Source organism: Lytechinus pictus, chromosome 3 (assembly GCF_037042905.1).
Source record: "Lytechinus pictus isolate F3 Inbred chromosome 3, Lp3.0, whole genome shotgun sequence".
Classification (NCBI taxonomy): domain Eukaryota; kingdom Metazoa; phylum Echinodermata; class Echinoidea; order Temnopleuroida; family Toxopneustidae; genus Lytechinus; species Lytechinus pictus.
The window spans coordinates 46,446,785-46,518,873 of record NC_087247.1 but is presented as its reverse complement, the minus strand read 5'-3'; the positions used below and the strand labels follow the sequence as shown (position 1 = coordinate 46,518,873).

At 35.4% G+C, this 72,089-nt stretch overlaps 3 protein-coding genes across 7 annotated transcripts; all 3 read left to right on the top strand.

Moving 5' to 3' along the window:
• The first annotated feature begins 18,696 nt into the window (after window positions 1-18,696).
• Window positions 18,697-36,194, top strand: LOC129257133 (TELO2-interacting protein 2-like). The gene is made up of 11 exons (XM_054895389.2): window positions 18,697-19,194; window positions 20,441-20,642; window positions 22,267-22,836; window positions 23,546-23,775; window positions 28,524-28,592; window positions 29,102-29,155; window positions 29,566-29,733; window positions 31,049-31,189; window positions 31,367-31,479; window positions 32,532-32,620; window positions 33,295-36,194. The coding sequence occupies exons 1-11, from the start codon at window positions 19,102-19,104 to the stop codon at window positions 33,447-33,449; spliced, it is 1,884 nt and encodes a 627-aa protein (XP_054751364.2). The 5' UTR covers window positions 18,697-19,101; the 3' UTR covers window positions 33,450-36,194.
• A 2,620-nt stretch (window positions 36,195-38,814) lies between these two features.
• Window positions 38,815-53,224, top strand: LOC129256273 (uncharacterized). Of its 4 annotated transcripts, none has more exons than XM_064097199.1 (9): window positions 38,881-38,985; window positions 45,869-45,944; window positions 46,303-46,439; window positions 47,181-47,452; window positions 47,866-48,173; window positions 48,316-48,461; window positions 49,978-50,141; window positions 50,491-50,581; window positions 51,200-53,224. In XM_064097199.1, the coding sequence occupies exons 3-9, from the start codon at window positions 46,391-46,393 to the stop codon at window positions 51,571-51,573; spliced, it is 1,404 nt and encodes a 467-aa protein (XP_063953269.1). In that variant the 5' UTR covers window positions 38,881-38,985; window positions 45,869-45,944; window positions 46,303-46,390; the 3' UTR covers window positions 51,574-53,224. The 4 variants fall into 4 exon arrangements, with proteins under 4 accessions (XP_054750496.2, XP_063953269.1, XP_063953267.1 ...); XM_064097197.1 differs by lacking the exon at window positions 38,881-38,985 and adding an exon at window positions 45,267-45,392; XM_064097198.1 differs by lacking the exons at window positions 38,881-38,985; window positions 45,869-45,944 and adding an exon at window positions 45,325-45,392.
• A 5,422-nt stretch (window positions 53,225-58,646) lies between these two features.
• LOC129255554 (uncharacterized) lies at window positions 58,647-71,013 on the top strand. Of its 2 annotated transcripts, XM_064097196.1 has the most exons (8): window positions 58,647-60,209; window positions 60,893-61,032; window positions 62,996-63,136; window positions 63,910-64,066; window positions 65,147-65,288; window positions 66,338-66,489; window positions 67,064-67,449; window positions 68,284-71,013. In XM_064097196.1, the coding sequence occupies exons 1-7, from the start codon at window positions 58,775-58,777 to the stop codon at window positions 67,402-67,404; spliced, it is 2,508 nt and encodes an 835-aa protein (XP_063953266.1). In that variant the 5' UTR covers window positions 58,647-58,774; the 3' UTR covers window positions 67,405-67,449; window positions 68,284-71,013. The 2 variants fall into 2 exon arrangements, with proteins under 2 accessions (XP_063953266.1, XP_054749876.2); XM_054893901.2 differs by having other exon boundaries at window positions 67,064-71,013.
• Window positions 71,014-72,089: the final 1,076 nt, after the last annotated feature.

Genomic DNA, 72,089 nt, shown 5'->3' with positions numbered 1-72,089 from the left:
ACCAAACATTGAGGGTGCTTGTGACAAAGGAAACGGAGATAAGAAACATAAAGGAGGTCCTCTAAAAAGACGTTCACAGTACGCAGGTGGGTCTATGAACAAAAAACATTTGTCACCTTTGCACATGCGAATTAAGATTTTCTTTAAGGCTTTATTGGCATTATTAATTTCAGGTATGGTATCGCCAAAGAAAAGAAGGCGAGGGATTGATGAATATCAGAAATCCATCAAAATTGCTCACGTGGTGTAAAAGAGGAGATTTTACACACAATGATCAAGATCAAAAACGCCTTTTTATGAAAAGAAACGTGAAAGATATCTTTGAAGTCTTTCATAGATCCGTGGTCTATTATTCTGATTTGAGCACGCCATTTATTCAAGTGCAAACAGAACTACTTGATGTGTCCACTGAAGCGTGATGAAACCATTTTATACCATTCCTCGTAAAGTCCGTTGATTTACCAAGTATAATTGACGTTTTTACGCAACTTGAATCTTCTGCTGCTTGATCGTGTGGTTACCCCCAGTACATCGTTAGTTGCAATGCAAGATCAGCATCTATTCTCTTTTAAAAAATTATTTTCATTATTCAAAGGGGGTATCCCAGGATGAATATAACAGGATTTGATCAACTAGAATAAAATCAGACAATCAACCGCTGAAAATTTTCAGCAAACTTGGATGAGAAATACACACAAATATAACATTTTTCTGCTGAAACAGTGCTGTGCGTGTATGAGTAAGCTGATAATGTAATGTCCTCACTTATTCCTTTGTATTTTTTTTCTTTATAAACTGACGTCTATTAATTGATGTTCATCATTGCTGAAACTTACTTTGTTATACGAGAGACATATTGTCATACATGTCTGAAAATGTAGAATGATTACGATTTCATGTAACAAAATAAGAATAAGGAAAGTATAGAGATCAACATCGAACCTCTTGCACATTCATGGCGGTGTGCAAAGTACCGGTATTGTTTTTATGTTTGTTTAATATTGCTTCACTATTGAAATTCAATATTTTTGTATTCTTAGCCCCGTTTTTGTTGAATTTTACTTCATTAATACACATATCATTCAATTTCACTCTGAAAGACCCCTTAAATGTACAGTATGCACTTTCAGATTCGTGTGTAGGGGGATTGTGAAATAAGAGACATGATAATGAGAAAAATGGGTGCCAAAAAACTCAAAACTAAATGGCAATTAAGGCCGTAAGCATGGCAGATTTGCCATAAGCGTTTGTAAACTACAAGTTTACAAACGCTTATGTCAAGTCCGAGGAAATAATGGATATTAATGAAAAGAGAATGTAATTGATATAGTCATTATTTTTTTCTAAATATTCGCTAATGACAGGAAACGCGGGAGACGAGCTCACAAGAAAATCAATGCGGATGACTTAAAAAGATCGGCAGACCTTTGAAACAAAATATCTAAAGAACATCAGGCAACACACGAGACGAGCTCACAATACCATCAAGCAATGTTAATGGCATACAGAGATCGGCATAGAACGGCGGGCAACACAGGAGACAAGCTCACAAGACCAACAATGAATGTTATGACATACAGAGATCGGCAGACCTAGAGAACAAGTGATCTAGAGATCGGCAGGCAACACAGGGGTCAAGCTCACAAGACCAACAATCAATGCGGATGACTTACAAAGATCGGCAGACCTTTGAAACAAAATATCTAAAGAACATCAGGCAACACACGAGACGAGCTCACAATACCATCAAGCAATGTTAATGGCATACAGAGATCGGCATAGAACGGCGGGCAACACAGGAGACAAGCTCACAAGACCAACAATGAATGTTATGACATACAGAGATCGGCAGACCTAGAGAACAAGTGATCTAGAGATCGGCAGGCAACACAGGGGTCAAGCTCACAAGACCAACAATCAATGCGGATGACTTACAAAGATCGGTAGACCTTTGGAACAAAATTTCTAAAGAACATCAGGCGACACACGAGATGAGCTCACAAGACCATCAAGCAATGTTAATGGCGTACAGAGATCGGCATAGAACGGCAGGCAACACAGGAGACAAGCTCACAAGACCAACAATGAATGTGTATGACATAAAGAGATCGGCAGACCTAGAGAGCAAATGATCTAGAGATCGGCAGGAAACATAAGAGACAAGCTCACAAGACCAACAATCAATGCGGATGACTTACAAAGATCGGTAGACCTTTGGAACAAAATATCTAAAGAACATCAAGCGACACACGAGACGAGCTCACAAGACCATCAAGCAATATTAATGGCATACAGAGATCGGCATAGAACGGCAGGCGACACAGGAGACAAGCTCACAAGACCAACAATAAATGTGTATGACATACAGAGATCGGCAGACCTATATAACAAATGATCTATAGAGATCGGCAGGCAACACAGGAGCCAAGCTCACAAGACCAACAATGAATGTGTATGACATACAGAGATCGGCAGACCAGAGAACAAATGATCTAGAGAACGGCAGGCAACACAGGAGACAAGCTCACAAGACCAACAATCATTATGAATAATTTACAGAGATCGGTAGACCTTAGGAACAAAAATGTGGATGACATACATAGACCGAAATACATGGTAGATCTCGAGAACACCAGGAAATACGGAGACTGAAACTCAATGTGAGTGGCAAACAAAGTGTGGCAGATATCACAGGAGGCGAGCCTGAGAGACGATCTCGCAAAGTTATTCAATACTAACACTAACAGCATGTTCATGATTATGACAGAGGGGCTTTTTAGTCTTTTGGATTGTCCATTGTGAACCGTTTAAAGAGATGTATGTCGTTCGTGCAGACTATTACAATCTCCTGAGCTACAAATTTAGTTCAAGTATATCCCTAATACCTTATCGTAATCAAACGAGATTGCTCTATTTCATAGAAAACCTTGATTTTTGACATATTCGTGCCGAAGATTAAGTTGAAAACTTTGGGCAAGCTTTACATGTAAAATAGTTTCACTGAGAAGTAGAGTGATAAAGCAGATGACACGCCAATTACATTCCAGGTTGAACACACACACACAAAAAAAAAAAAAATCGGTGTCATTTATTTCAGTATTCGATTCTAAACATCATTGTTACTTAGATGTGACCAGGCTGCAAACATCGTTACTTGCATGATTCCTCACAACACAAACGTTTGCACTAAATTGCCAAATTTTAGCACAAAACATCGGTTGTGGGTTGACAGTCACTTGAAGAAAAAACGTGAATGCAACGATGATCTCGATAAGGCTATCCTTGAACTTGCCAGTTTACGATTGACAAAGTGAAACAGAATTTGTGTGACCAGGACCAAAACATCTTGAAAGATAAAAGACGAAGGATATGTTACGGTCTCACCTGCCTGGTATGGGTTAAGGCCAGACCAATAGGTACCAACACACAGGTGAGGGCATGTCGTTACAAATTTGAAGATTAACAATAGGGGCGCCATGTGGAGTTTTGGCGGGTTTGTCGCATGTATACAACTTTGCATCTCACGGCAAATGGAGGTGTTAAACAGTGTTAAAGGAAATAACTTGGGTGTGTTTCCATGGCCATCTAAAATGTTCTCAAGCTGTACCAGATTACCCGAATAGCCATGACATAGGAGAAGAAACCCCTTCTCTCCCATGCACTTAATGTTTTTGTCCACAATTTTCGGCAAGGGTGTGTGTGTGTTGAGTGTGTGTGTGAGATGGGGCATGCTTTACCCCCCCCCCCCCCCATATTGCCATATGATCATCTAGACTGATTCGGTTAAAATGTAGATATATGTGGACAAAAAAAAAAATCGTCAATGGGAACTATGCGTGAGTGATGTGCAGGTGCACAAGCTCAGATCACAAAGGTGTATGAGAGTTTGCTGGGAAAACATTAACTTGTTCTAAACTCACACTTTGACAAAGGCAAAGCAGAAATGTCGAATAAATCCTTCGATTGGCCGTAAAATTGTGTTTGCTAGAGAGACAACTTTTGATTGTATTGGTGAAATTTTCATCAAATAGAGGAATTATGGTCGCTCTATTGAAATTGATGTATTCAAACCGTTTAATCCCCACTGCCCCCTTTGATTTTTTTTCTAATATTCGAGCAAACTTTTCTGAAGAATTTATTGAAAAGAAAACAATGGTTGGCGAATGGATGGACTTTCCGCCTTCTGTCCTTTTACCGCTCCAAAGTGTCAATGAAAAATTGTAAAGAAAGAATCTATTAAAAATGACGGATAATAAATCTGCAATAAATTATTTATTGATATTGGAAGGTCGTTTTGATTGAATGTAGAGGGTAAATGAGAAGTTATGATGTATTATCGGGATTATTGATTATTCCATTCCAAAAATATTTTCACCTTGCCCTTAGAGTCATGCAATTTATAAAGGTTTTTATAAAAAAAAAGGATTCTCGAATAAAAGCTTTAAATTTGATTTAGGAATAAAACATTTTCTTTATTTAGGAAATCAAATACTTTGGTAGAATTTGAAAATCAAGAAGCTCTTGATTAAATTATACTATGTTACAATTTTGATTTTATTTATTCATTGATCGAAGATTCAAACCATGTTTTTCATTCTTGTAAGCAAGAAAAAAAATATTTCATACAATAAAACAACAAACAATAGTGAGCGTGTCTCATCATCAATACCTTCTTACAACAAGTACTGTACATAATCACTGCTAAGAGGTTAGCGCAATTTTTAAAATGACATAATGAAATTAATATGTACATGTATATAAATATTTATGTACAAAAACAATATTTCAGTATAACTTGGAATTTAGCAGATTATAGAAATTACAATATTCAGTATTCAGTATTTCAGTATTTCTTTTTGCATAAAGTCTGTTCATTTTCATGAGAAGTATGTTAGCGTTTGACTACTCTCATTGTTTTAGACACGTCCATGTACTGTGAAAATGAATTGGATCCGATGATAAGGTTGAATATCAAATACCGAAGCTATAAAAAATGTTTATCAGGTTTGTTATTGATAAAAAATGTCTATCGGGTCTATTGTTGACATACTATAACTATAACTGCATGCACTCTAGAACACTGGGTAAAATTTTACACAATTTTGGGTAGATAGGGAACATGCATGTTTTCTTGGTTTTTTTTACCCAATATTGGGCTAAATGCATGTTTTAAGCGTAAATTTCAACGCAACATTGCGTAAAATTCACAAAATATTTGGTATCTTTTTATCCAACCAAAATACATGTTCCCATTTTATCAAATATTGCGTAAATCTTTTTTAGAGAGTGAAACTTACTCAGGTTCTGCTAAAAGGTATTTAAAAAATCAGGTATGATTGGCCAATATCTTATTATATCTATTTTACACACCCTCTAGGCGACTTCCGAACCTTCTATTGAAAATATCTAAGATCTGAAGATTAACGCATGTGAGTGTTTGCAGAACATCGACAACCCTTTATGGGATCATGGATTCCCATAAATGATCCAAAATAGATCACTGTAAATTTTCTAAATAAATATATTTCATCGAAGGTTCAATTTGGCTTAAGAAAGAAACATTAACTATCCATGCATTGTTAATATTTATAGATAAAATAACTACATGTATAGACGCCTTTTACCTATACTGTTAGTCAGTGGCGTACCTGGCATATTTCGTCAGGCGGGGCAAGCGACAAGGATGAGCAAGGTGGGGGTAGCATAGGCGGCGGAAGCGGGGGGACGTGTCCCCTCTAAATTTTAGGTGGGGGGACGATCCCCCCTAAATTTTTTGTTGATAACCTTTTTTTTTTCTTTTTTGCTTGTCAATTTTTTTTTCTGCGTCCCCCCTAAAATTTTTGGTTGATAACATTTTTTTTTTTTTTTTTTTGCTTGTCAAAAAAATTGTGTGGTCCCCCCTGAAATTTTTGGCTTCCGCCGCCAATGGGGGGTAGTAGGCATGGACGTATATAGGCACAATTTTTTCAAGGGGGGGGGGGGGCTGATAATCATTGCCCAAATATCAACTTCACAGTTCTTAATTTTCGAGCGAGCGAAGCGAGCGAACATTTTTTTCAATTATTATTTAGCCTTTTTACATGATGTGAAACGTGCAGAAATTATACATTCGGTCATAAAATTACCGATACACGAGGATATTTGGGCCACTCGCAGTCCTCGTTGCCCTGCATTTTGCAGCCCACCCCCATACACGTTTGGATGTGTAGGTCTGGCAGTGGCACTGAAGGTGGAAAAGTTACCCAGGGGGTGCCCAATAAAACAGTTGGGATCTTGCCAAGTACTACTGATATTTGCTATCGGGCGATTGCACTTTATTGTCGAAATTAATTATTTTTTGTATATCATTCCAGAAATGAAATGTATTGGATCGTGATCGATATATTTCTAATCAAGTGGTAATTGCAATGTTTATATTAAAATACTTCTTTTATTCCTCTTTGAAGGTTTAAATTATGTTCCTAATTCTGCTCATTTGGAGACGTTATAAAAGAGGTATTTGGCATTGAAATCAGTTAAAAATAATAATATAAAACTAATAATTGGGAGCACGAGCTGAATTTTTATAAAAATTTAGACCTAAAACGATACATTTTGTGAACTTAATTATGAATAGTATAGGGATCTTCCTTAATAAATTATGCGAGCGCGAAGCGCGAGCTAAAAATTTTGATATTCCTATCTGAACACTAGACATTTTTAGCAGTTTTACAAGAAGGGTTTCTAAACAGTCGTGCGGGCGCGAAGCGCAAGCTAAAACTTTTGATATGCCGACTTATAGAACTGGATGTTCTAAGCACTTTTAGTAATCATGAACAAATTGGTTTCTAACTGAATAATTAATTGATGCGAGCGCGAAGAGCGAGCTGAAAATTTGAGATATTCCCACTTGAAAAGTGGATATTCTAAGCACCTTTTTTTTTAAATAAACTATGAACCAGATGGTAGTTAAAATCAATTAATTGGTATAAGCGCGTAGCGCGAGCTAATTTTTTTTATATTTCGACCTGAAAACTTTACATTCTGAGCACTTCATTTAATAATGAACAGGATGGAATTTTATGCAAGTGCGAAGCTCGAGCTATAATTTTTGATATTTCGAAAAAAGAACTTGATATTTTAAGCATTTTTTGTAACCGTGAACAAATTGGTTTCTAATGATTTTGATATTTTTGATTTTTTATATTCTGACCTGAAAACCAGACATTCTATCTAAGCACTTCATTTAACTATGAACAGGATGGATAAATCTAAACAGTTATATGTGAGCACGAAGCGCGAGCTGAAATTTTTGATATTCCGGCCTAAGAACTGTATATTATAAGCACTTTTTGTAACCGTGAACACATTGGTTTCTAACTAATCAATTGACGCGAGCGCGAAGTGCGAGCTGAAAATTTTTGATATTTCAACCTGAAAACTAGACATTTATCCTAGGTATCCTACTAAAAAAATGATGCGAACGCTACGCGCGAAATTTTTATTGTTATAATTATATTACCTAAAAGTTGTTCTCTACCTTTTTCCTGTCCCTTAAATGTCAGCCCAGTCCGTCCTCACTTTCGGTACAGAGAGCTCTAAAAGTCGCATTGCGTAAAAATCACAATTTACTGATAAAAGTGTACAGTTTAAATGACATTTACTGACAAAGATGGTGGAACTAAAAAACCGAATCAGTTGGAACAGCCCCGTGTGCCCGACAGTTTATATTTTTTTCCGACAGTCTGCAGTCCAGTTTTTGTTTTCCCTTTTCTCTTAAACTCTTTCTTCTTTTCCCCTTCCCCCTTTTTTCTCTCTTCCTTTTTCCTCTTTTCTTTTTTCTTTCCCTTTTTCGCTTCCTTTTTTTTTCTTGCTTTTGACTCGTCAGGGGGGGGGGGGCAGTCTGCCCCCCTGCACCCCCCTTAGGTACGCTAGTGCTGTTGGTTTATTTCTGGACTTCTCAAAGGCCTTCGATACAATAAATAATGACATTCTTATTCTTGAAATATCAAATTTTGGAATACGTAGAAAAGCCTTATAGTGGTTCAGAAGATATCTATTTAACCGTCAGTTTGTATATAATAATCAAGAATTTCGTAAGAAACCTATGACATCCGGAGTACCACAGGGTTTTTTACTAGGCCCTTTGTTATTTCTCATTCACATTAATGACTTTCAAAATCTTCTTTAATCCCTTCTGTTTGCTGACGACTCCAATATATTCCTCTCTTACAAAAAAATCCCCAAAACACTCTTACGTAAACTAAATCATGAACTGATCTTTTTTTCTGAACTGGATCCATTCCAATAAGTCATCTCTTAACATCAAAAATCAAATTATATTTTATTCAGTAATACGATCGCTAATTTACCCGGAACTGTTTGTGTTTTTTTTTAAATGTTGACACAACAAAATTTCCTGGAGTATGTATCGATAGCAAATGAACTTAGAAAGCTCACATAAATCACATGAGTAAACTTATAACCAGAAATACTGGTGTCCTTCGCAAACTTTATTTCATTCTTTCCCACCCGTGTCTTGTCATGTTTATACTCCACTCTAATTTTGCCATATTTAAATTCTATACAGTTTCCTTTCTTGGGGAACATTTCAAAAGTTTATGTTAATAAAATTTTACATATCCAGAAAAAGACTAGTATAGTTTTGGGGCTCATTCTAATCCACCCTTTTATTCATGTAATGCTCTACAAATCCATTATCGTTATACATTTAACCTTGCAATATTTATGTTTCGACTCTCAAGAAAGGAATTACCCACCACTGTCTCTCCCTTATTTAGAAGGAATGACGAAATCCATAGTAATCCTACTCGAATTATTGTGATGGATTGTATAATTTTACCATTAATGACTGATTGTTTTTGTATGGACGTTTATACACTGTATGTTGTGAGATATGAAAATAAACCAAAAGTGAAACTGAAACCTCAACACTCTAAACCCTGGAAACACAACTAACCAACATACCAATAGCAGATCGAAATAAAATTAATATTATTGTTCGCTCGTTTCGCTCGTCTGTGAATTTGATAAAGTATATTAGAAAATGAGATACTGGTCGCTTCACTAGGCGATGCAGTTCTCGCAAGGTGTTCACAAGATACTCGCAAGGTGATAGTAAAGGTGCAAATGTAGGTGATGGTATAAATGAAGCGAAACGCCCTCGAAGAAAACCATGACCATGATTGTGATCGTACTTTTTACCAGAATACCATGGTCAATGCCACCATGAAGTAACCTTTCTAGTCCTTGTCTGTCTGCTATGCTTGCGGTCATGCGAGAGCTCGTCTCGGTTACAGACGGATGTTTGCGGTCACGCAAAGATCCGTTGAACGACTTTCTTTGGTGAATGTTGCAACGTCAAATCTGATATTTCTTCTCCTTTTTTTTTTGGAGGGGGGGGGGGGTAGTCTAAAAAGGAAGCAGATTGTAGCAAATCACAGGTAATACAAGAGAGATGCCATAACCTTATCAAGGACCATGGTCTGATGATTGTACATGTGCCCCCCTTACACAGGCCTACCTGGTTATTCAATAAAATCGTTACAATTTTGAAATAGGTTTGTATCCCTGGTTTGTATTCATGGAACCATAATTATGTCGGATAGAGTGAGGGGGAGGGGTGGGTTCGATACATTGGAGTTTGCAGCATCGAGGGTGATTCAACATGCCCCCATTGCCCATCTCTATCCCCTCAGTTGCGAAAGATCTGGACGAGAAGCGAAAAGAAGACCACACGAATGTGATTCAAGGAATAGAGTATTGTGCTTAGCTTTAGGGGGTGGATACAAGATTCACACGGTGTTAAGAAAATGACGATCAAAGCCTGTCGCTTTGGTGGTCCAACCACAGTTAGGTGGCGGTTCTAGGGTATCAAAATGAACGAGTTTATTCAATGTAATCTTGTCTCTATCCAAAGAAAACGCCAAAATTGACACAAGAGATCAGCGGGGTTTTCTTTTGAAAAGTTTTGAATGGATTCCCCTCTATTTTAGAGCGTAATATATTAAATCAGGTAACTTGTATGATTGTTACAAGGATTGATATCTTTATGATAACCTCATTCGTTCATTTTCAAATTCACACATGATAATATTAATCATTGGCAAAATAAAAGTAAAATGTGTAAATTACAAAATACTAGTAATAACTATAACTGAACTAAAGCCAATCTAAAGCTTTAAGGCTCAAAACACAACAACATAAGCATATTTATAATTTGCTTAGAGATTTCCAAATAATATATTAGTTGGCAAGCGGTGAATATGCATAAAATGTCCATTGTTGTGACTTGAAGCTGATAGTAGTCTTTTGGCAGCCAGGATTCTAGTACCGAGACTTATTTACTGTGTTAGAGTAAAAAAATCTTTTGATCGAAAGTGGAATATATATATATATATATATATATATTAGAAAACCTGTTGCATACTTAATGTCGTGTGTTCTTGATTATGAAATGTCTCTCGTGAATGACACTTCATCTTTGGCCTCGGTAACATCGACTCGAAATTTTATAAATCTATGAAAATCTATTGTGGCATATTCAACTCCAGAGTGTGCACTATAGTGTTGTCACTGGCGTATAGATGTGGGGGGTATGATATAATTTCCTAAATAATAATGTAAAAAACTATCATCTATAGAAGGAAAAAATCACTCGTTCGCGACTTTATAGCATTTTTCTCCTCATACGCCATGTTCGGCCCCCTCTGTGTGCGTAGGTTTGGCAATCAGTTCCAAACACAAGTCGCGGAAAACCTGCAAATGAATGCTGGGAATTCACATGACTCGACTCTACATTAAAAAAATGATAGAGTTCTGATAAGCATTTGCAGAATTATTTGGAGCTTTTGTACGCTTGAAAAAACTTAACATCATTGTACGAATATACATATAGTCAGTCATTATGGTCATGTAAGCACACGATGAAGTGAACTCGAGGTTGAGATGTTTGACGATATATAGTCCCTCATTTTATAGGACTAAGTCCCTACGTCATTTTTGACAATGAACTTTGAAAAGCATTTGTTCTCCCCCAGGGTCTCGGTAGGTCAATAACTTTTACACAGAAACCAAGAGAAGAAGGGTGTCAGATTAAACCCTCGTGGAAAGGGGAAAAAGGCGAAGGAAAAAAAGAGAAAAGAATGGATGACGAGAGAGGGTAAATGGGAAAGAAAAGAGACTGTGAGGCTCGGGCCATCAATCATTTCTCGACATTGGCGTCATGGCGGTGTTCGATAGAACGATGGTAGTACGAATGGTATAAGGAGGTGGTGGTGATGGTTATGGTGCTGATGCTGATGCTGCTGGTGGTATAGTGGTAGTGTTTGTGGGGCGAAACAAAAATACATTCGTCGATCTGCTGTTTGAAGAGGTAAAAGTGGGGAAAGTCTCATAAGACTATAGCTTAAACATTATTTGATAGGTCTATCTTTACAAGATTGTGTATTTAAGATGGAATAATAATAATAATAAAGATAATACTACTACTACTAATAATAATAATTGGCATTTGTATAGCGCCATCTATCTAGAAACAATCTATTCCGAGGCGACGGTTGTTATTATTATTATTACCCCGGCTTTAGCTCGAGCTGCCTTTCAGGAATTAATCCTGCCAGGTACCCATTCACCTCACCTGGGTCGAGTGCAACACATTGTGGATAAATTTCTTGCTGAAGGAAAACACGCCATGGCTAGGATTCGAACCCACGACCCTCTGTTTGAAAGGCGAGAGAAAAGGCTGAATATTTTGGAGATTAAAACTTGAAAATTTGATATTCTAATGCCTGATGTTAATTGAATTCATGGAGAAGATACGCATTCACTAATCAAATGATGATTCATATCTCACTAATAGTGCGAGCGCGAAGCGCGAGTTGAATCATTTTGAGATTAAGACCTAAATCGGGACATTTTAAGCACTTTTTGTGACCATGAACTGGATCCGTATCTAACTTAACAAATATTGCAAGCGCAAAATGCAAACTATTGTTTCGAAAATGCTGACCTGAAAAGGGACATTTCATGCCTGTTTGTCGAAATTAATGGAGAGGACGTATACATAATCCAATATTGAAAGCGAGCGTGAAGCGCTAACTGAAATTTTTAATATACTAACCCAAAAATGGACATTGTATTGCCTGTTGGTAGGAGTTCAATAAAATGATACGTATTTCACTTATCAAATAATTCCACATTTCCAAAATTTGCTGAAAGATTTCACCAAACGGCTACACTTGCTTGATTGCGTTTCAATGCACTTGGCCCAATGATGAGCAGTTGCAATAAATTTATATTATTGAGTATATGAATTTTTCAGTCTTGAAGAAAACAAATTTCAAGGGGCGTTTGGAATGATCGATCACCGCACATGCAAAATAATAGAGCTGTGAATTCAATTTAATATCACAAAAAAACGTTGGTTTACATGATGAGAACGTTATTGATAAAAAAAAGTTCAGAAAGATGTCATGAAGATATTGACCGTTGTATTCATAGAGCACGTCTTATTCTACTTTTTCTTTTTACTTATGACCTTGAATTGACTCGATATATATCACACAAACGTTTAAATCCATACCAAAAACTTAAAGCCATACTTGCCATGGTAGAGATAATAGTCAGATTCCATGCACAAAATCTTGATAAATCTGTGATTTATTGTGATTTAAGTCCGAACAAACATTCTTTGAACGGGGGCTATTCTCTAACTTCTCCGCGTCGTCATTGGGTCCATTTTATATGAAAAAAAATCTTTTCAGAGATACCATGATCATAATCTTGATGTGAATGCTTTTGATTAGTATTGTGAGTTGGGGGTACTTGCTTATTGTAGTGAGATGATTTCGTATCCAGATTTTTTGTGACGCGATTAAATAGGATTTTGACCTCTGTCGTATTGTTGATGGAAATCTGAATAACTGCAATTTGTCATTTAAAGCCATTTTTCACCGATAAAATCTATGCCATTTTCTCGGGCCCTTTGCTTAGATTTCTAGAGAAGCTTAGCAGTCATTGGCAATCTTGATTCATAACGAAGATTTATATCCAACTGAAACAGGAACAGCAAACGCATGTTATCAGTTGGCATAAAATGACAAATCTAGTTTGCAAACCATTCATCTTCATGAGATCGTGTGTGTGGTTTATTCATCCATTAGATCTGACATTATATTTTTTCAAAGCAAAATACATGCAGATGTTCAGAATGTCCACCCTGTAGTTTGGGCAAACACTTCAAATACTAGTCTTATCAGTGTTAGCGCAATAGGGGGGGGGGGGCACATCATAGCGGATATGGGGCAAAAATTCTAAAAATATCCGGGAGAAAGCCATGAAAAAAAAAACCTATTAAAAATTGAAATATACTTTTGTGATATATTTTGACATAATATCAATAAGGCAGTAGTCACATTTCATCCATTTCTCTTCCATTTTTTTTCTCCCCTCTACTTTTATCAGTCGTGGATCTTTTATCGGCCCAGTGTTCCTAAAAGCTCCCCTCCCAAGCTATACGCTATACTGCTGACAAGCGTGATAAAATGATTACCATGTCGGGCTCCTCACAGAGAGACAGTATCATGTTTATAGTTTTACCATGCAAGTTCAACCATTGGAGGACCTACCCCTTCACCATAGATTTACCAGCCATTAGTTTTCAGGCCATAATTATTTTAGATATGTAGAGATTTATAGGCCTACTCTTTAAAGAAAAAAATGTATGTATAATTTTTGAAATATCAATATGACCAAGGAAATCACACCGGAAATGAAGAAAGACATTTATGTACTATTTTTACGAGACCGCCATCATTTTCAAGCTTATAACCGTTCACGATGGCGGTCTCCTGCATTCGTTTAAACTGATATTTTCTTTTAATTGAATAATGCTTTTTGTTGATATTTATTTTTTATTGCGTTATTATGACTATTGTTTTGTAAAACTTAAATGTATCACCTTTGTAGATGTTATGTTGCATATTTATCTTGAATGCAGAAATAGAAAAAATAAATCAATCAACCAATCAAAATAATGTGAATTTCTATTTCATTAATAATTGAGAAAATGATATAATAATAATAATAATAAAGGTATATTTACCCAGGGTAACCACTTCAGTTCCGAAAACTGTTCTCCCAGCGGGCCCTGCTATTGATGAATATGCTATTGATGCATTGATGATGATGAATAATTACCCATTTATTTATTACATTTTTAGGCCAGAGGATAAAAAGATACACACACAACGGCATAAAGACAAAATAACAATGATGCCAATATTATATAGAAGCGTATATTTTTCTTTACGGTTAAAAATCGGACAAGGGGTTTTAAAAGCACTGATTATTTAGTCTATCCATCAAACCCATATATTCGGGGGTGGAGTTAAAAACAATTCTACGCACCTTACGCGCCACTTTTGGCAGTTTCCGACATTAAAGAGGGGGTGGGAGTGCGAATCCATCTTACACACGAACAAAAAAAAAGGAAAAGGGGTGAAATATGATCTCTTCTCCGGAATATCACGTCAAAATTTATCATAAAAATTGGGTTTATAATGAAAAACGGTCAAAATTTTGTCTCGGTAACTTTGCTTGCTCTCCCAGCTTTTAGAAACCTTGCCCTTTACGCTATGTTTCATCCCCTCAAGTTTTTGTTTTGCTAATTGCACCACTAGGCCTACTTTTCACAACACAAAAGTATGGATCCGATGCATAGGTCCGTGTATAGAGCAGATAATTAAAAAACCGAACTATCGTCATTCAAAGAAATCATGTCGTAGATGGGGCAGTTTCACAATTATGTTGTTCTCAGACTGACAAGGAGGTCAAACGCCTCTCATGCACAAATGCAAGATTTTGCAAATATAGCGGAGAGACGTATCTTTAGAGTTTGTATATTAGGCCTAGAAGTGTATCAAAACTTACTCGAACTAATGTACGTTGTCTAAATTAAGGCCTTATATCTCTTGAAATTCTCCCTTTAAAGGTCTGTGATAATACAATTTTGATTAATTAACGCATCCATTCTTTTACTCTGCAGCACCATAATAACTAAACAACATGTTCCGAGGGACTATAGACTGTATTGTCTTTAGCAGAAAAATCAGAACAAAATGGGAGTATTTTCCGCATACATTCGTAATTCCGAAGCTTCGTTATTCCGAAGGTTCGGATATTCTGAAGGTTCGTTATTCCGAAGGTTCGTATTTCCGAAGGTTCGTAATTCCGAAGGTTCTTTAGTCCGAAAACGAAATGAGGATCGTAATTCCGAAGGTTCGTTAGCCCGAAAACGAAGTGAGGTTCGTTAATCCGAAAACGAAATGAGGTTCGTAATTTCGAAGGTTTGTTGGTCCGAAAACGAAATGATTAACGAACCTTATTTCGTTTTCGGACTAACGAACCTTCGAAACAACGAACCTTCGGAACAACGAACCTTATTTCGTTTTCGGATTAACGAACCTTCGGAACATCGAACCTTATTTCGTTTTCGGATTATCGAACCTTCGGAATAACGCCACAAATGTTCGGATTAACGAACCCTTTTAAGTTTTCGGATTAACGAACATCGAGGTATAGGCAATTTACATGTTTCGAAATTACGAACCTTCGGAATAAAGAATCTTCGGAAATACGAACCTTCGGAATTACGAAGTGTAACCGTATTTTCGAACCACTCATTATTGCAAGTTTCTATAGTGCAATAGGTCCTATAAGGGACGTACAGATGGGGGCCTATGGGGACGCTTGCCCCCTTCCAAAAAATTAACGACAAAGGTAAAAAAAGAGAAAAGGAAAGAAAGGGAAAACAAGAGAAGGATGAAATATGATATTTTTTTAATGTTATGGAATGCTCTCTCCACTGAAATAAGGGATGCTGCTGTTCTAAATTCATTACCTTTCTTCCTCCTTTCTCTAAAACAATCCCTCTTTGCCACAAGATAAAAAATAAAATTAATTTTAACTTCATTTTTGTTTGGGCTTCTTAAATTATAAATTGTCATATTCTTAATTATATTCCATTCTATTAAATAAGCTTATATTAGTTTACTGTGTTTATCTCCACATTGCCAGATTAGATCAGAATAGTAATACAATACTCATCATTTTTTTAATTTCACCAGTAATTATTAATTATTAATGACCAGGACTACCTTTCTAATTATTACTTTCAATCAATCTCCAGTTATATGTAAAACATCAATCAGCTTCTGGATTTCATTATTATTTTATAGAAATTTCGCTAAACATTGGGCTAGATTTATATTTTTTGAATTTGTCTATTTTCTAAGTTGATATTTGTACGCAGTGCTACATGTGGGGGTGATATGCTTCCGAGCAACATCTATTTATTATGCTTTTATCAGCACCCCTATGACCAGCATGTAGCACTGCTCCATTCTGTTGTTTGTTTTTACCATGTATAATGTCATCTATGATTGTATCATGATTTGGTCAAATGAATAATAATAATAATAATAATCTATCACAAAATTGGATATTTTTAATAAAAATTTCGAAATTTTTGCTTGCTCGAAATGTCACATTTTGCCCACTCGAATTTGTTGACTCATTACGCCACTGGGCCCTGTAGGCATGGGAAGCAACAAGCAAGGAAGGGTGCTGGGGAGGGGGGGGGGTCTGAAGGACCAACAAGACTTTCCTTAGGCCCGGGGTGCTGCATGTGTTATTTCCCATAGGCAGCACCCCCTGGAAATCTGGTAGATATGGTAAATGGCAAAAATGAACGAATATTTTTTTTTGCTTGTCAAATTTCTCGGGACCGAAACCACCTTCATGCAGCGGCGTAACAGGGGTCGGTGGCCAGGGGGGGGCAAGAGCCAAAAATTTCCCGGTCATATCATGGTATGAACAGGCGTAATGGTGTAATGAGGCGACTATTTTGAGAGGGCCAGATATTGCGTATCGGGCAGAATTTATCTTTTAAAAAAAGTTGCGAGCGAGCGAAGCGAGCGAGCAAAAATTTTGACCTTTTTAATACATAAAAATCCAATTTGTGTGATAGATTTTGAAATGATCGATATCCAGAAAATAATATATTTCACTCTTCTCTCTTCCATTCCTTTTTTGTGGTCTGAACGCCACTGTGAACAGGATTCTTTGCGGCAGTAGCGTGAAGAGTAAAAAAAAGAGGGGCGCAGTATGACACATGTGCTGAAAAGCTGCTTAATATAAGTCCCGAGCGAGCGAAGCGAGCGAGAAAAAATCACCCTTTTCATGAGAATCTACCTTTGAGATATTTTTTAAATTATATTCAGTAAATAAAATGATATCCTACACTTTTCCTTTGCTTTTCTTTCCTCCTTCTTTTTTGTTCTTGTTTGTAGAACTTTTGGGGGCCAATGGCTTAACCCTTCCATACTCAGTCATATATGGCAGTGCTGTACGGTTGGGGTCCGGGGCGGAGCCCCCCGGAACTTTTTGATATCAAAGCCACTTAAACCTCGCAGATTGCCGCTATTTTAATCAAATCGCGAGTATATACAGAATATAGCTTTTACACAACACATTTATTCAACCCAGTTGCGTAATGAACCAAATATTTGAGGTGGTAAAACATAGCATTGTGGGAAAATTTACATCCTACATCTACTGCATGTTGGTTCTACTCTTTCTATTTGTCATTATATTGATTTTTTATGTGTTGTTTTTTATTGTTCATATAATATTGTACCTTTTTAATGGATGTGAGTAAAGTGAATTGAATTGAATTTGTTAAAAGTCGCCAGCGTGCAAAGCGAGTTGGAAAATTGCCTATTGAAATTGAATTCTAATTAGGTGATAGATTTTTCCATTATATTCAGCAATGCTGACAGCAAATAACACACTTCATTGTTTATAATTTATTTTATTTCCTCTTGGGTGTGGAACCAAGACCCCCCCCCTCCCCGCGCCTGTATACGCCAGTGATTGAACGTGATTGAACGTGATTGAACGGGGACGTTATAGAGCCATTTGATGGTTATAGATGAAGAGCCCCTACTGCTTTGCATAAAATTTAGCAAGCTTATAGCACAATGTTGCGTGCAGTTCATCTTTCTTCCCGCTCTTTATTTTCAATCCTCGGCAGCCCGGTCGTGTTATTATTTTTTTTTCTTGTCCCTTTTGTTTGTTTTCTAATTTAGCTTTTGACTAATTCCATTCTACCTTCGTTTCCCGCTATTGTTTGTCACTTTGTCATATTTTGATTTATTTCCCATCAAGCTACTGCATTACATAAGCCTATTACGGAATGATTTGTTCTTTGTCAAATGTTCTTCTTTCGTACATTTTGGCCCGCTTTTTTCCTTCTCCATTTAAAAAAAAAATCTTCGTTTTCTTTTTCTCTTTCCCTTTCCTCCTTTCCTTGTCCCCTTTCCTCCCCCTTTCCCTTTCTTTCTCCCTCCCTTTTTTTCTTTTTCCCGTTTTTTTTAATTTTCCCGGTGAAATCCGCTAGGGGGGGCAGCTTGCCCCCCCTGCCCCCCCGCCTGTTACGCCACTGCCTTCATGTTGTGGTGAAATCCTCCCCTTTTTTATTTGCTTGTCAAATTTACTCAATCAGCACCCCCAGTAAAAAAAAACGTTACCAGGGCCCTACCTATAGGCTATTTTTTTCTTCAAAAGTCCGAAAGACAGAGTTCGAACCTCGAACCTCTGCATCAATATGCCACAATGAATGCACGAACATTTCGTGCAAAAATTATTATTTGGTACGTCCATGTAAGACACCGTACAATCAGAATGTGCGGAATGTGCGAGGGAACCTCTGTTTGGGCAAATTTGACAACTTCTGATTGATTTCATGTGAAAACTAGACTGTTGTCATGTGGTTCTGTAGCTACAGAGGAACCTGTTGAATTCTTGCCAAAAATAGTAGCACATGGGAATGAAAGATTCGGGGGAGCACTGCACTGGACCTTCAACGATAATTCGTTCCGTACCTGGACCGCGTCTCCAGCAAAACCTCTCCCGGACAGTTGCGGGCGGTCAGGCTGAGTTGTGACTGTCGTTGAACTGTAGCTGGCTGCTGCCGGGTACGCTTCGTTCACCCAGTCCAGACTTCTTGTACTATCTTAATGTTTTAGACCCCTGTTCAAGATGCAATTTGAAATCAGTCAATCAACGTCTAACATATCTGAAAGTGATGGTACATCTGCTGTACTGGAGATTCTGCATCGTATTTGGGAAGAGGTGAGATTGAGAATGCAGCAAATCAAGTCATGAGACATGACATTATTTATGTATTAATTATGAAGCCCAGGACTCATCCGTGTAATACTAGGCAAATATATACCCTCAAAAATGGGGTCGCAATCGTTAATGTTTGGACCTAAAAGGGGAAAAAATAAATTATGCACTTAGTGACTTACCTTGATTAATATATAGATGAAGGTCTATCGTGACACAAAATCCTGACATCGAGGCACAAACCGGAACCTCAAAAAAAGGAAAAGTTTTGTCTCGTTCGTTCTTTTTCTGTCAAAATTGAAAACAAAATGGCCGATCGAGAACGAATGCGACAGAGGTCTAACTTTTCCTTTTTTTGAGGGTCCAGTTTGTGCCTCGATGTCGGGATTCTGTCCATGTAATCGAGGTAAGTGCATAATTTATTTTTTCACCTTTTGTTTGGAGTGCGACCCCATTTTTGAGAGTATGTGTCTCCCTAGTAAGTATTACACATACGAGTCCTGGGCTCCGGAGGCTCCTAGTCTTGCTCACTGCAACCATCCTGCCTGTGGGGAATCTACAGGTAGGACTATGGTTAGACAGCTGGCAGCCATCTGTTTCGAGGAGTTTTTTAACATTTTAATTTTTTTAAATTTCTCCTCGTACACAAACGGCTCGCTATCGTGCAGCCACCATTAGGGGGTTAACAATGCAAAATCCCCCTGATGGGGCTCATCGAGTTTTGTCTTTATTTCATAAAAAATATATAAAAAGAACTACCAAAATAAACATTCCGTTTTGGCCTGAAATGCACCAAAACTGGAAAAAATAAACTTAAAAGGGGAAAAAACAGTGACTTCGGCTGTCGCGCAACTGCTAATTCCCGGTTGATCCGAACTTAATACATAAACATATGGCTATTGAGTCCCTGTACAGATCGAGCTAGAACATTGGTCTCTGTATTTGGTGAGTGGAGCCAACTGAGTTCAGCGGAACAACCAACATAACAGACTGAATCTTTTGGTCTAGACTATGGCATGCCTAACCCAGGGAGCTCCCTGCTCTATTTAATCACTTATACTTATTTTTCTGTAGTTAATTAATGTTGTTAATTCATTTTATCTAATCAGTATCAAATATTTTGATGATATTCTTCCTTATTTCATGAATACACATGAAAAAAGGGATAAAACTCTTTGTCATTGCTTGATTGTATTGATGGTAACAAGCAATAAATATGATTATCAACATTGATTCATAATTTAAACAGGTAGAGAGGGGTAATCTTAATCAAAAGAGAGTGAACCTTGAGCAATTGCTGCAGCATGCTCCAGCAGAATGGTTTCATCCAGGGACTAATCATGACCTAAAGACAAGGAGATACCAAGAACTCAGAGATATCTGCACGCAAGTCATCTTACTCTTGATCAAGCAGACCAAGATCTCTCTTGCCAGCTGTCATGAATCAGATGGTAAGTTGGGATGGGGGGGGGGGGGGGTTGTTAGTCCTGGGAGCATAAGGATGTTTGAACTCAAAATATTTGGACACACCCAACTAAGAATTGCCTTAATTTTTGCCATAATAGTACAGAAAATATGCCGGCTGAACTGAATGAAGCCTGCCTACAGTAAACGACCTGATGATAAAATGCATTTTGCATTAAATTTGAAAATTCCAAGTAGTTTCATTTGAAGTTTGGCATAATGCTAGGAACATTAAAATTAGAATTTGGCTTTGCTTCCAGTCTTGTGGTTGGAGTAAAATCAAAATTGGCTTCAAGTTGCAGCTATTGATGACGTCATTACAATTTGGAATGGAACTGGCTTTCAATCTGACAGGGAGGCTTGAAATAGACTGGAATTTTGAATTTAGTATCAACACCAATATTCTGAACTTTCATCATTGACATTTTATAGGGTTTGAATGTTCATATCAAAAGCTATTATAATTTCTTTGAAAATCAGATTGCAAAAGATCGCGTATGCTCTGGGCCTTTCACTTTCATGTACGTACACAGAAATCACTGCAGACATGATTATTTTATGCTAAGATAAATTTTTATCACATTTTTGATCTCCCAAGTTTAGGGACAGTGATTTTCCGCGATCGCGGAAAACGGACGGAATTCACGGAAAGGGCCTTTTGAAACGGAAAGTGGCATTTCAAACGGAAAATCACGGAAAACGTATTTTCCCTCAAAATACACAGAATAGCAACAGAAATTACTCCAAAATCACAAAAAAAATGAGAATATTAAATGGCCACAAAACCCCAGAAAACACGATCTCACTTCGCTACTATCACACATCGTGACTGCACTCGACATCAGCACACTCATTTGTACCCCGCACCCCTGTACGTACCCGGTCGGCCGGCCGGGCACCGGGCCGGGTTGGGCTTCATATGCACACATATCGTTCAACTACACGGTCGTGTGTTGCTGCCCTCTACGTTTGAAGATGTAACAGTACGATATCGTGGTCTCAAAATCCAAGATGGCGGATTGGCAAAAGCCGTTGACTGATGAGAACGATGCCCAAAAAACCCCAAAATTATCGATGAAATATCATTTCACCGTGAAATAATGCTAATAATGTGAAAGGTGAGGATGTATGCATGCTAAATGGGTTTGTAAAAATATTTTATGCACCCGCATAGATCCAATTCTAAGAACGGATTCTATTGTGTTGTTGGTATAGTAGCAGATACAAATTTTGACCAGTGCGACTGTACGTGTTGTGATTTTGCTATTCAATGTGTAAACGGAATTGTCACTTTTCCGTGTGTACAAAGTCTGAGGGGAAACGGAATTTCCGTTTTCTGACATGCTGAAACGGAATTTGAGATTTTCTGAAACGGAAAAGGCAATTTTTCGAAACGGAAAATCACTGTCCCTACAAGTTAAATATATATCTGCGAGGGAATCTGAGAAAGCTTACTGGGCAAATTAACTGAGCACAATAATCTGTATTGTCTGTATTTTCCTTGAAACAAAGGGCCATTTTGTGTTCAGAGAAATCAGGTATTATGAATGAATTATCAGTTGTTACTTGGATTCATCTTTAATAAATGCATTCTCTTTCTTTTTTTCAAAGCTGGTGATTACAGTGGCACAAAGTATAAGGAACATGCTTCTTTAGCTTACTCCGCTATGTCCTTAGTCAAGCTTCTGTTGTCAAAGTTAAGCCCAACTCAAAAGGGAAAGTTACCAGAAGACTTGATGAGGGGCAACACTGTAAGGTCCTGTGATAGTCAGGCTGAACAAGTTGAAATGTGTGCTTCATCTGCATCAGATGGATGCCAAGTTGGATACCAAGATGCAGAGCAAAGACTCCCAAGATTGAATAATTGCTTCCAGGACAGTCAACAATGCAGATCAGTAGATGTATCCATGCAATCCTCTCCTGTGGTATCCCAAGAAATGGAAGGCCACTTCTCAATCAGACCAAAGGGCATTGGCCTCTTTGGAAGTCTTCCACCTGGTATTACTGAGGATGGTTCTGAGAGAACGACCATTGAAGGAGAGTCTGAGGAACAGATTGAGTGTTCGGACAGGTTATTACGAGAGGTGATGAAATCCACAGTAGGGCCAAGTATTGTCTTGTGTGCATCACATGCTCAGAAGCATCCATGGTCAAATAAAGCAAGCCTTCAAGCAGCAAATGGTGAGAAAATATGATTTGATCATGTATTACAAAGGGTTTTTTATAATTTGAAGGAAGAAAAATTGTTACATTTGAATATCCTAATACTCATCATTCACGACTATGCTTTTAGTGTGGTAGATTTTCTAGTTATTTGCTTTATTTTGAAAGAATTCTGATTGATCAGTATTAAGGAAGTAGGTGATAAAGATTGTCTTAATTGTGATATCAAGTCTGGATTCTGATTTACCTTCCAAGATGATTTCATAATATTCTTCTGATCTCTCTTATTTTTAGAAAGTCAAAAAGGGGCCTAAGCTTTCGATCCTAGCAGAATCTTCGTCGGAGGCAAAATGACAAAAATCTTATTTTTGTTAGATACATGTAATAAAGCGTATTGAAAAAAAAAAATGATTTTCTCATATACATGTATGGTATTTGTGTTAGTCATGTAGAGGTTGTATCGTAATCTCTGAAACAGTAGCTGGCTAGCTAGCTGTAGTTTCTCTGTTTTTAAAGATATGGGTCTCATTTCATAAAGAACTTACTAGAAACTTTGCTAATATGGTAATTACTATAACATGTTGTTGTACCACCATGGCAAACTTGATTGATGTTTTTGATTGATTCAGCCATACCATAATGATATCCATGTACTTGCAATTATCCTGAGTTTACATGAAAAACAGTTGATTTCTTCCTTTGTCTGTTCTCTTGCATACCATTGCAGCATTACTAAATCAACTCACCAGTACATGTGGCTGCAACTCTTTACCAACACTACTCTCTGGATGTTATAGTGATACCAAACAAAATGATGGTATAAATGCCAAGAGACTGATACCCAAAGGTGCATTTCGTCCTGCTATGGTAGAATTAAAGCAACAACTCACAAGAAATGATTGGAAGAAATATCCAGCAGCAAAACATACTTTTGCTTGGTTATTAGCTCATTTGAAGGTATGTATACTTGCTTTTTTATACAGTTACTGTGTTGCTGTACGATACCATTCCAATATGCCCGTATTCTGAATTTTGCTCAATCACTTAACAATGTGTCGCCATATGCGACACTAATCTCTAAAAAGCTAAAAAGTGTATCTGGCACTCAGATTATTTTTATAAACACTTTCTTGGAATAGTTCTTCTTCACCATTAATCCATACTGTGTGCTGGGGGGAGGGTATACAAAATCAAATGTTTTCATATTCATGATCATTTCTGACCAAATTTCTATAGAAAAAGTAGGTTCACCCTAAAATGTAGGTTCGTCTTATGATGATCCTCATTTTATTTATTGTAAATGTGCTGAAATCAGCCAACTTTAACTCACATCGTGGAGCAGCTGGAATAATATTGTATAAGAAGAAGAAGTGTTTTTTCTGTTTACTGGTGGTACACCTGACTACTGGAAAAGCATTAATGCTTAATGTTAGTAATATTTAATTGACTTATGGTCATAGGTTTTCCATGAGGGATCCAGTAATGAGGATTTATGCCCTATGAAACAGCACAAGTTGGGTCAACTTTATTTTAAATTATATGACACCTAGATAGAGCCTTGTGATTTGATTGGTTGTTTGATATCGTTCATTCAGCCCATTTTGCAATGACGTCATCAAACGTGCAATTTTGGATCCATTCATTGTGCAATCCATACGATTTTGTCCATTGCATGCGCGCACCGAGACTGCAGCTGTATGCACCAGCAGTGCGCATGTTGCAGACCTGCCAACCAGTACTTTTTAGCCGTATTTAGTACGTTTTTGCAACCAAAATACGGCAGTACGTTTTTTCTTTGAAAAATACGTTTTTTTTTTATTGAGAAAAATTAATCTCTATATGTCTCTATTTGATAAAACGTACACAAATATGGTTATTAGATCAATGTAATTTCAGGTAACTTGTTTTTTTTTTCAATCATTTTGTTCAATTTCAATTTTTCAATTTCAATTTATTTCATTCATAAAAACACATAAATATACATAGTAATAAACAAAATATCAATATAAGAATGTGGAGACAGCTTAGAAGAACCAAGTCTTATACAGTGCTGCCACCAAAATGTAAGCACAAACATTTTAAAATTAACATTTTAACATAATAACTAGAAAATAAGGATGATAAATAAAAATACAAATTATTAATATTCCAAGACAAACCCTACACGATACTTGAACAAACAAAGCCTGATAATTTTATAAGTAATATTTTTTTTTAAATAATCGTTTGAAAGAATTGAGTGATACACTTAATTTAATGTCATCAGGTACATGTAATGCATTCCAAATTTTAGGACCCTTAAAGAATATAGAATTGATACCAATATTGGTTCTCTCAAATGGCAAGTGAAAATCTAAAGGCTTTCGCATATTATACAAGTAAAAATCAGAATTCAATTTGAAAAATGTTGAAAGACTAGATGGTATAATTTTATTAAAAACTAAAAACATATTAAAATCATTCATATCAAAAATATTCAATAACTTCAATTCTTTGAAAATTGGTTTAGAATGGGCAAGATAATTGGCATGAAAAACTATTCTTATGGCTTTCTTTTGTAATAAGAATAATCTCATCATTGAATAATTTCTAGAATTGGCCCATACAATATTGCAATAGTTTAAATGAGGTGAAATTATAGCATTGTAACTCATCAATAAAATTTTACGTGGGAAATGCTTCAACCTATAAAGTACGCCAATGCATTTTGAAACTTTGTTACAAACTTGATTGATGTGCTCATGCCATAACAGTTTATTATTCACAATCACCCCAAGAAAATTGATAGACGTAGCAACATTTATTTTAGTACCATTCATTTCAATAATAATGTTATTGTAATTAATTTTCTTATTGGTGAATATCATACATTGAGTTTTATTTACAAAATCAATCTATTTACAACAAGCCACTGAGATAGTTTGCACAACTCATTATTGAAGTTAACCATTAAACTGTTAATATTTGTGTCAGACATAAAAACACTTGTATCATCAGCATACAAGATAAAATGTAATTTCTCAGAAATATTGCATACATCATTTATATAAATAAGAAATAATAAAGGTCCCAGGATGGACCCCTCAGGCACTTTGCATCCTACTGTATCTAATTCGGATTTAACATTATTAATAAAAACATATTGTTTACGATTAAATAAATAACTTTCAAATAAATCTAAGAGGACACCACGAATACCATAATTTTGTAACTTATATAAAAGAATATTATGATCTAAAGTGTCAAATGCCTTACTCAAATCCAAAAATAATCCAAATAATATTTCTTTATAATTAAAAGCAGTTGAGACTTTACAAACTAAATCAGCTAATGCAGAGGATGTGGAGTGCCCGGGACGGAATCCATACTGCGATTTAACAATAATGTCATATTTATCCAGAAAATATAAGAGGCGATTGTATATACATTTTTCAAGCATTTTTGAGAAAACAGGTAACACAGATATAGGTCTATAGTTTGAAACATTAGCCGGAGATCCATTTTCAAAAACCGGAACAACTTTGCCAATCTTTAATTGATCCGGAAAAACACCAATAGATAAAACAGAGTTAAATATATTGCACAGAGGATAGCAGATGATATGTATAACTTTTTAAACAATTGAAATATTTATTTCATCAAAACCTGCACTAGACTGATTATCAAAGCTAGAAGTGATTTTTATTATTTCGCCGGGGGTGATGGGATTAAAAAATGCAGTATGAATATTTCGTTTTAAGTACTGTGTAAAATTATTGCCAGAGGTATTGCACTGTATATTATTAGTTAATGAGGAGCCAATCTCAATAAAATATTTATTAAATGTTTGTGCTTTTATGAAATCGTCAGTAATAATTTCATCATGAACATTGATATTTTCAATAATGTTTACTTTTCTTTTATTACCCAGAGCTTTGTTAATAATTTTCCAAGTTCTTTTTAAATTCGCCTTTACTTCAAAAAATTGATTTTCAAAATATTCCCTTTTAACACGTTTTATTTCACTATTAACTTTATTACGGAATGATTTATACGTTCGTTCTCTATACTCCGTTGGATTTCTAATATATTTTTTATATAATAGAAACTTTTTATGACACATTTTGCGCAAGTCTAGATTAAACCATGGCTTATCTTTCCTAGATTTGTTTTTCATTTTGACCTTTGGAAAACATTCATTATAGACTTGCATAAATTGTGTGCCAGACGACAATCTCCAATTTATTTGTGAAATCAAGAATATTATGATCATTAACGACACGTTTAGTTAATTTGATTTTTTTATTCGGTAGAATAACCTTTGAGTGTATACAAAATATGGGGAAATGGTCGCTAACATCAACAAGGAAAATTCCACATGACACATCATTTAAATCATTAGTGAAGATATTATCAATCAACGTTACAGATTGATCCGTAACTCTGGTTGGATAATGAATAGTGGGATAAACAGACTTAGTCATAAAAGCATCCAAAAAATCACTAACATTTGAGCAAGAATCGGCATTATACAAATTAAGATTAAAATCTCCAATGAAATATAATAATTTATTTTCACTATTTACATTTCCTAAAAGAATATTCAAGGATTCGATAAAATTAGGAAATGATGAATTTGGAGGTCTATAAATAACATTGAATAAAATATTTTTTGGGCAAGACTTTATTTCTATACAAATACATTCAATAGATTCAGAAAAAATATTATATTCATTTCTATGTACAAAGTTAAAATCATTTCGAATAAAAGCTCCCACACCACCCCCTCTACGTCCTGTGCGGGAAAGACCTATAAATGAATAACCGTCAATTTTATAATCAGAATCATTTTGTTTAAGCCAAGTTTCGGTGATACCAATAGCACAAAAGTCTAAATCAATGCAATTTAAAAACGATGTTAAACCATCAATGTTTTTCTTTAAACTTCTGCTATTTATATGCAAACATGAAAATCTATTTTTGAAATTAATAAAAGACTCACAATCTTTTAGACATGTGTTGAATTCATTTGGCAAATAATAATTTTGATTGGGGCCATTAAAAGAATCACTACCATCAATTGGAGACAACAATTCATTGATCCTCGATAAATCAATATCTTGTAAACATTGTTGATATAAAATGCAGTCAGGCATGTAAGTTAAAACAACATAAAAATAACAAAACAAACAACAAATAGAAATGAGTTAACTCATATACAATTATAGTTGGGAGGTAAAAAAGCAACCAAAACCAGGGTGACGATATACACATGTTTTAATGTTTTTTTTTTTCATCTGCAAGAGCAGTGCGCATTTTAGCTTGCATGCAGCTTGAGCGCCGTGATGAGCGAGTGCGCCAAGCATTTTATTATGAAATACACTTTTTGGGGGAAAAATACATTTTTTTAAATCACAGAATACAGTTTTTCATTCCCAGAGGTTGGCAGGTCTGATGTTGTATAACGACGTAACAATCAATTATTAGATGTCATATAAACCAAATAATGAATGTTTTTTAATTCGTGCAAATTGGTGCAATGGACAGAATACTTCATTTGGTGAAAGATGATCCATTTCATCTTTCACTCATAAACTTTCATTATTTGTATACCATTGTAGCTGGATAATGAGACAACTACTCTACAGACTGAGCTCTCACTATCAATTTACAATCTGCTATGATGGTTTCTTAACAAGTACTTTTCTTTTTCTTGATTTCTTTAGCATCCATATGTAGGATATCAACTTGACCACTGTCTTCCACCTTCTCTTCTCTTTGTTGATGATTATGAGGTACATGGTCTTCCTTCCTCCTGAGGGGCGTGGTAGGGAGATAGGATCTTAATTGGTTTTATTCCCCTCCCTTCCTGTTCTTCAAAAACATGGCTTTAAAGTATACATGTAGTGTATCTGGGATGGGAGGGGGGGGGGTCATGCTACCCAACAATGACTATATAAGGGACATTTGTATTGATTCTGAATGCTAGTATCATTTCTGCATGTACCTTTATATTTCATGAGGCTTTTTTAAAATACGCTTCTGCTTTCTGTTTTGAAAATCTCTACGTTGCTGAAAAAATTGACTATGACTTTGGCTAAATATGATAATATTGGAAACAATATGTTTTCACAACAATAAATGGTAAATAAATGCAAACTCTTTTTTCAGATGCTTGCAGTAGAAGTTTTCAAATTTGGGTTGCTTTGATTGGTTGGAAAAGAGAGATATTCTCCCCCCCTTCGTTTGTGTATTAAAGTTGTCTGAATATTTTGTATTCGCCTATTCTTTTTCATTAAATTAGATGGAGAACAAGGTACTTGGAATACAGTGTTTGAGGCACATCATTGATAATGTGGTAAGTGATAGTATCCTGAAAACACACTTTGCCTTCGAAAAACAGTAAAAATTTTGATCATTTTTGACAGCCATACAACTTTTTAAATAATCCAGCAGACTTGGGTTTCATAGTACTCAGGAAAAAAAGTTTATTAATTCAATTTACAAGTTAATCGATCCTCGTTAATTGTTTTGTCTGGGCTAAACCCCTTGGGTCCCCAGAATACAAAATAAATGTTTGCAATGGATTACAAATATGAAAGAATGCTTCTGATTGGTACAGGTTGATGTTTACAACAAAATGCGTTTGCAAAAATGATGCTTGGCCATGATAATGATTGATTGCAGAGCTTTGTTACAGAGCCTAGGTTAATATACAGGAGAACAATACCCCCATGTCTTAATGTTACCCTTTTTTTGTCTATTAAGGATCCAACTGAATTGAGATGGTATGGGAGAGCAGAAGTGATCTACGAGGCCTTACATCCATTGTTATATAACCATAAACCAGACCTGATTGATATCCTATTTCCTTGCCTGTTAGCGATTCTTAAAGTCGTAGAGAAAGGCCCCAAGAAGACAGACCAACCAAGGAAGGTAGACTATCAACTGAATCCATATTAATAATGATAATAAAATATTGATAATAGCATCAATATAATAACCACATTCATTTAGGAATTTGTTTAAAAAAACTTGCTTACACAATTCTGCCAAGTTATTTTTAGCTTACTTGGACGCTTTGTATTTATGTATCGCTACTTGGATAACCAAATCTTTTATGAAAAGTCATATGTTCAGGAGAGTGGGAAAACATACCTGCTACACAATATTATCCATTGAAATGTCATTCCTTTCAGAGGGTGCAATTAGCCCTTCTCTGTTATTGTAGCTGCTTTTGATGGAGGCAGTATGTTTTCAGGTCCATCAGCCAATCCCATTTCTGTTCTCTTGATAAACTACTTATTTGTCTCGCCCACCAGAGGTGAAGGCGAGACTTAGGGATCCAAATGTCGTCTGTCGTCCGTCACAAACATTATGACACATAACTCCGCAACCGTAAGTCACTTTTCAATCAAACTTGGATGGTAGATGTACTTGAAAGTTCAACTTCAAACTTCAGACAATGATCCGATCAGATTTTTGAGATCATGGTGTTCAACGGTCACAGAAGTTATATAAAAATATTGGGATAACAAATTTACTATTTTAGGGACCAATTTAAACTTGGCTCTATTACTTGGCATTCTACATGTAAACCCATGAAAATTTCATCAAATTGTCCAGTTTTGTACAGAAATGCATATATATCAAAGATATCGTTGCCGAATCCATGAAGTGGCACACGCGACCTTTGAAGCACGAAATCACTTTTCGAGATAAATACTAAAGATTTTACATTTTCAACTGCCTTGTGCTATATGATTGTGAAGTTTAACAGAATGAAGAATGCCCAAACCAAGAGACAGGTATCTACTGCTGCCTTCCATGCTAAAAATTTATTGAATGAACATCAAATCTTGACATAGCAGTGATTCAAACACAAGTGTCGTTTTGTGCGTAGAAATAGCGCGCACCTGAGTGCCAGTTGGATTATTTTACAAGGGATTTTGAGGCTATTGTCTCTTTATCACTTTAATTATCTCATTAATTAGAGAGAATTGGGTTCTAAATGTTGGTGAAATGATAGACCGTACAGCTAGAGAATGATAACTGAAAGAAACTTAAAATTGACTTTTCAAGTGACTTTGGGACGTTGTGCCACTTCGTGGATTCAGCAACAATATATTTATTGGGGTCACACTTCTTTTTATAATGCAACTTGAATGAAACCAACTTTGTTGAGTTGACTGTAATCGCTTCTACATGTCTACATCAGCATCATCATAATCTCTCCTGTTTTATGATTCAGCTAGGGAAGTATGACAAGGCTCTTCAGATAATTCTCAACAATATGGAAGGTGAACAAAGGATATTGGTACGACAAGCTAATGCAAGGCATCTTCCTTCCTTCATTGATGTGATGGGAATTACCATCCTGTGGCATATGAAGGTAAGAGTTGCAAACTAAAATATGTATTAAACATTGTACTTTGTTCTTGAAACAGAGACTTGAAAATGAGAAAAAAGGGGTCATGAAAAGTTGATCCAATAAAATGATCATAATGTTTACAAGTACTTTATAATTTAACATTCTCTCCTAAAAATGTAATATAATTCTTTTGTATAGAGATTGATTCGTATCATCGTTGCCTACCTGGAAACAAGTGATGGGCCAGAGGAGACTGGTAGACTCCTTACTCTCAGGATACTGCAAGCAGTCATTCTTCAAGCATGGCCACGGTATGTATACCGAAACAGGGTCACAATCTTTAGCTTGCCTAGAGCTGAAATTGTATGGGTGATTTAATGTGATTCACATTGACATTTACCGAATGAACATCCTTTAGAAACATCCTTTAGAAACATGTTTCAATCGACACAAATGACAATCAAGTAATATACCAAAAATAATGAGTTTACATACCTTGTTGTGGGCGTAAAGTTTTACCTACAAAACATGTACTTTTGATTATAAGTGGTATTATTGAATAAAATAATAAGTATTCTGACAAAAGTAACATAGTAAATGAAACACCTCATTTGAATATTTGATCGGAAGAAGCTAATTCACTACTAATGCTAATTAATGGTAATATGAGTCTATCGTATTTGTTGCTGTAATAAACTATTTGGTCTTTGATGAGGTAATGGCTGATGTCTAGTAGAGTTTTGATAGTTGGTGTTGTCAGAGAAATGCCAACAGTGTACACATCATCAAACTTGAAGTAAGGCTAGTGTTAAGATTGACCAAAGACAATAATATGAAGTTTTTCCAATAGTTTTTGTTAAAAACTGATTAAATTTTGCCTGTATATAAAAAGAATTTAAAAATTCTTGTGACTGGGAGAACTATATCTTCTACAGACTTTGGATGTGTGTAGTTGATGCTACCCTTGTTTCATTATTTTTGTACACAAACAGTTACATTGTTATCTTGCTCTAATTTTGATAGTTTTCTTTGTAGGGTGTTTCTTGTTGGGAAAATGTTTTATGAGATTATTTTTGTGCTCTTAGAAACTACATGTTTCATGAGCATTCTTTAAACAGGAATGTTCAATGGTTTTCATGTGCTCAAATATTATGACATTTCTTTAATAATAGGCCTGATAGCCAAAATAAGTATGTCTTTCATCAGTAAATGTATTATTTCTATCTTCCCTTGATTGATTTACCAAATATTTCTCTTACATTTGTTTCATTTTGAACAAATTTCAGCTGCCACTTCTTACTTATTTTACTTCCAATGATCTATATTCAACTTTGATTTTTTATTTACTTTTTTTTTTTTACAGAATGATGACTCACTGTTCTGACCTGATGAAATCTCTCCTAAAACTGCTTCTTGATATTTCCAGAGGACCAACTGATATTTCACCTGAAGGTAACTTATCTCTCCCATCCTCTCTCTTTCCTATTATATCTCTCCTGCTTACAACCCACTATTTCTCTCTTACACCTGTCTCTATCTCCCTGTACTAAAGAATGTAATATATTAAAGAAAATGTAGTAAGTAGGATGTTGAGCCTAGCTGAAGACTAAGAATTTGAAAGTGTACCACTGAGAGTTTACCAACGCTGTAATCTTTCCAGATATGTTGGAATCATTCATACCTACTTGCCAAGTGTACCTATTATAATGGAACAATCCTATATAGGGGAAAGGAAAATGATGTTTATATCTCTATTCCTATTTCTGTCAAGTATTTTCTGTAGTATTGAATATGAAATTTGAGGATGTTCCTATTTCTGGAAATTTCTTAGTGATATGTTCCTATTTCTTGGCCACCAGGGTTGGCAGGTAGGAATCATTAATTGCTAGGGTCCTAACTCTGAATTAAATTGTGTCTTATTTACAATATGATTTTGATGATCAGCTCAAAGGTCACAGAGAGCATTATCCTGTCAATGGCAGGGGCACGAATTTCTACTGCCCACACTCTAGAATCCATCTTCAATTTTAATTACATGTATAGGCCACTCACAATGTTACCTTTATGTCTCCAATTGGTGGTCATCAACCATGGTCTATTGTCAAATTTGCTGTTTAATTTTGCAGTGAGAGATAGAGTTGGTAAAGAGTGTATCGAGTGCATGACATTGCTGAAGAGGTGCTGTGGTACAGTTGTGGAAGACACAGTGAAAAAGCTCCTGGATTCAAATCTTGAAGACAAGTTAGTGAAAGATTGCCTGGAGAATGTTCTAAAAAGCTAATCTACAATCATGCTTCCTACATGCTGTTTGGTTTGTCATTTTAAATATCAACCAATGTTTTTGTTTGCATTTACATCATGGTAAGCCTGAGCAATTTCAATGTGTATGCAGTAAAAGATATATGGATGAATAGTCATGTACATAGTCTGGTTTAACATTTGACATCAGTCAACCTAACAACTACATAATGTTGATTCTGCACAATAACTTGTTAAGGGGAAATTTCGCCTTGTATGTTAGCTGGTTTTAATAATAGCCGAAAAATTAGTGAAAAAGAATGATGGTTTGATGAAAATCTGTCAGAATAAGAGAGTTATGAATTTTCAAAAGTTTCGATTTTTGACGTTATATGCGATCAGCTCCTCCATGTAACATAAGTTCCATGAATATCAATTTTAAATGGAACATGATGAATATTAATATTTTTCTTATACAAGGTGGCATTAAATGATGTGTCTGATGATATATCTACCATTCAAATAAAATTTCAATTGTTTTAGGAAAGGACAATGAAGGGAATTTATATCACACAACATACATGTAAGGAGCAGCTGCTTGTCTGTGATGTCATGAAATCAAAACTTAAACATTTTTAGCTCTGTTATTCTTTGACAGATTTTCATCAAACCTTCACCAGTATCTTTCTCTAAATTTTCTGCTTTTATTAAAACCATCTTATCGCCAAGGTGACTTTCCTTTTAAAGGACAAGTCCACCCCAACAAAAAGTTGAATTGAATGCAAAGAGAAAATCCAACAAGCATAACGATGAAAATTTCATTAAAATCGGATGTAAAATAAGAAAGTTATGACATTTTTAAGTTTTGCTTGATTTTTCAAAACAGTTATGTGCACATCCTGGCCGGTGTGCAATGAGGGAGTTAATGACATCAATCACTTTTTCTTTTGTATTTTATTATATGAAATATGAAATATTCTGATTTTCTCCCCAATGTCCTGTGAAACAAAGTCTTATTTCTCCCTGAACATGTAGAATTACCATTGTTTAACAATTTATGGTTCACTCAAGTTGGTCCTTATTGTCAAATCTGTGAAAATTGAGATATTGTCTAATTCAAACAATTAAAAACAAAAGAAATTGTCGCTGATGTGGTTTACGGTACACCATGTGGAGTGTTATAGAAGCAGTGGAAAGAAGAAGAAAAGGAATTGGATAGGCGAGAAAGTGGAGATTTGAGAGTAGAGTATTCTTTTCTTGAAAGTAGTCCTGAAAAGGACTGTAAACCAGAAGAGATTGATGAGTTGAAGAAACAGCTTGAGTAGTAGGATGGATGAGGAGTTGCTGGCTTGAGTCGGCGAGTAGAGATGATGAGTAGAAGCAGTAGAGAGACTCGACGTTTCAGGCAGGTTGACTGTCCGTCTTCAGGAGTGAGTGTTTGTGCGGCGGTACAAGAAATTGTGAGTTAGGGACATCATTGATTCTCTGATTTTCTTGTGACTAAATTTTGCGCATAACTATTTTGAGAAAAATAAGTGGAACTTTAAAATGTCATAACTTTCCTATTTTAAATCAGATTTTGCTGAAATTTTCAGCATTATGCTTGTCTGATTTTTCTCTATTGATTCAAATCAAAATTTTTCTGAGGTGGACTTGACCTTTAGTTAAGTGAGCGGTGTAATGAAACACTAATACAAATCAACACAATGTAGAATATTTTGTGATTATTTTTTTAACATTGTATCTATGCCAGGATAATCATTATTTAGATTTGTAGTTTATCGTTTTTTTTAGTAGTAGAATGAATTTACAACTGTTATAATTATGGGAAGGTTTATATAATATGCACTGTTTGACCGCAAGATAGATCACCTGAAATATTTATCAATCTCATCTACATTTTAAGAATACAGTACTAACTGAATTTAAAAAAAAGTGCATTTGTTCACTTCTTTCCTCTTCTTGACCATCATTCACAATCTCACTTTTCATAAAAGGTGTAAACAGCCATCAGATAACATAGCATATAACTAAACAAACATAATTTGCCAGATATGTGCATTCATCTTAACCATGATAACATTTTTGCAAAGTTTTAGATACTCCCCCATACAGTCCTGTCTTCGGAAGCTTTTCTACCAAAGGATTATGAATAATCAGATCATATAACTCTTTATTTTCTTATTGCACTTTGTAAATTCATCATGATATGTTTTAGATATCAAGAAGGTAGTTATATCTATGATTATTAAAATGATCAAAATAATGTGTGTTCCTCACTGATGTCTGAGGAAGTAATTGCAAGAACAAACAAAGCTGATAAATTGGAAAAACGGAGTATAGAGTATAAAGGCAGAGTACAAAGTGTAGGACTGGGTAAGGAAAAAGAGTTTGTGCAGAACATGTTGATGGATTCAACTGGTATATGTAAAGTACTGTAATATGTTTTAATTTCTTTAATAGGAATATTAACAGAGGTAAGGTTATACCCCAGCAGTACCACATGGAACAATATTCTCATCTTATCATCTTTGCCAGGGTCTAAATTATCTTGCTACAGTTTTAATGTTACCCTACAAAGTGTGCCTAAAGCACATATGATTATTAGCATGTAATCTTATGTAATGTTTTCTTACCAAATAAATCTTATCAAGATGAAGAGAGTTGTAGATTCTTAAACATTTGATGATGGGTTGTTTTTTTCCATGCAATCTTACTCCATTGCTTGTATCAGTCCATTATTACATCCCTTCCACAGTAAATAAAATTCATGTTGGTTATCACTTCAGATTCACCAGTTTATTGAATGGATTTCCTTGTGTGCTTCCTGGATATCTGAGTGTTATTTCCTCATCTTAAAACATGGTACAGACTTGATTGTCTTTAATTCTTGTGACGGGAAGATTTGTATAAATCACAGTTCAATAACAAAATAAGTAGTAATAAAGAGATTGCACTTCTAGTAACATTAGTAAATCAATCATCAGTCTGTTTTTAACTTCTGTATAGTGTAAAAATAAGAGGTTGTAACTTAGGGCTGCACTACAAGGGGGTAGGAGGTGACCACTCTTTATATGATGTTTCATATAGTGTTAAAAAAAAAGGAAAAAAAGGGGATAAGAGGAGAAACAAGAGCGTAAAAAAGAGTGTAATTGTTCACGTAACTAACTTTACAGTGCATTCCATAAAAACGGAAACCCATTTTCAGAATTTCAGGGATATATATATATATACCGGTATATATATATAAATGATAATAATAATAATACATTGTATTTATATAGCGCTTAATACATGGTTTTTCTAAGCGCTTTACAAAACGATTAAGTAGCATACATTAATATAATTGAACATTTTTACAAACAAGAAAGGATATGTACAGTGTAAAGTATTTTCATATTACAAATTACAAATTAGCTAAGAAAACGGCCTTCTCAAGTTGGGAAATACAAAATAATGATAATAAAAGCAATGGCGTCTATTAATTAAATAGTTTGAATACAATAAGTTATACAAAATGAATTATCAGAAATACAATGACATATAAATTATATTCGAATAATAAAGCAGTGCAATAGCTATACATAAACAAGAAATAAAGGAATATTTGTTCGATATACATGTATATATATATAACGATATTACGTTCCGCGTGTTGGACATAGAAGATATTAATGAGGCAAAGTGGTAATGCATTGTACTTAGTTCCAACAGTTTATTTTGAATTCCAAATTTTCGGCATAAGGAATAAAATAATCACAAAAGGTTTAGTAAATGCCGTGGAAATAAAATCGTAGACTTTAAAAGGAGCATAGCTCTCAAAAATGAAAGGTAAAGTCACACGTACTCTTCGTCAGTGCCCATGATGTGACAAAAAAGAGAAAGAGAAATCAAAATCGCCATTGTCATCTTGCAGTCATGGTAACGCGTCTTTAGATGCGTCTTTTACAGTGCGCTTCCTCCATCTTCAGCGCATTGATTTCTTTGAAAGGTGAGTTTCACAATCCGTTTGCCCATGAACAGACGTGTTTTTCACGACTGTTTCAGATACGGATTTTGAATTCTCTTTTTTGTCACATCATGGGCACTGACGAAGAGTGTGACTTTACCTTTCATTTTTGAGAGCTATGCTCCTTTTAAAATCTACGATTTTATTTCCACGGCATTTACTAAACCTTTTGTGATTATATATATATATATCTATATATCAAAATAATTGAATATATTTTGGTTTCAAAGTTGCCACTAACGGAATAAGTGAAATCTTCTCTTTGATTCAAAGTCAAATACTTAATGGATTGTAAAAAAAAAAAATCCCAGAAATTAATCACACAAGTGATAAGTGGCAGAATGAAATAAACATTTTGAGCAGCAGGACATGGCCAATGGGGAAAATTTCCAACAAAAATGTGAGCAAGAAAAAAAGACCTTTTTTAGAGCGAAAATGTGATAGATTTTGACAAAATATTCTGAAATTAAACTTGCATATTAACCCTTCCCTTCTCTTTCCGTTTCCTCCTTTTTTCCCTTAGCCGTGGAACTATTTATGCAGGTTCGAGTTTAATAAAACAGACGGTTAAGACACAATGTAGTATAATTGTGAATTGAAAGAAGATAAGGACTTGAAATATTTTGCGGGCCGCGCTAAATTGTCTCGTTGGCCGCAGTTTCAGATCTTGGAGTCTACAAGGATGCAGGGGCAATGGGGGGCAATGCCACACGGAGGGGGCGGGGAGGTAGTCGACGACGACCCCTTGGGATTTTCAAGGAGAAGAAAGGCAAGAACATGAAAGAAAAGAGGGTATGAAAAAAGGTGTGGGTCGTGAAACTATAACATCCCTATTATTTACTGAAAAAGGTGTCCAGTTTTAATAGTTTGTCTTACACATTCCCCTATCAAATGCCTTTGTGTTGCTCTTACACAGCTGATGCAGGCTATTATTTTGCATTTTAACTTATATTCTACGATTCTTATACCCTAACCCATGAAAAGCTTTTTTTCCTACAGTCGTCTCTAACCTTAGACCAACTAAAAATCAGTTTTATTATTATTTTTTTATCAAGCTCAGGTCTGAACTCGTCGTACAGCTCAATCGGACGGTATATTGGTGTGTGCGGTGTGTTTGTGTGTTTGAGGGGTGGGGAGTGAGAGAATAGAGAATGATGAGGCTGTGAATGACAGGGAGAGAGATACACAAAAGGGTCGGTTAAAATTATCCACAATGTAGATCATTTCTGTAATCAAAATCCATAGTGATTTTAACGAATACTTGTCCAAACGATAAAGACCATGTCGGCACCCCTCCCCTTCATAAAGTGTTTTCATGAATCACCTTGAAATGTATTGCGAAATTCCCCTGCACAAAGATTCTGTATTTGCAATTTTATAACGCGGTAGATAACATGTTATTATGTTTATTATCTATGGGGATTCCCCCACTCTGTTAACTGCACGCAACATCAGTGTCTCGGCCAGATACGTTATGATCGACTGAGGCCAGGCCTGACTGAGGCAGATCTTTTATAACAGAGGGTTGGATGGAGGTCTGTGCCGATCATCTTAAAATCTCAACATTTCTGTGAGTACATAGGCCTACAATACTGTCACTAAATTCTGTATAGAATCTGTGGAATATGAGTATTTTTGCTTGACAAAATGCATACGTTACTTAGTCAAAATTAATATTAAAAAATAAACATATGTGACAAGTCTTAGTATATTATATTGGTGATGGTGGTGGAAGTGGTGGTGGTCATTGCCCTGGGAAGCTGGGGATGCTAGGGGTGCTGAAGCTGTTCTCGATAGGAAACAACCCCTGGAAATCTGGTAGATGTGCTAAATAGCATAAATGTAACCAAAAATGACCTTCATTTTATAGTGAAAACCTTTTATTTGTCTTATCAAATTTTTCGCCAAATTTAAACCAGCACCCCCTGTTTAAAAAATCGTTCACAGGGGTTCTGACAACGTCTTGTTTAGATGTACTTTCAAGGGCGGAAATTTCTTCCAAAAAGAAGGGGGAACCAGGGGCTGGAAAATTTGACAAGCAAAAAAAAAAAAGAAAAAAGTTGTCACCCTTAAATGTAAGGTCATTTAAACCAAAATAAATTTAAACGGAAATAAAAAAAGGTTATCACCCAAAAAGTGTGGTCATCTCGTCCAAAATACTTGTTTTATTGTGAATGATGTATTTCTTTCCATCATAAAAGACCATAAATAGTAGAGGGGCATTTGATATTGTGTCCCCCTACTATTTTGGGTAATGGGGACACTTTCCCCCTGGGATTTCCGCCCATGAGCACTTTCATCCTTCTGGTTTGTTTGTTGTTGTTGTTTTGCTACATGATAGTCATCGGGGGCGCAGAAAAATGTTTTGATAGAGAGGTTTTTGAGGGGGGAACAAGACGTCCAAAAAGTACAAGATTTAAAGCAGGGTATATATCGTGAACACAGGGCTAGGCGGATCCAGGAGGGGAGGGAAGGGGAGCGAATCGGCCGCTGTCCCCTATTGGCGACAGGCGCAAAATGAACGAAGGGGGGGGGGGAGAAAACGAAGAAAGATAAGGGGGAGTGAATGACATAAGAGGAGGGGAATAATTGTAAAATAAAAAGCATTCAGGTCATTAATATATAAAATTACAAATTTCCCTCTTGCTTCGCGTTGGCATTGCATTAGTGTTGAGTGAGAATCTGCTCAACAGGATGACATATGTCGATATGCAAAAATTGTTCTGCTCGCGATTCGAGGTATCACCCTGGGTATCACTACTGCTCTCGTATCATTCGATTAGTGAGATACATGCGTATCCTCTTCATGAATTTCCACAAACAGTGCAACAAATGTCCCCTTTTCACGACAGTTTATCAAATGTTTTCAGTTCGCGGTTTGTATTGTTTAGTACACTCTTAAAATGTTGGGCAACATGCTGTCCACACAACTATTGCTTAAAAGAATTATCCTACTATGGGTAGTTTTCAACCAATACTGTGTAGTTTTCACCCAAACACACATTATTGGTTTAAAACTACCCAGAATTTGATAAAGTTTTAACCATTATTGTGTGACGAGTATGTTGCCGAATATTTGTATGAGTGTACTCATCCTGCTCATGATTATAAAAAGTAATTAGAATGATCCGTTGTTTCTTTTTTTGGAGTGGGGTCTAAATCTATAAACAAAAAAAAAGAGAAAGAAATCAGCTGGCGCTCACATGATTCATGTAGTGAGATCCATATACTCTTTAAATTTTGCTACATGTTAAGTAGTGTTTAAATGTTCCCTTTTGGGCCAGTAGGCCTACATTTAAAAAAAAACCCAGCTTATTTTGTTAGATGATTACAAAAAAGTGCATAGAAAATCCGGTGTTCAGCTCGGAAAATCAAAAGTTTACAGCTCGCACTTCGCGCTCCCATCTTGTTTAGTTAGATACCCATCATATTCATAGATTTAAAGTGCTTAAAATGTCTAGTTTTCAGATTGGAATAATAAACAATTTTCAGCTCGCGCTTCGCGCTCGCATTAATTCATCCGTAATATATGAACCCTCTTCATTAGTCTAGGCAAACAGTCATTATTATAGGTCCCTTTTCTGGTAAGTAGGCCTATAAATTTGTTTTATTAGATGGATATGCAACTTGTTCATGATAAAAAGGAACTGCTCAGAATGTTTGATTTTCAAATCTAAATACATGAAATATCCACAAATTTGATCGCCCTCGCGCATTGTGATGTATATATTATCTTTATAGTAAGGATAAAGCTAAAAGCCACCGCACACCTTTAATATTTGGTCTGCGACCCGATATTTAATAAAACGTAGTAGAATTTGGTGTTAATATTGATACATGGAATGTCTTACTGTGTAATGTTCTTCATCTTATATATTCAAATGTGTGACTATGCTATCCTCATTATTAGAAAAAAGGCAATTTAATATCTAGTAATGACGGCATAGCAATCGTAAGATTGGATACGATTTTAAACCAATTTGGCCTTTACTCCAAAATGAAGGCTTGCAATCATCCAGAATTGTTATATTAATATTCTTTCAGTTTTAATTTGAACCTCAAATAATAAAATTCTTTAAATTCACATTTTCAGAAAATGAGCACAATACGATTTGTTCCAAGATCGGATCGTTGACCAGTACGCCATAAGGTGTGCACTGGCCTTTAGATAAATCTGGCTGAACTTAAAGGGATGGTCCAGGCTGGAAATATTTATATCTCAATAAATAGAGTAAAATTCACAGAGCAAAATGCTGAAAATTTGATCAAAATCGGATCACAAATAACGAAGTTATTGAATTTTAAATATTTGCATTATTCCGGTGAAACAGTTCTAGGCATGTCTTTTTGAATATTTATTAGGTGGGCTGATGATGTCATATCCCCACTTGTTCTTTTGTATTTTATTATATTGTAACAGGTCAAAATGAACTGTTTAATGGAAATTCATATATTTTCATAACTCTTAATTATTTGTCTGTAAGTAATAGAAGCCTTCACAGGAAGTGCACAGGAAGTAGTAGAAAGTAGAAATATTTAACAATCTTCATGCTTTTGAAGAATTATGATTCACACTCTTTCTGGATAAGAGATAATTATGGTCAAGGCTTAGCATCTGTGAATGGAGAGTGATAACTGCATAAAAGGGAGAGAGGATTTTACTCCAATTCACTCCTGCACTGCACCCCATTCAGAGGCTTCTTCATTTTCGGGTCAGAATTATAGGTAAGATAATTATCTTATTTTGTCGATTCTGTTAGTTTTGAATAATAGTTTATAAAGTTGGTTCACAATGCATTTTCTATTGTTTTAAATAATACGTTAGGTTATATTAAAGAGCTATCTTTGCTAGCATAGCATGTTATCCGTCTTATTTTAAAGGGGTTTTGTGAATTAAATAGTTTATTAGTTATGCATCTGTGTTTGTTACTTCAGATGATTTTTATGTCATTTTGTTATATTTTGTATTAATCACTTGTACTTGTATACTTGATTGTAGTATGTAGTTATAAAACATAGAATGTGTTCGGTTCTAATCTTATAGTGAAACAATTTAGTAAAATGATCTTTAGAGTGAAATATTTTGGTTAAATTGAGTTTGGTTATTGAATTGTTAATTCAATGTTTCAGTTTTGTGTCTTCAGAGTTAAGGGTCACGATGATTGCTTACTATGTGTAATAATTGTTACTTTCCTTTTAAAGGTATTTGACATGACATTCGTGTAGCGGGTGAGGCTATCCCTAGAGGAAATATGGTCCTCTAGGCCAGATTGCCAGGGTGAGTGGTTATCATTTATTAACCACTGTATTTCAATGTTATTTTGTTGGCATATTTTAATTGTTGTTTGGTAAAACTTCACTTAATGGTTGTATTTCATTTATTTGTTGAAATAGTTATCCATAACGATGGAGGAACTGAAATTGTGATTAGATGAGTTGGATTCAGGCAATATTGATTAAGTTTAATGAATGGATATAGAAAACATGTTTATCATTTATTATTACGAGTCTACTTGACGTAATATTGATGAATGTTTATCTTAGAGTCACAAGCAAACATGTGTATATTTCTATTCTGTGCATTTTTTGAAACATATAATTCTATTTAATGGTTTTGTTCTTATTGGTTTTTACAGGTTTTTTTTCTATCTTTTGTTCTTGTACTTGGAATTTTGTAAAAAACGATCCATCGATATTAAACGAACCGAAACACAAGGAATGGTGTCGTGTGTCATCTTTCTACATCAGTTTCCGCGTGTTACAAGTGGCGTAGTCAGCAGGATCGATGTTCGTCGTTAGATACAACCAGGTTCAAATTAACCCTGACAATCTGAGGAGCTCATCCGTCTGTTTGGACATCTTGAATTTGTAAATATGAATGTAGCTTTAAGTTTAAGATGTATTGTGTGTGTGCATTGTGTGAATGCTGTAGCCAAAATGTAGTTTGTTTTAAAATAATATGAGGCTACAATGTATTTGATAGGGATTAATACTAATGGAAAGGTATTTTATGAGATACCCTGTAAGAGTTTTCAGATCAAAAAGCTTTGGTCAAGGGAACACTGAGCACTGTTCAAGGTTCATTTTTTTGTGTAGTCATGGTAATGCTGTGTTTTGGAACAGTCCATGCCCCCTTTCTTGTGTAATTTTGGCTGGTTGGATGGGAACCACACATTGGGGTGTAGGAGGCCAGAGACACCAGTATTTTATATGTTGATAGGAGGGAGTACAGTATGTGCAGAGTAAGCTCATGGGTTTGGCAAACATGTTATACCGAGGTTGTTTTACCTGACTGCTAAGAAAACACGAATGCCTGTGAGCAAGCAACCAGGGGACCAACGGCTTAAGGTCCTCTCCGAGGGACCTGGTAATGAGGATAAATGCCTTACCAAAGGGCACTAGCGCACCACTTAATTGGGAATCGAACCCGGGTCACCGGAATCCGAAACCCCCGCTCTACCGACTGAGCTATCGCTTGCGAATAGTTGAGGCGTTTCTTTGTCTGATTCTTGAAGTTTGTTAACTTTTAAAGTTTAGTTTTGGGTCTTGATTAATATTCGGTTTAATAAGTTATGGCGTGAATTAATGTTAATTGTTTGATCCAGAATGTGTATTTAATAGTTTTAGGGGCTACTTTTGAAAAAGTAGGGGAGCCCACGTGTTGATGAAACTGTTTTACTTTTATGTTTCTGTGTGTTATAGGTTATTATATTGTAATATGCTGATCTTTTTTATTTGTAACTGGGATTTGGCTAGGAGTACTGCTAGGTTTAGTCAGGATAAAGTATCAATGTAAATTTCGAGAACCTCAATCTGAGACCGGGATTGCATTAGAGGGATACTGGAGTGACTATTGGGACAGTAAAGTTTTTCTCTTTACCTTTGTTTTTCTGTTAACCTTCGAGGCCGGAAAGGACGCATTGGTAGTTGAGTGAATTAGTCAAAAGTTATAAGATTTTTCAGTATGTTATATTGATGAACCATTGTTCCATTGGAAATTGCTAAGATTTGGGGAAAAATCTGGTAATTGTTGTTATTTATTTATTGCCTTGTAATTTTGCTAAACAGTTTGAATCAGCTGTAAGGATAAGTAGGTATATGATATTGTAGTGATTGATTTACTGGTTATAAAGTATGTAATGGTCTGTTATTCATTGAGATACATGGATTGTGAAGGTTATGTCGATAACTAAACAATTGGTGTTTTTTTTTGGTATAAAATCTGGAGCTGTTAGGATCAGTTAGGAAGCACTTGGAATGTTAATGCTAGGAGCCTCATTAGTTGAAAACTGAAACAGTTAAGTTTTTGCACTAGTCAAGATATGTTTTCTGTTTTTATTCTCGTCACGAGACCAGAAAGTTCGTATTAGTGGTGCGGGTTCGCCAATACCGAGTTATTGCTGGGATTTTCATATTCTGTATCGGGTGATTACTGGCTTTATATCTTTAGTGTCATGGTTAATTGTAAATTTATTTGTTCTGTAACTGGGAACAAGCATCTCCGGGTAGTGTTATTTAAAGTAGGACTTTAATTTGTAATAATTTTGGTATAGTGAGTGCCGGGACGTCACTCAATTAAAAAGGGGAGTATGTAACAGGTCAAAATGAACTGTAATGGAAATTCATATATTTTCATAACTCTTAATTATTTGTCTGTAAGTAATAGAAGCCTTCACAGGAAGTGCACAGGAAGTAGTAGAAAGTAGAAATATTTAACAATCTTCATGCTTTTGAAGAAGTATGATTCACAATCTTTCTGGGTAAGAGTGATGCTGAATGGTCTTTGGGTCAAAACATCACATTCCAGAGCTATGAGCTTGTATGACGTAGATAATTATGGTCAATGCTTAGCATCTGTGAATGGAGAGTGATAACTGCATAAAAGGGAGAGAGGATTTTATTCCAATTCACTCCTGCACTGCACCCCATTCATGGGGCAGGCAGAGAGGCTTCTTCATTTTCGGGTCAGAATTATAGGTAAGATAATTATCTTATTTTGTCGATTCTGTTAGTTTTGAATAATAGTTTATAAAGTTGGTTCACAATGCATTTTCTATTGTTTAAATAATACGTTAGGTTATATTAAAGAGATATCTTTGCTAGCATAGCATGTTATCCGTCCTATTTTAAAGGGGTTTTGTGAATTAAATAGTTTATTAGTTATGCATCTGTGTTTGTTACTTCAGATGATTTTTATGTCATTTTGTTATATTTTGTATTAATCACTTGTACTTGTATACTTGATTGTAGTATGTAGTTATAAAACATAGAATGTGTTCGGTTCTAATCTTATAGTGAAACAATTTAGTAAAATGATCTTTAGAGTGAAAGATTTCGGTTAAATTGAGTTTGGTTATTGAATTGTTAATTCAATGTTTCAGTTTTGTGTCTTCAGAGTTAAGGGTCACGATGATTGCTTACTATATGTAATAATTGTTACTTTCCTTTTAAAGGTATTTGACATGACACTCGTGTAGCGGGTGAGGCTATCCCTAGAGGAAATATGGTCCTCTAGGCCAGATTGCCAGGGTGAGTGGTTATCATTTATTAACCACTGTATTTCAATGTTATTTTGTTGGCATATTTTAATTGTTGTTTGGTAAAACTTCACTTAATGGTTGTATTTCATTTATTTGTTGAAAGAGTTTTCCATAACGATGGAGGAACTGAATTTGTGATTAGATGAGTTGGATTCAGGCAATATTGATTAAGTTTAATGAATGGATATAGAAAACATGTTTATCATTTATTATTACGAGTCTACTTGACGTCATATTGATGAATGTCTATCTTAGAGTCACAAGCAAATATGTGTATATTTCTATTCTGTGCATTTTTTGAAACATATAATTCTATTTAATGGTTTTGTTCTTATTGGTTTTTACAGGTTTTTTCTATCTTTTGTTCTTGTACTTGGAATTTTGTATAAAACGATCCATCGATATTAAACGAACCGAAACACAAGGAATGATGTCATGTGTCATCTTTCTGCATCAGTTTCCGCGTGTTACAATATGAAATTAGGTACTATTCAAAAACTTTCTACCAAGAATTAAAACAATTGGATTGACAACTGATTAAGTGCATTAGTTATAAATTGCCACAACTTATTTCATCACAATGGAGACACATCATTTTAAACATGTATGAAAAAAATGAAACATTTATGATTTCATGTAATAAAATAACAAACAGGAAAGTGAGGATGTGACATCATCAGCCCACCTAATGAATATTCATGACGATGTGCATATCACTGTTTTCACAAAATTTTGATAAACTTTAAAATTCAATTACTTCTTTATTTGTTATCCAATTTTGATGACATTTTCAGCATTTTGCTCTGTGAATTTTACTGTATTTGTCAAGATAAAAATAATTTCAGCTCGGACCATCCCTTTAAAACATAAGTCATTAGTTAGAATTATACCCCTCAAAAAGCGAACAACTAAAATAAGCTTTTATCGACCGATCGGGGAAAATGTGGATGAAAATGTTATCTCCCCTCCCCCATCATTGGCGAAAGCTGGATCCGCCCCTCCATGTCCTTATTACATCAACACTATAATCTTTGACATTATAATAACTACCATGGAAATCTTGATTTTTATTAGCTGCTGAACTTTGTTCCTATATTACTATCGGAATAGCAAGCAAACATTTTTTTGATAAGAAGGAATACTTTGCACTCTTGTAACTATAATGTCTGAATAGGAATGTTTAAAACTTTCTTGTGGTAACTAGAGGCGTATTCTCCTTCAGCAGGAATGGCGGCTTCTCGAGCACCCGGTGCACCGTCTTTGTCGAAACAGCAACGGCAATATGGCAACAGTTTCTTTAAATCTTCCCAAGAGGGTTTCGGGTTTATCATCCAGAGTGGGAGACTAGAGTCTGCTCTTGGATGGTACCGATGTGCTTACAACTGCAGCGATAATGACGATGATGCGGTTTCGGCAATCAAGAATATTGCCATGGCAACCTGGAAGTTGGCTTCACTGCACGGGTCAGTAACAGACAGAGATCAAAAGACACAGAAGGTGAGATATGGAACTGAGAAATGAAAGTTGGTTATTTATAATTAGTGATACGGTAATACCTCCATACATTGATAATTTTGGCAACACGGCAAGTTTTTGTTATTATCATCAAGTGCTTTGAGATCTCAAATTTACAAAAAATTTGAACAGATCCTGATCAGATTTGGTAAGTGACCCGTCACAATGGATTTAGCTTGAATCTTAAAAAAAATTATTTTCAAATTCAAATATTTGAGCTCAGTGAATATAAATCTAGTGTTCGGCTAGTCAACATCATCAGTCGTTCCATATTTGTTTTAATCCATGAAGTTTAAAGCCATACAGTTTGGACTATTTTTGCCTTTTATTTGGAATATATAGACCTATACTCTTTTTCTTTTTTTTTAAATTAAAATGCTATTTATATATTCAAGATCATCGCCAGGCGTCACTTCAACGATGCCCTCCAGAACTTCAACGAGGCACTTCTGCTGAAGTACTGTAAGACCGCCGCCTGGACCGACCACCTACAAGCATCCATGCAGAAGTGCGGTGAGGAAGCCATCGAATGGATTAACAAATCTTATGAGGATGAGCAAGAGAAAATGGGCTTCCTTACTGAAACTCTTGCTCACATGTCAGATGGCAAGAAAAAGGCAGAAGACTACATCCAACTGGCAACCCACCTCTTCGGTCAAGGACTAACAGCACTTGGAGAGCTCAAGTACAAAGAATGTTTTAGGTAAGCTTTACAAATGTATATTGCAATGATTCAGATTGCATATGATATTTTGGTAATTAATTCAATTACTTTACATTCCTAAATAGGTCTAAATCCAAACAGCATATTATCGATTATGATGAATTACTTCCAATACCTACAGGTTTATGAAAGAGTGCTATTTCCCTATCCAAGAGGCAGCTAGAATGTGTGGCAAAGACCCAACCATTCATTCCGAAGTGGAAGTTCTCAAGGAGGATGTTCATCAGCATACATGTCTTGCAGAAGCTGGAAAGGCAAGGGCTACTGGTACGTTCCAATTTCAAATGTCACATTTGTCCTTCTGCCAGATATGTATTTTTTGTTCGATATCAACCAAGGAATATTGAATAAGATGTTGATAATTTATGACAGATTGATAGGATGAATCCCCAAATTCACTTTCATCAGAACTAAGGAAAATTGTAATATAGATAAATGAGTATTTAATAATGCCCAAATTCACTTTCACCAAAAACTCACGAAAATTGTTATAAACAGCAGCGTTTGTGTCTCAGAGATTGGCCTAAAGTTGTACTTTCATACATTTACATTGGAGGTAAGATTCGATGAAAATAAGATGTATAGGAAGACCCGTAATGAACTATATAGAAAGAGAATATAGGCAGAGAACAGGAAAGCATTTAAACGGGACTAGAATGGCAGTAGTATAATATAAAAATGTATATTCAATCTACGAACCGGAAATACGATTGGATACCCTCTCATTTTTTAAAGAAACATTTAGAAATATTTTCAATTCATATATGTTTAAAGAAAACGTCATAAAACAAGTTTAACTGATGATACAGTCATATCACATTGACCCTATTTAAATCTCTGTCGCGATGTACGCCCTGAGATAAAGTATTTCAGTCTGTTGTCTAAAAATATCCCGAAATATCTCTTCCTGTTGGGCAATATCCGACTGCTATGTTTCAAATAGTAACCTCATTGGACAGACATAGATTTCGCAATGCGGCACCTTCACACACCTGGGAATTTCGCAATAGGGTAAAAGTCAGAAGCGTTGAATGGAGGGGGGGGGGGCAGCAAGGGGGAGATCGCCCCACTACAAATAATTTTACAATTTGAAAAATTAATAGTATGCAATGGAAATATGTATTTTTATATAGTTTTTTAAAGGCATTGTAAAGCACTATAAAACCATTAAACTTGGCATGAAAATACTATTAAACATACAAAAATATAAATTTATGCAAAAATATTGTATTATAATTTGGATAGCAGATCGCATCTATAATCTTTTACATTTTTGTTTTTCACGTTTGCTTTCTCCCCTCATCCGGAATATGGTTCGACGCCCCTGGTTAAGGTAGATGTCTAATAGAAACCCTGTTATGAAGTTATGTCAAACACAGCATAGCATTTCCTTCGATTATTCACAACAAATAGTGAAAGTGAATATTGTTACTTTAATACCAACACATTATGTGCATATTATGTAAACTTATTGAATATGAATGTGCGTGAATACTTACTGACATTATGTTAGTCACAGTTGAGCAAATAAAGGAATGTTCTTTAGGACTATAGTTATGACAGTGTATACATGATGAAATCTATAGATTGCCATTTCATAGTTTAAGATGAAGTGATTTTATTTATTTATTTTTTAATCTTAGAAGTATATGTGTTAAATATTATTTCTTGCTATTTCGGCCTTATTTATAGTAGATTCGATTTTAAATGTAGATGACGATTGATTGTCGTATTAATCTTCCGTTCCTCCTTTTGTGGTAAACATGACAACCATTTATTTTAGGCGATGCACTCTTGGAGACAGGACTGAAGGACAATGTGGATCTGAACGTGGAGTTAGTGTGGTCCGTCATGGACTGGTACAGACAGTCTGCTATCTTGTGTAAAGGAAGTGATATTGAACAGGAAGCTATTGCTTATAGCCGGATGGGAAGGATTTATGGCAAGGTAAAGAATATAGAATACGAAAAGTATTTTTGGAAAAGAAGAAAAGGGAATCAATAAAATATCCAGACAACATACGGCAAAATAAATAATTTCATCATTGTGATGAAATTACAGATAAAGATGTATTATATGATGAGCATTATTATGATTTTCCTCACCTCTTAGCAAATCTTGTCGACAGTATATTAGCATTGCATTATTCTTTTCCCACTACTGTTTACATGTTTGATAAAACAACAAACAAACAAAGAAAGAATAACACAAACAGCCAACATTTTTATAACAAATATATGGTTTATTTGTATCACATGTATAACGCAATGATAATGTATGTTATCATTGGTACTAGGTCCTGAAGTTAACAGTGAAAGGAAAGAACTGCTATAAAAGGGCTATAGAGCTTGCACTTAGTATGGCTCCAAGAAACTTCCATAACGTTGGTAAGTAGGTATATATATCATAAAATATTTATTCGTCTTTCTTTCTGCACATATACATTTTGTCTTACAAGTGTGATTTCACATTCTGCAAATGCAAATCAGTTAATCATAAACCAATGTTACAGTAGAAAAAAAGAAGCACATCAAATAACGAACGTATTGAACGAAAGACAAGGAGAACCCCTGAAAAAGCAGAGCTTGTAAGGCTAGGGTCTCCTTTGGGCCAAGGACATGACTGAATACTATTCAGTGTATACATGTATTATCATCAAGTGGTGATCAGCGGAGTAACCCGTTGAGGTGGAGGTGGGGGACATTTCAGTGGCAAGGTGCCACTTTTAGTGGTCACAAAAAGCATCCTTGAAAAGTTATACTTCTGAACCAAAGAACTTACAATATAATATTGACTCTGATGGGCTGTTTGACATAATTGCCATGGTAGTTACCTTTGGATGGCAAAGCAACTTTTTTGCAAAGGGTCTCTTCAAGGGGTTGTTAATTAGTTAAGAGTTACAATAAAGACAAAAGAGCTAAATACTGTTTGTACATTGAAAGGAGTGAATCATGAGAATAAAAAAATACTCGTAAATGTCTTCTTTACCACAATACTTATCCCAGATTGGTTCGAGGAGAGCAAGAAGTATATTGAGGAATTCCAGAAGCGACTTGACAAGGGCACAGAGGAGAACAAGGAGAAGGATGCAGCTCTAGCTGATATGAAGGCAGACCTTGATAAGCTCAAAGGCTTCTCAAACCTATCTCCCGAGGAGTATGTCGCAACTCTGTACAAGACATGGCCACCCAAAGCTCAAGGGGCAAAGTTGAATGAGAAACTCGCTACCAAGAAGCTGCTCTTGAAGGCCATCAGTCACTATCACCCAGACAAGGTGGACAAAGAGGTCCATGGCAAGAAGTGGTACTACTTCACGGAGGAGATTACCAAGTGTCTAAATGATATTTACATGAAACACAAATTTAGTGATGTGGAATAGTGCTTCATTTTGATATAGGGATCGATTGAACTTTTTAACTCGATCCTCTGGTATAGTAAGGGATTAGGTCAGGATAGTTGACGTACTGGACGATATTATAGAAAGTGAAGAAAAAAAAATAGATTTGGGCAAATTGGGCAAAATATATAAAAAGCCGCGAGAATTTAGCATTTTTTTTTTACATAAAAATTATTTCATTATAGACTTTGACCTAATCGGAAAATACTATCATAGTTCACCCTTCCTTTCATCTTTTTCATTTTCAACATATTTTCTTTCTTTCTTTGTTATCAATTTTTTTTTGGGGGGGGGGGTGGTCGTGATTTTTTTGGGATGAGAAATGGGATGGGGGAGGGGGGCTGCCCCAAAATCCACCCCATCCATACGCCAATGTTAGGCCCTATATTTGGATGACGCATATCCGAAGTATTTTACTACACTCATGTGCATTATAAAATCATGGATGGAAATACCCACTGTTCGACATAATCATGTTAATGAAATTAGGCATTATCATGATTCAACGGAATACCATATATAGAGTCGTATTGCCCAATTTTTAGAAACATACTCTGCCAGTAGTTGGCATTGCCGATCGGCTAAGAGATAGAATTGGAAAGCCCCAAAACATCCTCATACATTGTTATAAAATATTTGTATCTAGAATATGTATTGATGTTAAAGTGATCCGTCATATTTTGTCAGTTTTTTGTCATTTTAAAACTGCAACCGTTACTTATTAGTACAATATACGAATTCATCTTACAAGAAACTATCATGCCAAAGAAGAAGAAAAAATGTAATTCCTATCATGCCTATTACTTCAAAGAGCTTGTCGGAACCCAAGAAACTGGTGTGGTGAAGAAATATTGTGGAGGAGACTCGACTCATGGATTCATAACGGAACATCATTCTTCAAAAAACGTGTTTTTCCACATCTCCGCTATTTCTAAGGATGGTCGTCGACCAGTGAGGATTGGAGATGAGGTCATGTTTGACTTATCTGGTTCCGAATTGATACATAGCAGAATCGGTCCGTGTTTTGACTTTAGGCCATGAGGAGTCTTATACGATAATGAAATTCATCGAAAGAAACTCTGGGAAGAGGTCCGCCAGGCATACAGAAGGAAACGATGTAGAAGCGGGTAATCGAAGGCGACGATGCAGACGTGGAAGACGAGGTGAAACTCACCGAGGTGCATGGGGATGATCATGAGGGTGAATATCGATGCATGGGAGCAAGACAGAGATGTTGATGGCGGCTGGGGATATTTTAGCACTCTGCTGACATGGACTGATGGCTTCTCAAGGCACTAAACATGCACAACTAGGTCCAATCGTAGGACGTCAAATTCCATTCTTAAACTTCATCATTCTTTAATGAGATACGATGTTATATTATATTACATGTGATTATTTTGACCATAGCGTATCTTATCATTTTTTTAAAGAATAGCTCTACATTGATATTGATATTCTATTTTGATTCTTGCCGTCTATTAGGCCTACAATTCGCCATGCAATATAAGCATGTTGCTGTAGAAGCAAACAAAGTTTATGGATCTCGATGAAGAAGACCCCGACCAAATGATTTGAAATCATCATTTTAAACAGTTTTAAATGGGTTGTCCTCCTCAGCAGATAGTATTTTAAAAGAAATGAGAATAAAATAAAGAAAGATTAAACACTGAAAATCTAATCAACATCGGATGCAAAAGAAAAGCGTTGAAGATTGTGTTTGATTTCACAACACAGTTATAGGCCTGTGCATATCCCGGTCGGTATGCAAATGAGGGAATCATTGATGTCACCAATTATTTCCTTTGTAATCTATAATATGAAATATAATATATTTAATTAACCATCATAATAAAGTCACACAATGTTTTATTCCTCCCTGAATATGCGGAATTGACATTGTGACTTGAAGGAGAGTCTTCTTATTATCAAATCTGCAAAATATGAAATATTGCATAATTCATACAATAAAATACAAATGAAATAGTGATTATCATACCCTTCTCCGAGTGGCTAGCTAAGGAAAGCAAAGGGTCGGTCTTCGGTATGACCTGGACGCGGTCGGGAATCCAACATCTCATGTTCATGAGGCGGTCGCTGTATCCATCTGAGCCCGCATGCCCGATAAAACTGTTAACTAAAATCACTTTTCAATGGAGTGTCAGTCGGAATTCATGCAGAGTACATAACATTTGAAGTATGGTGTAAAAAAAACTTGAAAGATATTAATCTGCCAAAAATGAGAAGGAAAACGATGATCATGAGGATAAGAGTAATAACGAATTTCAATGGTTTGGGGGTAAATAAGTTTTGTGATAACATTGAACGAGGAAGGAGAAAAATCATAATATGCTATCATCCGCTCATGTATAAGAAAAGGGAAAATGAATGAATATTATTGTTAAATCTATTATACATGTTTATCGTTCATATATTTTGTCTAGCGATTGTAAGTACAACAAGATTCCAGTTATGCTTATCACTTTGTGAATAAGATTATTGTTTCTGAAAACAATGATTGATTGTTTATATATATATACAGTGCGTCCCACAAAAAACGAAACCGAGATTTATCGATGATTTATCATAACTCAATCACAAATACAATAGACTAATGACTTACCATTGTAAAGCTTAGAATCTCCTCTTTCATCTGAAATTGCTTAGATTATTTCTCATTCACGCATGAGTGAGCAAAAACAATTTGAAGAGGGGATACCAAAAAGTCATTTGGCGGGCTGTATCTGGGTTTCAAATAGAAAAACACATTTTCAAAAAGGTCAATATCTACTCTTTAATTTGATACCTCAATTACAGAAAATGGTCAAGAAATAACAAAGTTCTGGTTATTTGAAATAAGGCTTGAATTTCCTTAATTTCATAAAATCAAGAGGTTCTACAGGCTAGCGTTCAAACTCACTTGACACTCCGTTTTGTTGACGATCAGCCATGCATTAAGTCTTTTGTTAACCATGCGATTGCTTCTGTGGGAAACCGGTGAAAACACGTTTATTTTATGAAATTATGGAAATACAAGCATTGTTTCGAGGGAACATAACTTTTTTACTTCTTGACCATTTTTTGTGGTTAAAGGTATCAAATAAAAGAGCAGATATTGAACTTTTTAGGCATGTGATTTTCTTTTTGAAATTCAGATACCCCCCGCCAAATGAGTTTTTGGTATCCTTTTTTCAAATTGTCTTTGCTCACTCATGCGTGAATGGGGAATAATCTTAGTAATATCAGATGAAAGAGGAGATTCTAAGCTTTACATTGGTAGGTCATTTGTCTATTGTATTTGTGAGTAAGTTATGATAAATCATCGCTTAAACTCGGTTTCGTTTTTTCTGGTACGCACTGTATACATATATATATATATATATATATATATATATATATATATATATATATATATATATTACGTGTTATTCTTTTATTGAACTTTATCTGAAAGTTGGGGGATCTTCAATTATAATCTTCGTGATTATGGGAATATAATGAAGAAGATAAAAATAACCTTTTTCATCAGATATTGAAACAAAAACATATTGAAACTGTATAGTATTGAATGTACACAATTCGTCTAGTATGTTGTATCTTATCATGTATTGAGTGAATTTTGAGGATTCGTCTTACGTGTTATTGTATATATTATTAAATATAAGAAATTAATTTATTTGAGTGGTTGACATTATTTTGTCCACTGTCTCTTTCCTCTTTCAGATTGAACATTAATTTTGTTGGCTTATATTCATGAGATCATAACGGTTAGATTGACAAGCAGGTGAGAATCACCAGTAACTGTGGTATCTTGGTTGATATAATGCATGTCGAATTAAACGCCAAGTCTACCGAACAACATATTCACATACAATGCACAAAAACTAGCAACAAAAAAGCATTACACAGAAAATTCAATAGAAATTGGATGTAAGATAAGAAGGTTATGGATTTTACTCACCGGACAGTGGCGGATCCAGGTAGGCTCACATCTGCCCCTTGAGGGTCATAACACATAATCGTGCATACGCAAGTGAGGCCTTTTTTTTGCTTGTCAAATATTTTCTGGACAAAATGACCCCCCCCCTTTTTATTTGGGGGGGGGGGGGAGGGAATCCTGGATCCGTCCCTGATATAGGGCGGTATGAAAATTCGGGGGCCAATATGATATTTCACAATCTCTATTCCTTTACATTGTAAAAAATATTGGGTAAAATTTTTACCACCACGAGGGTAATTATGTGTCCAACCAATTTGGGGCAGTATTTTACCCAATGTGGGAAGCATATTGTCCCATAAGGTTAAAAAAAATAAGCAGCAATTACTTTAGAATGGGTAAAATTTTCATTACACTGGATAAATAAAAATGCCCAAAAGAAATGCCCACTGCTGGTTAGACACATAATTACCCTCATGGAGCACTTTTACCCAATATTTTTAAAAGTGTATTTTAGTTCCTTTTCCTCATCTGATGTAAAAAATAGTTTGATTCCTCATGGTAGAGGGGAAAAAAATATCATCATTATTTAAAACGTATTGATCATCAATTAAGAACTTCTTTACCGTCAAATCTAGATTAAAACAAAATACAAAAGGAAAAAGGTATGTTTGACAACATCGGTTACCTCATATGTATACACGGACCTATCCTTGTTTTGAAGAACTTTGTTAAATTTTAAAGTGCCACTTTATGCCTGAGTATCTTATGACACAGACCAATATCGGCGTTGTGATGGTTTACTTATCTCAATAGACAAATTTTGTTTGGATACTCAACCGATTTATGGTAATTTCTAACGGGGTGGGGGTGGCTTCGAGTGTGCTTGATATAACAAAATATAATTGATGCACTATACATTTATAGCAACAAAAGTCATGAATCTGACTCATTGCGTTACCCATTGTAACTGTAACTGTTTTATTTGGAATTATCCAGTATCCGCTTACGGGATGGCGATCATGCATTTACAGCGCGTCCCAGCAAAAAATGTCCCTCTGACACAGGGCTGAATTAATTAAAAAATATGATAGTATTTTCAATTTAATGTACAGAAATGGAAAGGTCATTTTAATAGCAAGTTAATACCACATCCATGATCTCAGCAGGCCCCTGATCTATCCACGCTCATCGTAAAATCGACCATGTTCGGAAGGGCAAGAAACATCAAGAATAAAGTTTGTTTGAGATTGATATGGAAATCAGCGCATGAACCTGAAGGAAAATTTGAATGATGGACGAGTACTAAAAAAGCTGTACAATGAAGGCAATTCACAAGTGTTCACACTTTGCGATAGCGAATTTTACCCATATAAATTGACTTTTTAAAATAAACAAGTGGCATGTACGGTTAATTAACTTGATCCCAGTAACTTGAGAACAATAATAATAATGAAAACAAAGTGCAATGGTTAGGCATGAAACAGTCATGACCTGTTGTCTCCATGATTGTGCATTGCTCACGGTTGCGATTTCATGAGCCTAGTAGGATCATTAATATTTTCCTTGTCAGATCAGGGAATTCCCAGGTCAGATTCTGGCTGATCAAAGGGGGTTGACATGCTAGACAGTGCAGAACATACAGCAGTATACTGCATGCAAACTTGGAATGGGCTGAAAAGTACCACTGTTACATTATCGACTGTGTATTCAAAACCGCTGAAGCAAGACCAATAAAAATCTTATAGAAGTTAGAGTATGTATGAAATGATCTTTTTATTTTCACACCTTTTATTGATAATAATTTTCAACTTTGGAATTTATTTAGCCCTATATCACAGGGACATTTTTTTTTTTTTTTTTTTTGGGGGGGGGCGCTGTATTTACCACCCCCTGTCGTTATTCCGCCTCGACGTTCGGATTTAGCCCATGCTATAACCTTTAATATTGAGCTTATTCCAAAATATGCATGAAAAAACTCTTTTTATGCACTAGGATCAGACACTCACAAAGTGACATAATTAATCGCTTTAATTCCCCTTTGAAAAGTGAATATCTCCACTGAACCTCATGAATGGGGTTACTGATTCCTCCCACAAATCTTTGGCTCATTAAGCCACTGCCATTCTCATAATAGCACATGCATGAATCATATAATTTTCATTCCTTTATCATTTTATGTTTTCGTCTTTTGAATTACCTCTTGCCATTTTGTTTAATGTTTCCGTTAATTTGTTTTATTTCCGATTTTATTATTATATAGTTGAATACTACCATGGCATACACACTATTCATTTCCCAGACACACAATTCACTTTCAGTTAATATTCTTTCTAGAATTCCACGTACTTTCAATACCATACTTTATCCGTATTATTTATTTCGTAATTATCTGTGTTATTTTTTGAATATTTTTGTGTGTGTCATTATTACCTTGTAAATACATCGCAATTCGGCCTTAGCCGCGATGTCTTGATTTTTTATTAATAAACCATTTACCTATCTATCTATCTATCTATATTATCTATCTATCTATCTATCTATCTATCTATCTATCTATCTATCTATCTATCTATCTATCTATCTATCTATCTATCTATCTATCTATCTATCTATCTATCTATCTATCTATCTATCTATCTATCTATCTATCTATCTATCTATCTATCTATCTATCTATCGAAAAACGCCCCCATAATGTCCAGAATACCCTAATTGTACATATGACTTGGAGTAAACTTCATACCAAGATACATTTCACGTACTTTTATAACAAGAGCATTGATACTAATAAGTGAAGACTATAATGTCCCTTCCCAGTTATATTCTTACCAGTAAGTTTACAGAATGTTAATTAGAGGGCTATGCTAGCTGTATATATTTACATAGCTGTTCCTGCATACCACTGCTTCATTGGGGAAAACCCATGGAGTTAACTGAACATCTCGGTGGGGAAAACCCATAGATCAAACTAGTAATATATCTCTTGGAAAACCCGATTGCCCTTATCACAAACACTATTTATTCACAAAGCATTATGGGTAACATTGTGCAATACAGGGCAGGAATAATGGTCTCTATGATGTTTGTTACCGGGATTTGTAATTGACTTTCTGAATGTATATAGTGTGGCCTTATTCAGCTTCAGTAAAGACTTAACGGTATCATAATCTTATTAAATCGAACATCGGTAAAAACGTTGAGAAAAGCGTTCATCGATTATATATAGAGGCCTTAAACTCAGCCATGCCGAGCAGAAAAGGAGGCAGTCGTGATGCTAAAAAGTTCGTGACTTCAAGTGTAACTGGAGTAGTAAAGCGGTATTTTAGTACCGGTGGTTATGGGTTTATTACCGAGGATAATACATATCGGGATGTATTTTTTCATATCTCTGCTGTTTCAAACGGTAGGTCTAGTCGAGGAGATGAAATACGAGTTGGAGATGAGGTGGTATATGATTTGTATTTAGGTCCGAAAGGATACAGAGCAGAGTCGGTTCGGATTCTTAACCAAGAAGATTCGGACTCAGATGATAAAGAAGAAAGCAACAGGCATGAGACTTCGAGGCAACGGAAATGGGGAGACTATAACGACGATTGTGAAAGTAGCGATGACGACTGCAGTGTACCAAGCAGAGGTCGCCCTTCGGCATCACCTACTATGTGGCCGAGATTTGGGCTGAGAGATCCACCCAGAAGAAAGGCGGACAGCAGTCCAGGAATAAAACATCAGGAAAGGAAAACAAATGTCAAAGATAATACACACAAGTCTTGGTACTTTTGCGGGGACTGCTATGATTATCATCCCAATACTAATCATGATTGTGATAGTGTCAAGCGGGAGGAGACCGGTAAGCCGTCAGTGTATACAAAAGCGAAAACCGACAGTAAACCTTTTAAAAATTCTGGAACCTTCAATGATGGGACTCCATTCGCCAGTCAGCATTTCTCCAAACCGAGCAAAAAGTCAGATCCACAACCAACAAAACCTACATACAAACCCTTTCAGTTTGGATTTGGGATTGATCCTCTTAACACAGGAATTGGTGTCGGCAAGAATCCGTTTGGTACTGGAGTTCCTTTCCCTCGAAACAGTGAGCCATCAGAGGGGGCAAAGGGGACAACTCCAACTTCTGCTTCTACTAACACCAAAAAGTCGGATACAGAGAAAAAAGTTCCAAATCCACAACCATCTACGCCATCTACACATCTTCCTAAGAAAGGTATTCTGAAGAATCCCTCAAACAGAGGCTTCTTCATTTACACGGGTATCCCGCCTCGATCCCCGCGATTGAGCAGCCAGAAGCCTCAGGAAAAGAACGCCGACATAAAATCTGATGTCAATGCAAGCAAATCAGATCTTGATCCAAACCAGCACTTAAGTAGACGATCAACCCTGTATAGTTTTTCGTACGTTGGCAAAACCGAAAGCTTCGATATTCCTATGAAACACGCTGATCCATTCAGCTCTGGGGCCAGAGGGCCAAATCATCAGAAGCCTAACAGAAGTACTCCTGAGAATGCCAAACCTGCCAGGAGTTCAGAACAAAATATGAAAGGAAGTGGAACCAATGCAGATGACGCAAAGTCAACGGGTAGAACTGCAACAGAAGAGCAACCCACCCAGACCAACACCAAACCCCAAATGAAAGAAACCACTGCGTCCAAGGAAAACCTAACAGGTATTTATGACCATGAACAAAATATAGATTTAAAAAAATGGTTTCGAGCCACTATTGAACTTTTGTTGAAAAAAACCAAACGTATTCATGTAATTCGTTCGATATCCAGTTTTGTGACTTGTCACATTTATTTGTTTTAGATAAAAGAGCATTTTACTGCCATATCTCAGTTTAGTTTGAATACTGGTAGTTCAGCTTGAATAAAATGATTAACTGTGATTTGATTTCGATAACAACGTCAGATAATTATATTTTGTTTTGCACTGGCGTAGATGGGGATAGGGGGCTTGCATGCATGGGGTCGAGGATTCTGGATACTATATCAAGAATCTATCACAAAATAAGATTTTAGTATTAAAGAAGTCAAAGTTTTTGCTCGCTCGCAGCTTTTTAAAATGTTTGCTCCTTACGCTATGCCTTGCCCCTCAATCTTTTTTTGCTCATAACGCCACTGCTTTCTTGTAAAATGGCTAAAACGGTCATTGAGGGAAAATGGACACTTTGGATTGTTTTAGATTTCTTTTTTTATTTCTAGATTTTTAAAAAGACAGTAAACATGGTAGTCGATGTTACTTTACTTCTTTGCTTTAAGTACACACAATACAAATTAATATCAAATTATTTCTATTTAGAGGCACATCATTAATTACAGTATTCCTCTATTTTTATCATTTTGTTAAAAGACTCTAATAAGACACATGAAAAGGAAACCAAGAAGAAAGCATCAACCACCGTTTCAAGTTTAAGCAGAGAAGCAGGAAACTTTTTCTTCAGTTCAGCTCGAGATCAAAGGAGTGATTTGGTCAAATCTATAAGTTTAAAGGTCTTGGCATTTATTTATTTTCCGTATATAGAATAATTCGATAAATGTCGCTATCCATTATGGTAATTTATGGTCATTCTGTGCACTTTGCTAGGATTTCATGAAAGACGTTGCTTTCACCTTTGTTACACGTCGTCTTGATCTCAGCTAGGTGTATAAAAAGGAAATCCAACATCAATATCTCTATTCCTAAAAAAAAAAAAAAAAAATTAGTAAAATTGATATCTCATTAATGTACATCTAGCATCAGAATAATGCGTTGTTCAAGTTTCTAAGACCATTGTTTTGACAATACTGTGCAAAAGTGTACTTTTATGCAATGTACTTTTATGTCTCTATGCTCAGCACAGGGAACACAGTGAAAAATGAATGGAATAAGGCATAACAAATCTTACTAGTAATTCGTGTGTAATAATCTGTTTTTGTTTTGGAGAACACTCTGCTTCAAACATATTGGGTAATTCTGGAAGTGATATTGACATAGGAAATTCATAATTGCATGGGGCCCGTCTTACAAAGAGTTACGATTGATCCAATCAATCATAACTCTATGGAAATCCATCAGTGTCATAATTTTTTCTACAAGAAAATTTGCAAAATGTCCTTTGTAACCAAAGGAGATCACACCAAATTGTCAAGAAATTAATGAATTTATGGATATACATTCATATCTATATATTTTTTTGAACAAACATGCATTTTATATGTTGACTTTGCTGGCTTTCCACAGTTGCGATTGATCGGATCAACCGCAACTCTTTGTAAGGTGGAGCCCTGGTCTATATACAGTGCGTATCAAAAAAAGTTTACACTTTGAAAAAATCCTGTAAAATTATACATTTGTAATATCCTGAAGTTTTTTCCACATTTTAACATTGGTACAGATCCATTTAAGCATATGAAGATATAACTATCGAAAAATATTTCCGCTTGAGTGAGCACCACTTACTTTTGAAAAGTAAGTTAATCATGAAGAACACGTGGAATTTAGCTAGTAAAATTGATTTGAAGATATCTTTTACCTTTTTTAACTTGTTTCCTTGTCCAAAACACTTCAAAGAGTGCATTCTGCCCCACCCCACTCCCCCACAATCCGAGGCCATCAAGACGATATTTGCTTTGACTGAGCTGTGATTTACATTAAATGGCTTAGGCTTGAATTTCATTTTGTTAATCATTGTCAAGCTTGGGAAAAGTGTGGAGAAACAAGTATTATATGAAAAATGGAATGTAAACCCACTTTAAATGATAAAAACTTAGTGAAAAAATGCTGGAAATGTCTGATGTAAACTTTTGTTCAGATGCAGGCCAGTTATGTCCTCAGATCCAGCTGGCACAAAAAGGGTAAATGTTGTGCTTACCAAGTGTTGAAATCTCAATTTGGGTGGCAAAATTGTTACAAAATGCTTTAATGTATCCGTTTTATCTAAATTGACTAAAAGTGCAAGGGAAATGTATGAAAAATGTTTCGCAGGGTAAGTTTGATTTCGCCCGTTCCCCTTGACACAGCGTGAAAACGAGCATTTCTGCGCAAACAGATTTCTGCGAGCTTTACAAAAATGGACAGTGCTCACTCAAGTGTAACATTCTGTCAAAACTTTTACTTTCATTTGATAGATGAGACCCAAACCCAAGATTATATGTGAAAAAATTACCCACATGTTGTATATTTTTTAATTCCCAGGGCTTTTTCAAAGTGTAAACTTTTTTTTGATACGCACTGTATAATATATTACATATACAGTGGAAGTGAGCCGCCAGTTCATTATTTTGCAATACTTTTTCCAGAACAATGGTGTTCACTGGAACTTGGTCATAGAACATATTTCAGAATTCAGCCTATAACCGAAGCTATTTTGACAACAACATTAACTAATAAAAAAAAACATGATATAAACTAATGTATTTGTAAGGCAGATAATGTATCGATTTTTCAATAAAAAAACTTTAATGATTTCTTCAGAGTGCGCTTGGCTGTTACAAGAAAGCCTGCAACTGGTCGTATCAAGACGAGGACTTTGTGTCAGCGGCGAAAAACGCGGCAACCACTTGTTGGAAATTAGCTAAGCTCCAAATGGCGTCAAGAAGTGCTTCTGATCTAAAGGTATACATGGTATAACGGATGTCTGTTGCATACAAAAACTTACATTGTGCCATCACACCAGAATGGATTACATAATAGACTTCTGCATTGTTTTCATAAATAAAAAAAGTTGCAGTGACTTTCAATGAATTGTTGGAGAAACATCACTTGGGGATATTGTAATTTAAACTTTCTTTTATTATATTACAAACCTATTGAATATTCATTTTTTCGTTTACTCTTCTTCTTGGTTTTGTTTTTATTATCTTTAAGAGAGTTATATTGGCAGTTCATGCCAGTTAAACCAACCAATCGATAACTAGTTATAATTGTCATTTATTTAGTTTGTAGCGTAGGCCTATTTCTTGTCTTTTTGTGAAATTTAAGCAATATATCCATTATCTCGTGAACATTATAAGCGGGTCCAATTAAGGTTGTGTTTCATGTCACAGCGACGAAGTTGACTCCAGACTATACCCAAACTATTATGCTATTTACAATGGCATATCACCCGTCCGTTTGGAGTATGTCTGTTGGTATGATTGTAAATCTTATATGTTTTAAAGTTGATTATAGGTTTATAGGAAATGTACTCCCATTTTATGTTCAAGCTTGGAAAATCTGGGTTATCCCACTTAGCGCAATAAAGGGTACTACTTGTTTGTGATTTATTTTTATAGTCCATTAACAGGGTCGGTGGGAATCGGACAGTATGAAATTATTTCGAAATATATCCCCGAAAAGCACTATTTCCACGCCGAGTTCTTTCTATCTTCTTTGAATGTTTGAAATAGGAAACTGGCAAATACTTCAAAGATGCTCTACAGTACTTCAGCAAAGCTTACCGCAAAAGAAGCTGCAGAGGGCAGGATTGGGCCAAGCATTTGGAGAAGTCCATTCAGAGCTGTCTCGATGACATAAAAACTTGGATTGCACCTAAAGATGACGATGGTATTGAACACATTATTGTTTTATGTAGGGCCATTTTGTTATCGTTCGGGCTTTTGATCGTAATTATAGGCTGTTGAAACACATCTCGATCGTCATCAGTAAGACTGGTTTAGTTTGTCATCACGAAAAGATTTATATTATATTCATTCAAAAGAGAAAGGTGACAACAATTCAAAATGTATTGGATCTTGGATGATTTGAGTTCATTTGGTTCTATGCGCGTGCCAAGATGATTCATGCAAACTAGATCATAACACCGACCCTCATGGGGTCATACTTGTCTCCATTGCCCCCCGTTCTATTGCTAGGTGCTCGAAGTTATATGCATTTAAATGGAAAATTGATCTGAATTGAATTCATTACTTAATCACACTGAGTGATATGCGATAATCTTTATTGTAACGTAATACATATAGTATTTGGTTTTAATATCTGTCGAGAGCAGTCTATTGATTACCCCCCCCCCCAAAAAAAAAAGGAGAAAAGAAAAGACAAGGAAAGAAGGGATCGTGAAATATGATACTATTTTCTGAACATTAGTTAAAAATGTGTCACAAAATTTGATTTTTTTGTAATATGTTGAAAATTATTCCTCGCTCGCTTCGCTAGTCACTAGTTACAAATTTTGTCCGATACGTCATATAATATCCCCTCCAATATTTGGCTCATTACGCCACTGCAGATGGGAATTATACGCCGTTGAATACTTTGCGAGTGCCTGATCTAATGGGACGAAAAGGTATTCTATTGATTGGTATATAATATTCATCAAAACAATGAATATGCACACCATGTACATAGCATATAAGTATTATCAACTCTTCCTAAAAATCCAAAGTGAAGTTGTGAATACTGAATGTATATCTTAATAGTCCAATAATGTTTTGGAATAAAACGATAATGAGAGTAATTGAGCCAATCCATTTTTCCAAACGATAATTCATTTACCAAATTTTCGGGTGTTTCCCCTTTATCAGTCTGACGATCTGGGAATACAATACCCCCTCCCCCTCAAAAAAAAAAAAACCCATGCACTTATCGATCACTTTATATTCTCTGCGTGGTTTCATTCTTTCTCAGATCAGATAACAACTTTAAAGGAATATTTAGGATACCTACCTACATGTGGCGCCAAAATCAACGGATATCTTCACATTGCAAATATCCATATGAAAAGGGGCAAGGAAGCTTTGCAGTTCGACGAGTATGAAAACTGTCAAAGGTAAATTGAAATTAAGTTATAACTTTTATATTTCTTCTTTCCTGTTCAAGTCTTACAATTTTATGAAAATGTATGTGTCTACTGTCTTTTCCAAGGATCTTACATACATCTTACTTACATGTATAATTAGCTACCTGTGCTATCCAGGACGTTTCCTTTTCATTAATATTCCGCTTTTCTTGCTTTCCTTTATTAAATATTGTAGAATAGAGATAATTAAAATCGTACATTTGTAAGCCTATGTTCTGTGCCACTGCAACAGACATGTAGAGAAAAGCAAGCATTTTATAAATAAGTGTGGACGATTATTGCAAGCACCGATGCTGCTCCCAGGAAAACAATTTCAAATATTAATATTGAAATAATAATTCCCCTAAAATCAATATGACAAGCAGATTGAAATTTGTAGATTTGACAAATGAATTCAATTTAATCTTCAGTTGAATTGTAGATGTAGACAAAATATTGTTTACAGGGCAGTAATGCATAATCGTAATATAATTTCAATCATGGTTAAAATATTAATAGAATAAAGATAGATCATCGCTGCGCTTAAATATTAATCACCGTTCGTTTCTGTATCGATTCAATCAAGAAAGCAGTGATTTCAATAAACAGTGAAGTTAATGAAAGTCAGAACAAAAAAAATAGATTGTCGCGTCACACTCACATGTCTACAAAGAATCACCATTTATTTTGTAGACGATTATTTTGTTCAGTAAAATTCAGCAAGTTCGGTCATTCAATATGTGATATAAAACAAAGGCTCTGTAATAATGCAACGGTGACTGTAAGCTATCTTTGATGGGGTTAAATGTCGTTACATGTTGATGCAAAGTACTCGACTGTGATATATCTCCTGGTGGCTCTCCTCTGCATGAAGAGATGTGCTCTACGAGATTGTTCATGTGAGTATCGTGTGAGGGGAGGGAATTTCCATGGCCTCAACACCGTCTCCATACCGTTATCGCAATAGCATTATGCCGTTATGCTAAAACGAAAATTTAGAAAAGGAAGAAAATAACTAATCTTATTTGTATTCAATCCAGGTATCTGAAAGACTGTTGTGTTCCTCTTGGAGAAGCAGAGAATATGTTATATGATGATGTAGAACCAACCATTCGTCTGAGTGTCAATGCGTTGAAGAAGAACGTTGGCTACCACGAGAGCCTTGTCAAAAAGGCTTTAGCAAGAGTAAAAGGTGACGATCATGATGATAATGATGAGAAAGCTAAAAATAGTAATAACAATATTAAACTACGGAAGTGATGTGGCCGAGTGCATGGTCCCGGGGCATGGTCACTCACATGACAGTCAGGGGTTCAGAACTTGGCCAAGGCACATCATGCCCCGAGCAAAGCATATTTGTTTTAATCTTTACCTCCTTTTGGTTGTAATGCTAGAGGTTGGTCCTTGACGTTAAAAATATCTTATTGATACGTCATTCTGAAACCCCCCCCCCCGAAAAACACAAAAATTAATGACGAGATGCAAAAGACTGATGATGCTATGATGACTCACAATATGAAGGCACACATACAATATACTGCTAAACATGTGCGATTAAGATAATGATAACCAAATTCATTACCTATTTGTTGAAAATTAGATAGCATGAATCTTTGTCAAAATTACATTTTCTGAATGACAATGACATAATAACAACGTTCCTGTTGAAAAGACAAAATAAAATTATATAATAATTAGAAAATCGTTATATAGATTAAATTGATTTTAATAATGTGTTCCTCATGTATTTTGTTTTATGTTTAAAGAAGCACAAGCGCGTCAGCAACGGGAAAAGGCGGATGAAGAGGCGAAGAAGATGGCAATGGACCAACTGAAGTTTGACATACGAACGCTGGATTATTTCTCAAAGCTCTCCATTGAAGAATTTGTTAAGCAGGTTTATCGCAAGTGGCCGCCAAAGGGTACCAAATCTCCTGACGTATCATCGACATCGTCGTCGTCATCATCAAAGAAGAAGTTGTTGATTCGAGCAATCAGTCAATACCACCCGGACAAGGTGGATAAGGAGATACATGGTATCAAGTGGCAGTTACTTTCGTGTGAAATCACTAAATGCCTCAGCATGAAACTAGCCATTATCAAATAGAAGAACACTTTTCATGAAATCATTTAGGGAATTACCTCAGTATAGGCCTATACAGTGCGTCCCACAAAAAACGAAACCGAGATTTATTGATGATTTATCATAACTTAATCGCAAATACAATATACAAATGACCTACCATTTTAAAGCTTAGAATCTCCTCTTTCATCTGAAATTACTTAGATTATTTCTCATTCACGCATGAGTGAGCAAAAACAATTTGAAAAGGGGATACCAAAAGTCACTTGGCGGGCCGTATCTGGGTTTTAAAAAGAAAACCACACTTTTAAAAAGTTCAATATCTGCTCTTTAATTTGATACCTCAATTACAGAAAATGGTCAAGAAATAACAAAGTTCTGGTTATTTGAAATAAGGCTTGAATTTCAATAATTTCATAAAATGAAGAGGTTTTACAGGCTAGCTTTCAAACTCACTCGACACTCCGTTTTGTTGACGATCAGCCATACATTAAGTCTTTTGTCACCGTGCGATAGCTTCAGTGCATGGGAAACCGGTGAAAACACGTTTATTTTATGAAATTATGGAAATACAAGCATTGTTTCGAGGGATCATAACTTTTTTACTACTTGACCATTTTATGTGATTTAGGTATCAAAGAAAAGAGAAGATATTGAACTTTTTAGTCATGTGATTTTCTTTTTAAAAATTCAGATACCCCCGCCAAATGAGTTTTTGGCATCCTTTCTTCGAATTGTTTTTGCTCAATCATGCGTGAATGAGGAATAATCTAAGTAATACCAGATGAAAGAAGAGATTCTAAGCTTTACATTGGTAGGTCATTTGTCTATTTTATTTATGATTAAGTTATGATAAATCATCGCTAAATCTCGGTTTCGTTTTTTCTGGGACGCACTGTATAGTTGATTTCATTGTTCCCCCCACAACTCGCATTAATTTCTTATACCATCGTTCATTTATATCTTTTAAAATAACGGTTTCAACCGTTTTATGTTGATTAGTACACATTATGAGACATAATTTAATATGATTTTGCATTTAAGAATTCAGTTCGAAAATGTCAAAAATTTAAATTGAAACTCAAAACGACTATCATTGAATTTTTCTGTTTGGATTATAATAGATGTTGAATAATTCATATGCAAAAAAAAATCAAAACTGTAAAGGTATGATCTTAAGTTCCAATGTTGGGTCAATTTCATAAAATTTGTTAAAATAACAAATTTGCAAAAACAGTTTAAAGCTACTGAAATCATCTAGTAAACTTGCCATAAAAATTTGATATTATAAAAAGTCTCTGTAAAACGGGACTCAGATGTTACAGACATAAAATGTCATATTAATAAGCAATTAATCAACCCCTTTTTTTAATTCAGGTGACGAGACAAACTCACTTTCTCGGCAAGCTGATCACGCGAAAGATGACGTATACTGTCTAAGGAATCGTATATTTCAATTTCCACAGATAACGATCGTAATTTAGTCTTACATTTTGTTATTTTTACTCATAGATTAAAGTGTTATGTGCATATCTCGATCTATATTGTTTGTATGATTATAATAATTTTATGCAGTGTTATTGTAATATTTTTTTTTCTTGTTGGAATCGAAAGAAACACGATTTAAAATTTGAATTTGGAAACATTATCGACAGCGATTACAAAGCCCATTAAAATCAGAAGCATTTTGCTTAGATAAGTTATTTCTCCATTTATGCAAGCATTCAAGAATATTAAAAATCATTCAGGAATAATGAACCTTAATTTCCCTTTATAAAGGAAAGTATAAGCGTTGTGGGGATATTTCGCTCTTAGTTCTACTACATGCAGTTGGTGCTTATTTATGAGAATTTTCATAGTTGTACAAAATGTAAATAAATTACCACGGTGCACTTTCATGGTTACTAATTTTGTGTAAAATGATACCACCATAATACCTAGTTACCACTTACATGATTTGCGACACGATTCAAATGTACTCAATCGTGAAGTGATCGTAGTGATCTTATCAGATCATATCAAATCAGTTGTGGTAATCGTAATTGATCGTAGAAAATGTTTGAATGGTTCAAAATTTCGCGATCAGTTATCGTGGCTTTCGTAATAACGGGATTAAGATTTTCTTCTCTTGTTATATACCTTTGAAGCGGTCTGTTCATCAATATTTATATTGTTATTGTAAGCAGCATCATCCATGTCTTTCATTTCATTTCATTTATTTTATTTCAACACGGTAAACGAACTTCAGCCAACGGCTGTTCTTCTGAACGTCCGTGAGTACTTATTAAAATCACATTACATGTATACATGTGGAGCGTTGTGGCCCAGTGGATTAGTCTTCGGACTTTGAAACAGAGGGTCGTGGGTTCGAATCCCAGCCATGGCGTAATTTCCTTCAGCAAGAAACTGATCCACAGTGTGCTGCACTCAACCCAGGTGAGGTAAATGGGTACCGGTAGGAAGTAATTCCTTAAAAAGCTGTGTGCGCTCTGAGCGCCTAGCTTAGCCGGGTAATATAGGAGCGCCTTGAGCACCAAACAAGGTGGATATGTGCGCAATATAAATACCCCTATATTATATACAATTAAGATACATAATACGAAATAAATATACAATTAAAATATCATCAATATTACAAAGAAAAACAAACAAATTGAACAAACAAGTTTACATCACTCTGGCGTCCAATCTAAATATGTTGAAACTAGTTACTTTTAAGTCATTAGGTATAGTGCGTTCCAGCTTCTGGCCCCCCTGTACCGTAAACTTCTTTTCTTATAATTGCTTTTAACTTAGAAGGGTAATTTGATTTTTAGAGACGATGATCTTAGCATGTAGTTACAATCACTTAAAATAAACTGTTTATGAATACTCTCTGGTATAGCAAATCATGCATTATCTTGTACATTGTTTGTAAGGTGCGTACATTTCTTTCTAACAATCTTTTAATTTCTAATTCTTGAAATATATGTTCGGATGGGTACATCCAATCCATTATAGTCTTTGTTGTTATGATGTTGTTATGATGTAGATGTGTTTGATCTGAACTATTTATTAGTTTAAACTTATACCCCGTTGGAGTAATGAGTGAAACAAATTTTAAGGGGGCTCAAGTTTCAGATACTCCTCTCTTTACTACGAACGATTCGCAAGCCATCATTTTTATTAATGTTCACTATACATTTTGCATGTAATAAGGTCAAATCGATAAGATTTTCAAAGAAATAACATGCATGTTTTGTTAAAACTGGCATGCCAGTATTCGTCAAAACACACATTTTTAGAGCTTGCCGGCATGCCGGTGGGCGTCTTCACGCCATTCACCCCACACACAAAATACGCCAGTAATGTTTCTTATAAATTGAAACACGTATATTTGCATGATTCATTTGCAATCAAGACTATATATAGTGTAAAAACTTTAACTATTGTAGAATATTATGATGATATATATCGTGTTTATTTACAATATCTTCGAACGTATATGACTTTGATGGGAGGTGACCTTCAGACAAAGAAATTACAGTATGAAAATTATAGTGTTTCAGAATAGAGACTTTAAATCTGTTCCTGGATTTTAGAGCAATGAGAGTCTTAAAGATTTTGCTGAATAAAAATGATGGTAAAATACTATTCTTAATTGCGTCGTATTCAGAGTTTGTTTCCATTTCGTCAAAATCACAGACTCAAGAAGAGGGGGGGGGGGCGTTTGGTTTGGTTTTATTTACCGTATAAAAATCACAACAAAATACATTGCATGCACAAGATATAAGATTAAATATAATGTAAACACTTAAAAAGATAGGCGGATGGACCACTCTATTCAGAGCCATTGCAGGGGCTGATCCAGGATTTTTCGAAAAGGGGGACACATTTTCCCGAAGAAAATTTGACAAGCAAATAAAAAGAAAAAGAAAGGTCTTCATTTTTAAAGGGGGGGGGGGGGCACACTACTGTTTTAACGGCATTTTTACATTAAAAGTTTTAATTGTGCCTCTTAAAGGGGGCACTGGTCGGCTGTGCCCCCCGGATCCGCCAGTGCATAATGGCTCTGTTCTTCCTAGTCCTAGAGGTCCAGTGATGACGCCCGTGCAAGTGCCTGCATTTTGTGTGCATTGAACTTCCATTTTCATAATATGAATTATTTTCATAATATGAATTATTTTCATAATATGAATTATTTTCATAATATGAATTATTTATATCCACTAAGATAGTTTTGTATTTATATCTATCCTTATACCATAATAGATTAGGGACAAAATATTATAATAAAAATATAATAAATAATGTTTTTCGGGGAGGAGGCGAAATGGGCGTAAAGTCAAGGAAAGAAACAATTGGGTGTTTGGGCGTTCAATGATAAAGACACTTATGTCTAAGCAAAATAGGCCTGTATTACACTGTACAGTACCTCGTTTGCGAAAACGTGACAATGGTTTTGAAAGTGTGTGTGAGGGAGGGGGGGGGGGGTGACCATGCAAATATCAATACACTTTCATTTAAAATAAGAGTCGGAGTGGGCCGGTTGAAGCCTCGCTGCCACCCCCGGTTCCACATTCCATGTTTAAATGCCTGGACCTCCTTTGTCAAAATGATATCCACTATTTACAATACAAGGTAAGAAAAAAATATATGGCGGTATGGCCTATGCGACACAAAGAGAATTCCGCAGCAAAATCAGCTTATCAAAAAGTTTTACCACTGGC

What these genes read in the sequence shown, in the direction of transcription:
- LOC129256273 (XM_064097199.1), top strand. Translation starts at nt 46,391, where the DNA reads ATGTGTCATCTTTCTGCATCAGTTTCCGCGTGTTACAATATGAAATTA. An exon ending in GAGATCAAAAGACACAGAAG is followed by an intron (nt 47,453 to 47,865) that starts GTGAGATATGGA and finishes TATATATTCAAG; the next exon opens with ATCATCGCCAGGCGTCACTT. An exon ending in AAGAAACTTCCATAACGTTG is followed by an intron (nt 50,582 to 51,199) that starts GTAAGTAGGTAT and finishes TACTTATCCCAG; the next exon opens with ATTGGTTCGAGGAGAGCAAG.
- LOC129255554 (XM_064097196.1), top strand. Translation starts at nt 58,775, where the DNA reads ATGCCGAGCAGAAAAGGAGGCAGTCGTGATGCTAAAAAGTTCGTGACT. An exon ending in TCAAATCTATAAGTTTAAAG is followed by an intron (nt 61,033 to 62,995) that starts GTCTTGGCATTT and finishes TGATTTCTTCAG; the next exon opens with AGTGCGCTTGGCTGTTACAA. An exon ending in GAGTATGAAAACTGTCAAAG is followed by an intron (nt 65,289 to 66,337) that starts GTAAATTGAAAT and finishes TATTCAATCCAG; the next exon opens with GTATCTGAAAGACTGTTGTG.
- LOC129257133 (XM_054895389.2), top strand. Translation starts at nt 19,102, where the DNA reads ATGCAATTTGAAATCAGTCAATCAACGTCTAACATATCTGAAAGTGAT. An exon ending in AAGCCTTCAAGCAGCAAATG is followed by an intron (nt 22,837 to 23,545) that starts GTGAGAAAATAT and finishes ATACCATTGCAG; the next exon opens with CATTACTAAATCAACTCACC. An exon ending in ATTCTTCAAGCATGGCCACG is followed by an intron (nt 31,480 to 32,531) that starts GTATGTATACCG and finishes TTTTTTTTACAG; the next exon opens with AATGATGACTCACTGTTCTG.